Genomic DNA, 60,948 nt, shown 5'->3' with positions numbered 1-60,948 from the left:
CATGACCTGCCCAGGTCTCGCCCAGAACCTGCCCTGCCCCAAAACCAACTGCCCTGTTCAAAGCAAACACACTCAAACACACAACTACCTTGTGAAAACACCTCCAATCATATATCCTTGCCTCTACCACCCATCCAAACCACCAAACACACCAAAAACACTCTCTTAGGACTAATCACAAACACCTTGGCTGCCCTCAAATGCACTTCAACACCACAATTCAAAATTTACTCGATCATGCTTCGAAATGCAACAAACTCATAAACATTCAATTATGCTCAATGCAAATCATTAAAATAGTTCAAACTCACATCAATTACAGCCCTTCCACAATATAAATTCGAAATTTTAGGCATACAACTTCTGAAATTTTCGAAAATCAACATATGCAATCAATACTCTTCAACTTTCCAATCACAATCACCATGTAATCTTTTAAACTCAAAGCATACATCAATTTTCGAAAATGACATATCATCATGCTGAAAATATGGAAAATTCGAAACTTACCTACTGAAAATCTTAAGCATTTCGAAATATGTCAAGAAACAAGAAGGAAAAACTATGTAGCTAACTTGTATGCCCAAAGAAAAGCCAACACTTGCCTTGTCCAGCTTTTACCCCAAAAATCGAAAGCAAGAAGGAGGAAGAGAGCTGGGATTTTGGCCAGCTAGGTGAAGACTTCCAAGGCGGTGCTCCGGTGGCTGCGGCGGCGGCGGCGGCTGGTTGAAGGGGGGGTCGGCCGAGAGAGTGTAGGGGGAGAGGAGAGGTTAGAGGCGGCTAGGGCTTGCCTTTTAGGTCTAGGGTTTTAAGAAATTGTTTTGTGTTTTATTTTAAGTGTAAAGGTGTGTACATATATGTGTAGGTGTAAGTATTAAAGGTGCTAGTACACTTTATAAAAATGCTACACTAGTTAAAACTTTACCTCAACTTCTATGCACCTTTAAAACTCTTAAATTTAAAATCTCAAGTCAAGGTGTTTAAATTAAATCTTTATCAATCCGAGTTTAATAAATTTTCAAATTTTGAAAAGTAAATAAATAATCTCAAGAAAAGGATAAAAGCGGTCTGTAACACCCGAAAAATTCAAAAGTCAAACTCTCGGTCCAAACCTCCATTTTTAAAATTAATGTCTTGGAAATTAACCGCCGAATCCTCCATCACCGCTTTCCGGAACCGGGAACCTCTTACTCAAGCATTTTTAAATAAATAACTTAATAAATTGAGCAACTCTAACTTTAAAAGAAAACTATATTAAAATAATAAATATAAATACTGAAAATTAATTTAGGCATGAATATTTAAATCATGAAAATTCCAGGCACTACAAAATCAATTCGAAGTTGATCAATCTCCAAATAATCAATAAACACAGTAATATAATCAAGAATGCATAAAAATCAAATTCAATCATCAAGAAGAAATCAAAACAAAGTTTTGGGGGTAAGATCCTGATAAGAGTCGTTTTTGTGCGTTATTTTTGCTTGTTTTGTGTTTGTTTTGCATTAGTTTTGTTTTCGTTGTGTCTGTTTTTACCATTTTTGTTTCATTTATTGTTTTAAAGTTTTTTTGTAGTCACTCCTCTGGTTTATTTATTTTATTGCAGGAAATCACCAAGAAATGCTGATACTTGGTGAGAAGGTGATGCACAATTGAGGCGGTGAGGATAGCGCAAGAAGAAAAGCACATTTCTGGAAAAAGACGAGGCGCCCGCGCGGCAATTTTCTACCGCGCGGGCGCACTCATCATTTGTAAAACAGTAGATGGCAGAAAGGCATGGCGCCCACGCGGAAATTTTCTACCACGCGGGCGCAACCACAAACTTGGGAAACAATAGTAGCCAAATTTTAAGGCGCCCGCGCGGTAATTTTTCACCGCTCGGGCGCGATGCGCTGACGTGAAATTTTATTTTTTTAGAGAGTTTATTTCGGGAAGGATTCTTGGGGACTTTAAATACAATTCTTTCCTTAGTTTTTGAGAGTAGAGACGGACGCACATCAGGAGGCAGACGGCGGCTGAGCAATTCAAGATTTCTCTTCTCCGTTGGGAGTTTTTCTTTTCTTCTCTTCTGAATTTTTATGTTAAACACTTTTGAGATTGAATTTTTGTAATGAATTTCAGTAGCTAAGTTTTTATTTTGTTGGAATCGAGGGAATCCTAACCCCGAAACACTGTAGTGTGATTGAATCACCGGACGTATTGAGATTTGATTTATGTTTATAATTAATTTTGTCATTTTTTTTTTCTATGTTGATGATTAGCTACCCTTAACATAGATTCGTAAATTGTGAATTGTTATCGAGAGATAGGTTCTTAATTAGGACGAATGATAGAATCCATGGACTTAAAATATGCATAGAGATATGGTATTTAGTACATGTTGATAGCCATAGACCACCAGGTTGAAAGTTGTAGAATTCATAGAACGAAAAGCAATCAGTCATGATAAATAATTAAAGAGATTTAATTATTTCACTGATTTGATTAGTTTGACATCACCTCGAGAGAGAGTGTCAATGTTACAGGAATTTATGTAAAATTTATAAGAATAAATTAAATTCCAATCGTCCAGTTCAATTAGGGGAAAGGTGAACCAAAATTCCAACAAAATCATTTTGAATTGGTGTTCTTCAGTCTGAGAATTGATTGTTTGGTTGTGAAATCCACTTTTATTTACGTTGATTTTTAATTAATTTTAAATATTAGATAATTCCAAAATCAAATTTGAGATACTTTGTGTAGTTGAAAATCAACGAGACAAATTACTATTGTTAGTCCCTGAGGACGATACTCGTACTCAGTAAATTTTATTATAACTTGAATCGTGCACTTGCGATTATTATCGACTGGATTTGAGAGATTTTTAAAGAAAATTTAAGTGTTAGTATTCCGTCGATCAAGTTTTTGGCGCCGTTGCCGGGGACTAAATAGATTTTAATTTGTTTTATTTGATTTTTCTCTATTACAATTTTAAATCACTCATTTCCATCTGTGGATTGCAGGATTCTCTTACAGTACATGCAACACTCACCTGAGGAACTATTGTCTTTTGATTCAGAAATCGAGAGAACTTTTCATAGGAGAAGAAGGCAACAACAACAACAAGAAATGGAAGAAGAACATGAACAGGAACAACCAGTTTACAGATCGATGATGGATCTTGCCTTGCCAAACATTGAAGGTGCTAGACCAAGCATCATCCGGCCAACTGTAGCAGCTAATCACTTTGAGATAAAGCCGGCCATTCTTCAAATGATTCAGAACATACTTAAATTTGGTGGGAGTGTCATTGATGAACCATATGTACACATCACAAATTTTCTGGAAATTTGTGATACATTCAAGATACAGGGAGTTTCTGATGACGCTATTCGGTTGCGTTTATTCCCTTTTTCACTGCGAAACAAGGCGAAAGCATGGCTAACGAATTTACCTGCAGGTTCCATCACAACTTGGGATGATTTGGCGAAGTCTTTCCTCACCAAATACTTTCCACCATCTAAGTCAATGAAGCTGAGAGCTGATATCACAACTTTTTCCCAAGGAGAACAGGAAACGTTTTACGAAGCATGGGAGCGCTACAAGGATCTACTGCGGAGATGTCCACACCACCAATTACCAGAGGGTCTTGTGGTACAAACTTTTTATTATGTCTTTCTCACTCAAATCGTACCATGTTATATGCAGCTGCAGGTGGAAATCTTCTGCGAAAATCGTCAGAGGATGGCTTTGAATTAATCGAGGAAATGGCATCTAGTAGCTATCATCCTAAATCTGAAAGGGGTGCAGCCCGAAAATCTACTGGAATTCATCAAATTGATGCATTCACATCAGTGGCTGCTCAACTTGAAGTCATGAACAAAAGTATTGAGGAACTAAGCGTGGGAAACTCTGTGATGCGAGTACAAGAAGTGTGGTGTGAAAAATGTGGTGCAGAGCATTTCACGAAAGACTGTCAAACATTTTCTCAACCGGAGGGAGTTATGGCAAGTCATATGGGAAATCAAAATCGACCAAGGAATGACCCATTTTCTAATTCATACTATAGTAACCCAGATACCATTTTAAGATAATAATATGTTAAACATGATTAAGGGTTGGTAATTAACCAATCTCGGAGTGTTTTTTTGACTTCAGAAGTAAAATTTGGGTTTTTTTAATTTTGGGCCGGATAGTAAGCTCCGATCCCAGATAGTAAGCTCCGATCCTAGATAGTAAGCTCCGATCGGAACGGAAGCTCCGATCCTGGAACGGAAGTTCCAATCCCCAGCTGCCAGCAATGATCGATGACTCAGTCGCGAGTTTTGACAAGTGTCGATCATAGAGCAGATCGGAAGCTCCGATCGTAGATCGGAAGTTCCGATCCTGGCATGGCGGACATGCACGCAATGAGCTGGATCGGAAGCTCCGATCCCAAAATCAGAAGTTCCGATCCTGGCCGAGAAATTTGGCTGTAAATAGGGCCGTTCAGAGTTCATTTTCAATTACTAATTCTCGAGTTTCCTTCTTCAGTTATATAGTGTGAGTTATACACTTGAGGGCATTATCGGTTTTAATCGAAGTTCTGGAATAACCAAGTTGTGGTTATAGTCATCCGGGACTAGCGTCTCCAAAGGTCTTACTTCGGACGAAGGTATGGTCCGGGAATCGATTTAAGTTTTGGGAGTACTTATTAGCTTAGTTAAGGCTTATGGAACTTGTGTAGTGATACGGTGAACTTTTGAATATAGGCTTGGAACCTAGGATCTACTTTACTTGAACTAGCCTAGAGGTACGTACACATTGACTGAGATTGCCAGCGAGTATACATGTTTATATGTTGTATTTATTTGGCATTATTATGTGGCATGATGTATGATTTACCGTTTTCTATACTCATATGTCATGTGCATATACACGTTGAGCCTATTCCTTGTTATACCTGATTATAGAGCCGCTCAACTCTATACTCGATAGTCTGTCACTGAGAGTACCGCGGCGGCGGGGGCATTTATGTCTGTCTACTCTGGTGTACTAGACGAGTGTGGTTGCACCCAGAGGTTGATCCGTGCGGTGGCAGCACTCATATGGCGCCGGTTCTGAGCATGACTTTTCAGATGATCTTTTACCAGTAATCATATTGCATGCATTATATACATATGGTTATTCATGTCTATGTACTGGGCGTAGCGCTCACGTCCTAGTTGTTATCTTGGACACCCTATTCCATGGGGCAGGTCGCAGGATGGACGGAGCTGGTAGTTCAAGGCAGGACTAGGGAACATGAGCCTTGAGGAGTTTATTATACAACATGATTTGTTAGCTGTATAATGTTTATTTTAAGAATTTTGATATGGTTGTATCATTACAGATTTAAGCCTGGATTATATTACTAAGCTGATATGTAATTTATGGTTAAGTTTCCGCACGTTTTTACTCTGTTAAGTATATTGCTGTATTAAGTTTAATTCATGCTATTAGTTTCCAGTTAGTAGGTGATTCCATACAGGGTCACTACATTTTTGGTATCAGAGCATGCATAGATTTTGGGATTGGTACTTGGGATTTAGTTTAGTCTTGAGTAATTCTTGCGCATTTGGGATTTTAATGTGCAATTCTTTTCAGGATATGGCTGACGAGAGTCACGGTAGTGTTGGCCAGGGAGGTGGTCATCATCATCGTCGCCATCATCATCAGGATGATCGACATCGTCCTCATGAGGGTCGACGTCGCTATACTATTAATAAGTTTATGCAGGTAGGACCGAAACCCTTAGTGGGAGGCGAGAATCCTGAACAAGCTAGAAGCTGGATGTCTAAACTTGAGAGCACGTTCCGAGCTTTCGAGTGTACTGAGGAGCAGAAACTGGAAGTTTTAGAATTCGTTCTAGAGGATAGAGCACGTTTTTGGTGGGATGCCAAGGTTGCTCAGGCACGTACTGAGAGAGGACCGGTGACTTGGGGGAATTTCTGTCGGGAGTTTCAGAAATTGTATTTTCCTCCGGCTGTTCGCCAAGCACGATCTATGGAGTTGCTTACTTTGAGGCAAGGATCAATGACTATTGATCAGTATCATCAGCGATTTCTTGATCTGCTACCTTTCAGTCCTCATATTAATGCGAGTGATGCGTCGAAATATGATATCTTTCTACAAGACCTGAACCAAGATATCTACGCACAGGTTGTCGTCTGTGATGACCCGGTATCTTATGAGACTTTGGTGAACCGTTGCCGTCTAGTGGAGACCAGCAACAGGCGTGCACAATTGATGATGCCAGCACAGCCTAGTGGATTTGTTGAGCCTCGAGCTCAATCTGTTGTGCCATCTGTACCTACGTCTTCTTCTACTCCTACTACTTCGTCTGGTTCTCGTGGTTCACGAGGTACATTCCGCTTTGGGAAGAAGAAGAAGAAGGAGGAGTTTTGTAGCCACTGTGGTGGGAAGCATCCTGCAGCTTCATGTCGGAGAGTTACTGGGGCTTGTTATATTTGTGGTCAGCAGGGACATCTGCGGAGAGATTGTCCTCAGCGCATGGGTTCTGCTAGTGGATCGGGATCCCAGATTGGATCTCAGGCTTCTACTTTTCCACGTCAGCAGCCAGCACCACAGAGTTCTTCTGGTTTTCGTCCCCAGACTCAAGGGCAGGTGTTTGCTCTGTCTCAGGAGCAGGCTACTGAGGGAAGCGATCGCATGTTGGCAGGTAACTTCTTGTTATGTGGTATCCCTGCACTTGTATTAATTGATACTGGAGCATCGCATTCCTTTATTTCTAGTCGCTTCGTTAAGAGACATAGATTACCTTACGTATCATTAGATATGGATTTAGTTGTATCTACTCCGTTGGAGCAGGAGGTAGTAACTAAGCGTCTAGTGATGGGTTGCCTTCTGGAGTTTGAGGGTAATGTGTTATCGGCTAATTTGATGATATTAGCAATGACAGATTTTGATTGTATTTTGGGAATAGATATACTGACTTTGTATCACGCTACTGTGGATTGTTATCAGTGTCTGGTACAGTTTCATCCCGTTGAGGGTGATAGCTGGTACTTTTATGGTGAGGGTGCGCGACCTCCGATGCCACTTGTTTCGGCTCTGAAGGCATGTCATGTCTTGGAGTCAGGTGGGGAGGGCTACCTCATCTATGCAGTTGATATGTCCATGAGTAGTACGGGTATTGATCAGCTACCGGTTGTCAGCGAGTTTCCTGACGTATTCCCTGATGAGATTCCTGGTTTTCCTCCGGTTCGAGAGGTTGAATTTGGTATTGATCTAGTACCAGGAACTACGCCTATATCCCGAGCACCTTATCGTCTGTCACCGTCAGAGATGAGGGAATTGAAACAGCAGTTGCAAGATCTGCTTGATAAGGGATATATTCGTCCGAGTGTTTCTCCATGGGGAGCACCTGTTTTGTTTGTCAAGAAGAAGGATGGATCGATGCGATTATGTATTGATTACAGGCAGTTGAATCATGTCACCATCAAGAATAAGTATCCTTTGCCGCAGATTGATGATTTGTTCGATCAACTACAGGGTACTTCTGTTTATTCGAAGATAGATCTGAGATCTGGATACCATCAGATGCGGGTACGAGACTCAGATATATCTACGACTGCTTTCAGGACCAGATACGGGCATTATGAGTTTCTGGTGATGCCATTCGGTTTGACGAATGCACCGGCAGTCTTTATGAATCTGATGAATCAGGTATTTCGAGATTATCTGGATAGATTTGTCATCGTCTTCATAGATGATATTCTTGTTTATTCTCATAACAAGGATGAGCATGCACAACATTTGAGGATTGTTCTACAGACGTTACGAGATAAGCAGCTATATGCGAAATTGAGCAAGTGTGAATTCTGGCTTGATCGGATAGTATTTCTCGGTCATGTGATTTCTAGTGAAGGGATATCTGTTGATCCTAGTAAGATAGAGGCAGTGCTGAACTGGTCTCGTCCGACAACGGTTGCTGAGATTCGTAGTTTCTTGGGTCTAGCGGGATATTACCGTCGGTTCATCGAGAGTTTTTCACAGTTGGCCAGGCCTTTGACTCAGCTTACTCGGAAAGATGTTACCTTCATTTGGTCCTCGGATTGTGAGGAGTCGTTTCATGAGCTGCGTAGACATCTTACTACTGCAACTGTGCTAGCTCTACCTTCTGGATCAGGAGGTTATGTTGTTTATACTGATGCCTCTGGTCAGGGGTTGGGATGTGTGTTGACACAGCATGGACATGTTATTGCCTATGCTTCTCGACAGTTGAAGACGCATGAGAATAACTATCCAGTGCATGATCTCGAGTTAGTCGCCATTGTATTTGCGCTCAAGATTTGGAGACATTATCTTTATGACGAGAAATTTGAGATATTTACGGATCACAAGAGTTTGAAGTATTTATTCACTCAGGCAGAGTTGAATATGCGACAGAGATGCTGGATGGATCTCCTGGAGGATTATGATTGTAAAATCAAATATCATCCAGGTTCTGCTAATCTTACTGCTGATGCCTTGAGTCGGCAGGTGAGACTGTCTGCACTTCAGACTAATGAAATATCTCATATGATTCAAGAGTGCTGTTCATTGAGTTTTACGCTCAAGCACAAGAAAGGGAGGAATGAGATTCGTTTGTATACTATTCTATCTGAGCCAGCATTGTATTCTCGGATCAGAGATGCTCAGATATCTGATGTTAAGACTCAGCGATTAGCACGTCTAGCCAATGGAGTTAATACATCTGGATTCCATTTTCAGGCAGATGGTTTATTGTGCCTATCCAATAGAGTGGTTGTACCTAATGTTGCGGAGCTCAGGAATGATATTCTATCTCAAGCTCACAGGAGTCGATTATCAGTTCATCCTGGAAGTATGAAAATGTATAAGGACTTGCGAACTAGATTCTGGTGGAAGGGGATGAAGCGAAGTGTATATCAATTTGTTTCGAGATGTTTGGTTTGTCAACAGGTCAAGGCTGAACATCGACGACCAGGTGGATTACTACAGAATCTTGAGATTCCCGAATGGAAGTGGGAGCACGTAACTATGGATTTTGTTACCCACTTTCCTATGACTTCACGTCAGTGTGATGCTATCTGGGTTGTCGTTGACCGTTTGACAAAATCAGCACATTTCATTCCTTATAACCGGGAGTATTCTTATGATCGCATGACACGCTTATATATCCAGGAGATTGTGCGATTACATGGGATTCCAGTGAGTATTGTCAGTGATAGAGATCCGCGATTTACTTCACGTTTTTGGGGTAGTTTTCAGTAGGCGTTGGGTACCACTCTGAGTTTGAGCACGGCGTATCATCCGGAGACTGACGGGCAGTCAGAGTGCACTATTCGTACGCTGGAGGATATGCTACGTTCTTCTGTCATGGATTTTGGCTTATCTTGGCAGGATCAGTTACCTTTGATTGAATTTGCCTACAATAACAGTTATCATCGTAGTATTGATATGGCACCTTTCGAGGCATTGTATGGTCGACGGTGTCGTACTCCGTTATTCTGGGATGAAGTCGGGGAACGGCAAGTCGAGGGTCCTAAATTGGTGCAGCAGATTGTAGACAAGGTAGATTTGATCAAGCATAGGATCAAAGTTGCTCAAGATTAGACAAGCCAGTTATGCGAATATTCACCGCAGGCCACTTCAGTTTGAGCCTGGTGAATATGTTTTTCTACGAGTATCACCTTTCAGGAAGGTGATGAGATTCGGTGTGAAAGGCAAGTTGTCTCCTCGTTACATTGGGCCTTTCCAGATACTGGAGAAGATCGGAGATGTTGCTTATCGTTTGGCTTTACCGCCATCTCTTTCCAGTATACACAATGTTTTTCATGTGTCATTTCTTCGACAGTACATAGCTGATGAATCTCATGTGATTCAGTCTACTGATATTCAGCTAGAACCAGATCTGTCTTTTGTTGAACGACCAATCTGTATCCTAGACAGGAAGGAAAAAGTTCTTCGGAACAAGACTATACCACTTGTGATGGTACAGTGGCAGCGCCGAGGCGTTGAAGAAGCAACTTGGGAAACTGAGAGTCGTATGCGAGCAGAATATCCTGAGTTGTTTGCTTTGTATTTTTGATTACCATGTAAGATGTACTTACAGTTGCTGTAATAAGCCATGGTTTGATGTTTCATATTGTTATCTTTATTGTCTTTAGATGTTATTTCGCGGACGAAATATCTAAAGGTGGGGAGAATGTAGTAACCCAGATACCATTTTAAGATAATAATATATTAAACATGATTAAGGATTGGTAATTAACCAATCTCGGAGTGTTTTTTTGACTTCAGAAGTAAAATTTGGGTTTTTTAATTTTGGGCCGGATAGTAAGCTCCGATCCCAGATAGTAAGCTCCGATCCTAGATAGTAAGCTCCGATCGGAACGGAAGCTCCGATCTTGGAACTGAAGTTTTGATCCCCAGCTGCCAGCAATGATCGATGACTCAGTCGCGAGTTTTGACAAGTGTCGATCATAGAGCAGATCGGAAGCTCCGATCATAGATCGGAAGCTCCAATCCTGGCGTGGCGGACATGCACGCAATGAGCTGGATCGGAAGCTCCGATCCTGAAATCGGAAGTTCCGATCCTGGCCGAGAAATTTGGCTATAAATAGGGCCGTTCAGAGTTCATTTTCAATTACGAATTCCCGATTTTCCTTCTTCATTTATATAGTATGAGTTATACACTTGAGGGCCCTATCGGTTATAATCGAAGTTCTGGAATAACCAATTTGTGGTTATAGTCATCCGGGACTAGCGTCTCCAAAGGTCTTACTTCGGACGAAGGTATGGTCCGGGAATCGATTTAAGTTTTGGGAGTACTTATTAGCTTAGTTAAGGCTTATAGAACTTGTGTAGTGATACAGTGAATTTTTGAATATAGGCTTGGAACCTAGGATCTACTTTACTTGAACTAGCCTAGAGGTACGTACACATTGACTGAGATTGCCAGCGAGTATACATGTTTATATGTTGTATTTATTTGGCATTATTATGTGGCATGATGTATGATTTACCATTTTCTATACTCATATGTCATGTGCATATACACGTTGAGCCTATTCCTTGTTATACCTGATTATAGAGCCGCTCAGCTCTATACTCGATAGTCTGTCACTGAGAGTACCGCGACGGCGAGGGCATTTATGTCTGTCTACTCTGGTGTACTAGACGAGTGTGGTTTCACCCAGAGGTTGATCCGTGCGGTGGCAGCACTCATATGTCGCCGGTTCTGAGCATGACTTTTCAGATGATCTTTTACCAGTAATCATATTGCATGCATTATATACATATGTTTACTCATGTCTATGTACTGGGCGTAGCGCTCACGTCCTAGTTGTTATCTTGGACACCCTATTCCATGGGGCAGGTCGCAGGATGGACGGAGCTGGTAGTTCAAGGCAGGACTAGGGAACAGGAGTCTTGAGGAGTTTATTATACAACATGATTTGTTAGCTGTATAATGTTTATTTTAAGAATTTTGATATGGTTGTATCATTACAGATTTAAGCCTGGATTATATTACTAAGCTGATATGTAATTTATGGTTAAGTTTCCGCACGTTTTTACTCTGTTAAGTATATTGCTGTATTAAGTTTAATGCATGCTATTAGTTGCCAGTTAGTAGGTAATTCCATATAGGGTCACTACACATACAATCTAGGGTGGAGACAACATCCAAATTTCTCGTCGGGTGGACAGAATAATAAAGCATATGGGAATCAGAACTACAACAGGCAGCCTCAAGAGGAGAAATCAAGCTTGGAGCAGATGATGCAGAAGTTTATATCATCTACTGAAACCCGCATGAAGAATCAAGATGCATCGATAAAGAATCTGGAGAATCAAATAGGGCAATTGGCCAAATCAATTTCCAGCAGAGATCAGTGTACTTTGCCGAGTGACACTGAGAAGAATCCGAAGGAACAGGTGAAAACAATTGAATTAAGGAGTGGAAAGACGGTCGAGCCTGAACCAAAAAGCGAGAAAGAGCCAGAAATAGTTACATCAAAAAAAAACTTCAGGAAAGTCGTCTATCTTAACACCCCCACCCACTTCACGATCAAAAATTGTTGTGCCACCACCTTTTCCTGCAGCTCTTAAGAAGGCCAAGCTAGACTCTCAGTTTGGTAAATTCTTAGAAGTGTTTAAGAAATTGAATATCAATATATCCTTCGCTGATGCACTGATGCAAAATGCCAAGTTATGCGAAATTCTTGAAGGAGATCCTCTCTAACAAGAGGAAATTGGAGGAGCATGCGATGATAAGTCTGACGGAAAACTGCTCGGCACTGGTGCAGAATAAAATCCCACTAAAGAAAAAGGATCCAGAGAGTTTCTCTATACCTTGTGTAATTAATGATGTTCAATTTCATAAGGCTTTGTGTGATTTGGGTGCGAGTATAAATCTAATGCCTTACTCTGTGTTTAGGAAATTGAGCTTGGGAGAACCAAAGTCCACCAGAATGTCGTTACAACTGGCGGACAGGTCCATCAAATATCCACGGGGTATAATCGAGGACATACTTGTAAAAGTGGACAAATTCATCTTCCCAGTGGACTTCGTAGTGTTAGATATGGAAGAGGATTTGGACATGCCACTCATTTTGGGTAGACCTTTCCTGGCAACAGGAAAGGCACTAATAGATGTCCAGAAGGGAGAGTTGCTTTTGAGAGTGGGAGAAGAGAAAATTTCGTTTGATGTTTTTAATGCTTTAAAATTTTCTTAGAATAATGAAGAATGTTTTCAACTAGATGTAGTGGATTTACTGTTATTTGATTATGTGCAGGATACTTTTCAGGAACCATTAGAAACTGCACTTATATCTGAGCATGTGGACGATTTTAGTGATGAAATTGAAGGGATGATTGCATATTTGAATGACAACCAGTCATGGAGAAGAGGTGGAAAGCTTAGACTTGAAGATCTTGGCAACCGGAAGGATTTAGTCCTTCAGAAACCAAGCATTGAGGAACCACCCACTTTGAAATTGAAACCATTTCCTACCCATCTCAAATATGTATTTTTAGGTGAGAATGATAATTTACCTGTCATAATTTCTTCTTCTTTGACAGGTGAGATGGAGGCCAGACTAATGGATGTGCTCAAGAATCACAAGAGTGTATTTGCTTGGAAAGTGGCAGATATCAAAGGAATAAATCCGTCCATATGCATGCACAAGATCTTAATGGAAGAGAGCATCAACCCATTAGTCCAACCACAGAGGAGACTAAACCCGAAGATGCAGGAAGTTGTAAAAGCTGAGACGATCAAACTGTTGGATGCAGGTATCATTTATCCTATTTCTGATATTCCATGGGTGAGTCCAGTGCAGTGTGTACCAAAGAAAGGGGGGATAACTGTCATAAAGAATGAGAATAATGAATTAATACCTACTAGGACAGTTACAGGTTGGCGTGTGTGCATAGACTATAGAAAATTAAATGACGCGAACCGTAAGGATCATTTTCCTCTCCCGTTCATTGATCAAATGCTAGAGAGATTGGCTGGGTATGAGTTTTACTGTTTTTTAGATGGGTACTCAGGATACAATCAAATAGCGATTGCACCTGAAGACCAGGATAAAACGACTTTCACTTGCCCATATGGTACGTTTGCCTATAGACGTATGCCTTTCGGATTGTGTAACGCTCCTGCTAATTTTCAGAGATGCATGACTGCCATTTTTCATGATATGGTCGAAAAGTTTTTAGAAATTTTCATGGATGATTTCTCTATTTTCGGTCAATCTTTTGATGCATGTCTGCATAACTTGAATTCTGTTTTAATGAGATGCGAGGAGACAAATTTGGTGCTGAACTGGGAGAAGTGTCATTTCATGGTGACAGAAGGTATAGTTTTGGGTCACCGAATATCTGAACAGGGGATCGAGGTGGACAGGGCCAAGGTGCACGTTATTCAAAATTTTCCGCCACCCACGACAGTCAAGGGAGTTAGAAGTTTCTTAGGACATGCTGGTTTTTATCGGCGATTTATTAAGGACTTTTCAAAAATTGCCAAACCTCTGTCTTCTTTGCTAATGAAAGATGCCCTTTTTGATTTTGATTCAAATTGTTTGCAGGCCTTTGAGGTGTTGAGAGAAAGACTGGTGACTGCACCAGTACTGACATCACCAAACTGGGATCTTCCATTTGAGGTAATGTGCGATGCCAGTGACTCTGCTGTTGGTGCGGTACTCGGCCAATGAATAGACAAGGTATTCCGAACTATCTACTACGCTAGTAATAATCTTAATGAAGCTCAGCTAAATTATGCCACCACTGAAAAGGAGTTGTTAGCTGTAGTATTTGCACTGGACAAATTTCATTCGTACCTTGTACTTTCAAAAATCACAGTTTACACAGATCACTCTGCTATTAAGCACTTGTTGGCAAAGAAAGATGCAAAACCTAGACTGATTAGGTGGATCTTACTTTTGCAAGAATTTGATTTAGAGATCAGGGATAAGAAAGGTGTTGAAAATGTAGTAGCTGATCATCTGTCTAGATTAGAATGCATTCCTGATGATGCACAAAACGAATTAGAGGACATAGATGATTGGTTCCCTGATGAAAAACTTTTCGCCATAGAGAGTTAACCATGGTATGCACATTTTGCTAATTTTCCGGTCACAAGCACACTCCCACATAATCTATCTTTCCATCAGAAGAAAAAATTTTTATCGGATGTCAAGCACTACTTTTGGGAGGAACCATTTTTGTTTAAAATATGTGCTGACTCAATGATTCGGAGATGTGTGGCGGAAGGAGAAATGCAAAGCATCCTCAGTCATTGTCATGATCGTGAGGTAGGTGGCCATGCTGGGCCAATCAAGACTGCAGCAAAGGTACTTGAATGTGGGTTCTATTGGCCCAACCTTTTTAAGGATGCGCGCTTGTTTGTCTTAGCTTGTGATAGATGTCAGCGGACAGGTAATATCTCTAACCAAAATTAAATGCCTTTATATAATATCATTGAGTGTGAGATATTTGATGTTTGGGGAATCCACTTTATGGGACCATTTCCACTTTCTTTGACAAAAAATACATTTTGGTCGCAGTCGATTATGTTTCAAAATGGGTAGAGGCCGAAGCTTTTGCAACAAATGATGCACAGGTTGTACTGAAATTTTTGAAGAAAAACATTTTTAATCGGTTTGGTACACCCCGTGCAATAATTAGTGATGGTGGCACCCACTTTTGCAATAAACTTTTTGACAAACTCTTAAAGAAATATGGTGTCAAGCATAAAGTCTCTACCCCATATCATCCCCAAACCAGTGGCCAAGTGGAAGTATCAAATCGAGAGATCAAACAGATTTTGGAGAAAAGTGTGAGTACTAATCGGAAGGATTGGGCACTTCGACTTGATGATGCCTTATGGGCCTATAGGACAACATTTAAAACACCTATAGGCACCTCCCCTTATAGATTGTTGTTTGGAAAGGCATGCCATTTACCTGTTGAATTAGAGCATAGAACATATTGGGCTATTAAGATTCTAAACTACGAATTTGCTGCTGCAGGTGAAAAAAGATTGCTAGAGCTTAATCAACTGGAGGAATTCCGCGATAGTGCATATGACATGGCGGTTTCGTACAAGGAACGAACCAAGAGAATACATGACAGGCGCATTTGACAGTGGGACTTCAAGGAAGGAGATGCTGTGTAGCTGTTTAACTCCCGGTTAAGACTATTTCCCGGAAAACTGAAGTCTAGATGGTCTGGGCCCTATACCTATGTGTCATGGAGTTTCTCGATCCAAGTCTATGTGTCCCAAGACTGATGAAGAGATAGAGAAAATGACACATGTATCATATGTGTCAGCCATAGGTAGTATCATGTATGGGATGATATCTATCAGACCGGATGTAGCATTTTCTCTGAGTGTCACGAGCAGATATCAAGCCAATCCCGGTCAAATGCATTGGAAAGCCGTGAAGGACATTCTTAAGTACTTACGAAGGACGAAGAATATGTTCATGGTATATGGAGAAAGAGAACTGAAATTGGAAGGCTATACCGACTCTAGCTTCCAAAGTGACGTGGATGACTCGAAGTCAACCTCTGGATTTGTGTTCATGCTCAATGGCGGTGCTGTCTCTTGGAAGAGTTCCAAGCAGGACACCACAGCGGATTCCACCACTGAGGCAGAATACATTGCGGAATCAGCTGCTGCTAAAGAGGCCGTTTGGATGAGGAATTTCGTCCAAGAGTTGGGCGTCATTCCTGAAGTTGTTGGTCCAGTCCCGGTGTACTGTGACAACACGGGTGCCGTTGCTCAGGCAAAGGAACCAAGGTCTCATCAAAGATCCAAACACGTACTGAGGAAATACCACATCATCCGGGAGATCGTGGAAAGAGGAGACATCACTGTCGAGAGAGTGGCCTCTGCAGACAATATCGCTGATCCACTTACTAAGCCCTTGACAGGACCATTATTTGACAAACATCGCGAAGCAATGGGACTGCGTAGTATGACTAGTTGGCTTTATTAAATTGTAGGATCAATTATTTACTAGGCTAAATACAACCGCTGGTGTTTGTGTTGTCTAGGTTCGTCAGTTTTACTAGTTTGAATACTACCGTGGATTTAAATCTAGATTGCTGTTATCTGGATTAATTTACTGGTAAGGGTTAATTTAGAATGTTGTTTTCTAATTAACTAAAATTAAGGTGAAACAGGAATTTGATTTTCAATGACGAATATTTAATAGGATTAATTATTTTTAGGGAATCGATGATTGAATGAATGAATATCAAGGGTGTAGTCGACTGATACCAAGTCTTGTCTCTTATTGATTTCTCCAGTTTAATTTTCAATCTTGCATGATAGTGATAATTTGAATATTTAATTGTTTAAATTTTTAGTAGTTAATCTCAAATCTCAAAATCCCCTTTTTTTTTACTTAGGATACATTAAATTTCCCTTTCCTCGTGGGAACGATCCCTACTCACACTACTACATTTTTAGTGATTATCTGATTAAGTTGGGTAATTTGGGCGTGACACGATTAAGCACTACCAAATTTTGGCGCCGTTGCTGGGGAACAGTGTTAATTTATTGTGTGCATTTTCTTTTTTGTTTTATTTTGATTAATCTCACCCTCTTCTCTTTTCTTTGTTTCTAGTTCTCTCTAGTTCATGCTTTCAGGTGATTTTGCTGAAGAAGACTTTCTATACAATCCGGAGATTGAAAGAACTTTGCATAGGCGAAGGAGAGAACTCCGAAGGCAACAACAAGAAGCCGCTGCTCGAGCTGCTTTTCCAAAAAAAGAGATGGCTGCCAATGCTAACCTGAGTCTAAGACAATTGGGCACTCCTGATTCCAATCAACAACCTTTATGCATTAATTTTCCTACATTAGAAAATAATGCTAATTTTGAGCTTAAGTATGGATTAATTCACTTAATACCTTCCTTTCATGGTCTTGCAGGTGATGACCCAAATAAACACTTGATGGAATTTCACATGGTCTGCACGAGTATGAAACCCCATGGAGTGACAGAGGAGCAGATTCAGTTGAGAACTTTTCCTTTCTCTTTGAAGAGTGCTGCTAAGGATTGGCTATACTACTTGCCCTATGGGTCCATCACGACTTGGACAGAGATGAAAAGAACTTTCATGGAGAAATACTTTCCAGGCTCTAGAGCTGCGAACATCCGGAAGGAAATCTATGAAATCAAGCAATACTCCGGGGAATCACTACATGAATATTGGGAGCGGTTTAAGAAGCTTTGTGTTAGCTGTCCACAGCACCAGATAAGTGAAAATCAACTAATACAATTTTTCTATGAAGGTTTGTTACCTCATGACAGGAGTATGCTAGACGCAGCCAGTGGAGGCATTTTTGTGGACAAAACGCCGGTACAAGCGAGGACTTTGATAGAGAGTATGGCTGCTAACTCTCAACAATTTGGCACCATCAGGAATGAGCATCCACCAAGGAAGAACAACGAGGTAAATGTCTCTTCCCTTGAACAACAATTAATTGAATTGACGTCTCTTGTGCGTCAGATGGCTGTAGGGAATGTACAGACTGCAAAGGCATGTGGAATTTGTGCTGCAGTGGGACACGCTACTGATATGTGTCCCACACTTCAAGAAGATTCGGTTGAACAGGTCAATGCTACTGGAGGATTTCCTGGACCACCACAGCGGAAATATGATCCTTATTCCAACACATACAATCCTGGTTGGAAGGATCATCCAAATATGAGGTATGGGAACCCTTAAGAAAATCCATCGGGGCCTCAAGAACCACCGCACAATCGAACTTATAGGCCGACGTATCATCAGCAGCAACAGCACCCTCAAATTCCTGTAAGAGTGGGTGCCCAGTGAGCCAACTGTGTGGCTATGGGCTTTGATGACTCTTTGTATAAACAATCTTTTGTTTAATATTATTTACACTTTTATGGCAATGACTTTATATTACTTCATATTGTTATATTGTGATATACTATTGTTGTTTTGATAAAGACCTTGAATATACTATAGTGTATGTAAGATGTGGTAGAACATGGAGATGTCTATCATGAAATACATCTTATAGTCACTGTATATTCTAAAAACCGTTCCTAGTCGATTGAGCCGTCCGATAATAAGGATAAGGATCGCTCGAGTTTGAGACTAGCATTTGCGATGCGGAGTACCACGTTTCATTGGTAGGGAACATGGAGATGTTCGAAGCATGCAAATGGATATTCATAGGATGAATAATCGAACTACCCTATCCGGACTTTCCAAGTGGTTATCACTTATCGAGTGGATAAAGTCCGCGGTTTTGGTTGTACACCATTAGTCCTTACGACTTGAAACATCATGGAGACTCTATATGCTAGTGCTGTGCTTTGACTCGTTTACCGACTCTATGGGGGTCATCAGGTGTCGAGATTGGGTACAGTTACGACACATATAGGAGTCAATGCATTGTTGTCAAGGATTCACCACATACTTGCGAGTGTGGATATCCTATGCGATCTGAGGAGATATTAGTGTGACAAATCTCTGGCCAGAGTACTTGATGTGATTTAAGAAATGGTTTCTTAGTAGCACATGCGATGTCACTAATTTGATCTTCAAGATGTATTGCATAGTTATCGAATCTTGAGCGACTCTCGATATACCAATGGTTGTTGATTCGATCGGGATATATGGATGAAGGGACCGTACTGTACGCTAACCAAAATCTACTGGTTCTTGTAGGCACTATCAGTGATACCTAGGGAATCATGGGGCGATGTTGCTAGGCGCTTTACCATGATTCGTTGGGCAAGTCGGAAAGTGTTGTTCCGAGTCACAAGGAGTTGTGAGCCCACGGCAAGCTGTATCCCTGAACCATTGAGGGTCACACGGTGTAATGGAGTTTTAATCCCCGTTGAGATAGTTAAATTTAAAGAGTTAAATTTAATGAATAAAGAAGTTGGACTTCTTAAATAAGAGTTAGGGAGTAGGATTTCCTAAAATGACATAGGGATGGACATTTTTGGAAACCACTGAATTCGGATTCAGGAAAATTTATTTTGACTTTAAAATGTGCAGAAATGGTTTCTGTGCACATTGGTGAAATTGGTTCATCGATCGGAGTCACGATGAATTTTATATTAATTTCTGAACGTGCGGGCTTTGCTTGTCGGGCCCTAGCTTATGACTAATGGGCCCTAAGGTGTTAGTGGCCTGCATTATAAATAAGTTATTGCAGTACAGAAATTACACACAACAGCTCATTATTTTTGAGAAGCAAAAATCGAAAACCCTAGCCTCTCAAAGTAATAATCGGCCGACCCCTCCCATACTCTGCCCGAGAAATTCCGGTCTGTGATTTTGAATTGCAGTCAGGAATAACGAATCAGATTCGTTTAATCTCTTCGCAGAAAAACTTCTGATAGATTTTCTAGTGCAATCTGTCAGAGGGATTTAAACCTCATTCGTGGACCTGATTGAAGGAGTTCATCAGTTCCTGGGAGATACAAGAAGCGCAGAGAAATCTGTGTGGTGTCCAATAATCTCGCTTCGAGATTGAAGGTAAAATTTAATTAATTGTTATTTGAATTTTACACACACAATAATTTAATCGTTGAATGGTTGATACCCACACCATGGAATTGTTCCATGATAAAATTTTTAAACTTCCGCTGCACCGGGTATCAATCGTGATTGATCTGACCGCCAGTTATCCAACAGTGGTATCAGAGCCAGGTTGCTCAGATCAAACGATTAAATTAATCGATTGTACAAAATTTTTGAATCTCGGTTTTTGGAAAACAAAATAAATATTTTTAAATAAAAATTTTTTTTTTTTCCGGGGCAAAACCCGGGCAGCGATTGGATCGCTGCCCGGTGGGGCAGCAATTGTTGCTGCCCCGGGCGGCGCACGGCGCCGCCCAAAAGGGGCGCATGGCGCCGCCCAGGACGGCGACCGTCGCCGCCCTGGGCAGCGCCGAGCGCCGCCCTGCGCAGGTGTATGTTAGGAATTTACATTTTGTTTTTATTGTTGTTGGTTTTATTAATGGGCCTGGTTTATGGCCCGATATGAATATCATATGTAATAAAAGTGGGCTTGGTTTATAGCCCGTTCCCACCCCTAAAAATGTATCCCTACTTGTCATTGTTATTTATTGTAAATACATTAGATTCAGTGGGAGATCAAGATTTGAAGACGGTGGGCCCAGCAGACAATAAAGACTGAAGAAATGTAAATTGGAAGCACATGTAATAGGATTGCATTGCATACTGCATATTACCTAGGATTGGACTAAGACCCGTGATTGGCAACCACGGGTCAATTAGAAATGGAATCGATCATCCTATATAATATTTGATATTATGATTGTATGCATGTTTAGACATAAATTGCGTGAATCCGGCAAGCATGCAATAAAATGAATATGATGAGACAAATATTTTTATAATTAAAAATCCCTCATTTTAAATATGATTTAAAATTTATATCAAGATAAATAAAGGAAATTTAAATTTGTTTAAATGTTCCCACCTTCCATCAACGGTCAATGTATGTGACGCTACCCGCGGATACGGTCCGGCTCATATTATTGGGGGGGCCCGTCCGTCGGAAAGCTGTACATTGGATCGACAAATGTTGTAAGTTGGGTGGAACTCCCATGGGATCGGCTCATATTATTGGGGGATCCACATGGCGACCGTCCATCACAACTTAATATTGATGGGTCATCTTGACATGTCACTTTAAACGGCGTCATATTATTGGGCCCTTATTGGACATGAGGTAAACACATGGGGTTGCTTTGGAAGCAATTGGGCTCTACCTTTTGAGAATTATGGTTGGCTGATATTATTCGGGACCATAAGTTTGTCAATTGGACTCCATGTTCTCACTAAGGAAAAAGTTTCCCGTTTTCACTAGAGGGTGGTGAAATCGTTAAAATAGTGGGAGTGAGATTCATAAAATTAAATTCGCCTATTTTATGTCTTAGTAAATTGTTAAACAATCATTGATATATGTCTGTTTTTCTTTTCAGTATTTCATACAATGAATTCGCGAAATCCATTATTCTCGATCCTCGAACAAAACAAGTTGACTGGCGCCAACTATATGGAATGGTTCCGGAAGTTGAAGATTGTCTTAACTTCGGAGAAAATGCTCTACGTGTTAGAGAAAGCACCTCCGAAGGAAGCACCAGCTGACATAAGTCCGGAGGAATTGGCCAAACTTGATGCATGGTGTGACCATGACATCAAGACCAAATGCTATATGCAAGCCTCGATGTCTGATGAACTCCAGAGGCGATTTGAGGACACGGTGAATGCTGCTGACATTCACACGCAACTCAAGGAACTTTTTGGGGCTCAGTCGAGGGCTGAAAGGTTCGCTACTGTTAAGGAGTTGATGACGTGCCGCATGCGTGAAGGGACTTCGGTCCGTGATCATGGGGTACGAGTGATTTGGCTCATACAGAAGTTGGCGACCCTAGATTTGGTGTTGGAGCATGAACTCAATGTGGATTTATTGCTTCTGTCTCTTCCTTCTTCATTTGATGGATTTGTGATAAATTTTAATATGAACAAGATAGAGGCCACCCTTGAAGAGATGGTCAATATGCTCGTTACATATGAATCCACACTTAAGAAGGATAAGCCAGCTTTCTTGGTGGGCTCCTCATCTTCTGCGAAGAAGGGGCCAAGTATGAAGGGCAAGAAACGTTCTACCCCACCCAAGAAAGTTGAGCCCGAGAAGAAGCAAAAGACAAAGGCTTCAAACAATGGAAAATCCAAGGATGTTTGCCATTACTGCAAGAAGCCGGGTCATTGGAAGCGCAACTGCAAGGAATATCTTGAGCAGTTGGGAACTGCAAAGGGTATGTTCTATATTGAAATAAACATGTCACTTAATACAACTTCTTGGGTATTGGATACCGGATGTGGATCTCACATTTGCAATGATTTGCAGGTGATGACAAGAAGTCGCAGGCTTAGAATGGGTGAGACCCAGCTGAGGCTCGGGAATGGTTCCAGAGTTGAAGCTACGGCCATTGGAGATGTTTGTTTGACTTTGCAGAACGGTTTTAAATTATTGTTAAGAGATGTTTTATTTGTGCCAGATTTAATTAAAAACATTATTTCTATTTCTATGCTTGATAGAGATGGTTATTCTTGCAATTTTGTGAATGGGATTTGCAATATTTACAAGAATGAATGTTTAATTGGAAATGGACAACTTGAAAACGATCTATACAACTTAAAACTAAAAGACGTTCCAGTGAATTATGTTGATAAACCGGCGACAACAAACAAAAGGAAAATCGATAGTCAAAACCCGGCAAACCTTTGGCATGCTAGGCTAGGTCATATTTCCTCAAGGAGGATGAACAAGCTAGTGGGAGAGGGCATGTTTGATATGTCTGATATTAATTCTCTACCTACTTGTGAATCCTGCTTAAAAGGAAAAATGACTAAATCTCCTTTTAAGGGGAAACCTGAGCGTAGTCAGAATCTGTTGGATTTGATCCATACAGATGTTTGTGGTCCATTTAGAGTAGGGACTCAACATGGCCACACCTACTTCATTACCTTTACTGATGATTATTCAAGGTATGGGTATTTATATTTAATGAAATATAAGTCTGAAGCATTTGAAAAGTTCAAAGAATTCAAGGCTGAAGTAGAAAACAAGCTAGGTAAAAGTATTAAAGCACTTCGATCGGATCGAGGTGGAGAATACTTGAGTACCGAGTTTTTGGACTATCTGAAAGAGAATGGGATTCTCTCTCAGTGGACTCCTCCTATGACACCACAGCTTAATGGTGTATCGGAGCGTCGTAATCGAACTTTGTTGGACATGGTTCGATCTATGATGAGCTTCACTGAGCTTCCACCTTCGTTTTGGGGCTATGCGCTTGAAACGGCGGTATTGTTGTTGAACAACGTCCACACTAAAGCAGTGGACAAAACACCATACGAGTTATGGAATGGCAAAGCTCCTAAGTATTCGTACTTGAGGATTTGGGGATGTCCTGCTTACGTGAAGCGGACAGTGGGAGATAAGTTGGATAGTCGATCCAGCTTATGTTATTTTGTAGGGTATCCGAAGAATTCAATCGGATATTATTTCTATTATCCTGCTGAAACAAAGGTGTTTGTTTCTAGGAATGCCACCTTCTTGGAGAAGGAATTCTTATTGGATAAGAAAGGCGAGATGATGGAACTCGAAGAAGTTCGAGAAGAACCCGAAATACAAAATAACGATCCTACACCTCAGGAACCATTGCTGGACACGCCTGCACCTAGAAGATCCGAAAGGACTTCTAGACCTCCAGTTCGATATGGTCTTCTTCTTGAAGGGGATCAAGATGAACCCGACATTGGATGTGATCCAAGAAACTTCAAGGAAGCAATTTCTGATGCGGATTCGAATTTATGGCTTGAAGCTATGCAGTCAGAATTGGATTCGATGCATACAAACCAAGTTTGGTCTTTAGTAGATCCTCCCGATGGAATTGTTCCGATAGGGTGCAAATGGATCTACAAAAGAAAGCTTGGGCCTGATGGTAAGGTATTGACCTACAAGGCGCGATTGGTGGCTAAAGGTTATACTCAAAGGCAAGGAGTTGACTATGACGAAACCTTTTCACCAGTTGCAATGTTCAAGTCCATAAGAATCCTAATTGCCATAGCTGCATGGTATGACTATGAGATATGGCAAATGGATGTGAAGACTGCTTTTCTTAATGGAGACATTAAGGAGGAAATCTATATGAAGCAGCCTGAGGGGTACACATCCATGGGAAGCGAGCATAAGGTATGCAAGCTTCAGAGATCAATTTATGGTCTAAAACAAGCATCAAGAAGTTGGAACCAGAAATTTGATGAAACAATAAAAGATTTTGGTTTCATCAAGAACCCGGAGGAACCTTGCGTGTACAAGAAAGTAGTTAAGGATGCGGTGACATTCTTAGTACTTTATGTTGATGACATCCTACTCATTGGGAATGATGTAGGGATGTTGCAGTCAACAAAGATATGGTTATCAGGTAGATTTTCGATTAAGGATTTGGGAGAGGCATCCTACATTCTTGGGATACAGATCTATAGAGATAGGTCTAAGAGAATGATAGGACTCACTCAATCAACCTACATCGATACCATATTGAAACGGTTTTCAATGGATGGGTCCAAAAGAGGACATCTACCCATGTGTCATGGAGTTTCTCTATCCAAGTCTATGTGTCCCAAGACTGATGAAGAGATAGAGAATATGACACATGTACCATATGCGTCAGCTATAGGTAGTATCATGTATGGGATGATATCTACCAGACCGGATGTAGCATTTGCTCTGAGTGTCACGAGCAGATATCAGTCTAATCCTGGTCAAATGCATTGGAAAGCCGTGAAGGACATTCTTAAGTACTTGCGAAGGACTAAGAATATGTTCATGGTTTATGGAGGACGAGAACTCAAATTGGAAGGCTATACCGACTCTAGCTTCCAAAGTGATGTGGATGACTCGAAGTCAACCTCTGGATTTGTGTTCATGCTCAATGGCGGTGCTGTCTCTTGGAAGAGTTCCAAGCAGGACACCACAGCGGATTCCACCACTGAGGCTGAATACATTGCAGCATCAGCTGCTGCTAAAGAGGCCGTTTGGATGAGGAAGTTCGTCCAAGAGTTGGGCGTCATTCCTGAATTTGTTGGTCCAGTCCCGGTGTACTGTGACAACACGGGTGCCGTTGCTCAAGCAAAGGAACCAAGGTCTCATCAAAGATCCAAACACGTACTGAGGAAATACCACATAATCCGGGAGATTGTGGAAAGAGGAGACATCATTGTCGAACGAGTGGCCTCTGCAGACAATATCGCTGATCCGCTTACTAAGCCCTTGCCAGGACCATTGTTTGACAAACATCGCGAAGCAATGGGTCTACGTAGTATGACTAGTTGGCTATAGGGCAAGTGGGAGATTGTAAGAGTGGGTGCCCAGTGAGCCAACTGTGTGGCTATGGGCTTTGATGACTCTTTGTATAAACAATCTTTTGTTTAATATTATTTACACTTTTATGGCAATGACTTTATATTACTTCATATTGTTATATTGTGATATACTATTGTTATTTTGATAAAGACCTTGAATATACTATAGTGTATGTAAGATGTGGTAGAACATGGAGATGTCTATCATGAAATACATCTTATAGTCACTGTATATTCTAAAAACCGTTCCTAGTCGATTGAGCCGTCCGATAATAAGGATAAGGATCGCTCGAGTTTGAGACTAGCATTTGCGATGCGGAGTACCACGTTTCATTGGTAGGGAACATGGAGATGTTCGAAGCATGCAAATGGATATTCATAGGATGAATAATCGAACTACCCTATCCGGACTTTCCAAGTGGTTATCACTTATCGAGTGGATAAAGTCCGCGGTTTTGGTTGTACACCATTAGTCCTTACGACTTGAAACATCATGGAGACTCTATATGCTAGTGCTGTGCTTTGACTCGTTTACCGACTCTATGGGGGTCATCAGGTGTCGAGATTGGGTACAGTTACGACACATATAGGAGTCAATGCATTGTTGTCAAGGATTCACCACATACTTGCGAGTGTGGATATCCTATGCGATCTGAGGAGATATTAGTGTGACAAATCTCTGGCCAGAGTACTTGATGTGATTTAAGAAATGGTTTCTTAGTAGCACATGCGATGTCACTAATTTGATCTTCAAGATGTATTGCATAGTTATCGAATCTTGAGCGACTCTCGATATACCAATGGTTGTTGATTCGATCGGGATATATGGATGAAGGGACCGTACTGTACGCTAACCAAAATCTACTGGTTCTTGTAGGCACTATCAGTGATACCTAGGGAATCATGGGGCGATGTTGCTAGGCGCTTTACCATGATTCGTTGGGCAAGTCGGAAAGTGTTGTTCCGAGTCACAAGGAGTTGTGAGCCCACGGCTAGCTGTATCCCTGAACCATTGAGGGTCACACAGTGTAATGGAGTTTTAATCCCCGTTGAGATAGTTAAATTTAAAGAGTTAAATTTAATGAATAAAGAAGTTGGACTTCTTAAATAAGAGTTAGGGAGTAGGATTTCCTAAAATGACATAGGGATGGACATTTTTGGAAACCACTGAATTCGGATTCAGGAAAATTTATTTTGACTTTAAAATGTGCAGAAATGGTTTCTGTGCACATTGGTGAAATTGGTTCATCGATCGGAGTCACGATGAATTTTATATTAATTTCTGAACGTGCGGGCTTTGCTTGTCGGGCCCTAGCTTATGACTAATGGGCCCTAAGGTGTTAGTGGCCTGCATTATAAATAAGTTATTGCAGTACAGAAATTACACACAACAGCTCATTATTTTTGAGAAGCAAAAATCGAAAACCCTAGCCTCTCAAAGTAATAATCGGCCGACCCCTCCCATACTCTGCCCGAGAAATTCCGGTCTGTGATTTTGAATTGCAGTCAGGAATAACGAATCAGATTCGTTTAATCTCTTCGCAGAAAAACTTCTGATAGATTTTCTAGTGCAATCTGTCAGAGGGATTTAAACCTCATTCGTGGACCTGATTGAAGGAGTTCATCAGTTCCTGGGAGATACAAGAAGCGCAGAGAAATCTGTGTGGTGTCCAATAATCTCGCTTCGAGATTGAAGGTAAAATTTAATTAATTGTTATTTGAATTTTACACACACAATAATTTAATAGTTGAATGGTTGATACCCACACCATGGAATTGTTCCATGATAAAATTTTTAAACTTCCGCTGCACCGGGTATCAATCGTGATTGATCTGACCGCCAGTTATCCAACAATTCCCACGCCTGGTGAGTTTCTAGAAAACATTGTTAAGGATCTTGCTACAAATACTATATCTTTTCAACAGGAAACTCGAGCAAGTATCCAACAGTTGAACACTCAAATGGGGCAGTTGGCAACCGCAGTCAACCGGTTGGAGGCACTGAATTCCAACGCTTTTCCATAACAAACAGTGGTGAACCCAAGAGAGAACGTGAGTGCCATAACATTGAGGAGTGGAAGAGAGTTGAAGGTCCATGAGGAGGAGGTTCAAACACCGGTAAAGAAGGAAGGGGTGGAGGAATCCAAAATGGATGGGAATGACATAATTCAAAAAGCGCCAAGAGGTAAGTTCCCTCCTCTTTCTGAGTATAAACCTGTAGCCCCTTTTCCCTTAGCATTGAAAGATTCTAGGAAGGATGAAGGAATTAAGGGGTTGTATGAAGTGTTTCGTAGATGTAAGGTAAATATTCCGCTGTTAGATGCTATTAAACAATTACCTCGCTATGCTAAATTTTTAAAAGAGTTGTGTACTGTGAAGAGAAAACAAAAACTGAAGGGATGTCAGAATGTTGAATTGGGAGAACAGGTCTCTGCCGTAATTCAAAGAAAGGTACCTACAAAATGCAAGGACCCAGGTATGTTCTCGATTCCTTGTAAGATAGGAGATGTTCAGCTTGATACGGCCATGTTAGATTTAGGAGCATCGATTAATATTATGTCATACTCTGTTTATTCTTCCTTAAAACTAGGGCACTTGCTTGAAACTGAAATTGTTGTTCAGATGGCTGATAAATCTACTATTTATCCTAGGGGTCTGTTAGAAGATGTTCTTGTGCAAGTTGAAAATTTGGTCTTTCCTGCTGATTTTTATGTGCTTGATATGAAGAATAATGATTTGAATAGTCCAATTTTGCTAGGAAGACCATTTTTGAAAACTGCAAAGTCTGTTACAGATGTGAATAATGGTACTCTCACTATGGAGTTTGATAGGGAGATTGTTAAGTTTCATATTTTTGATACCCTGCAAATTCCTGATTGTGAAAGTGTTGTTAATAATTTTAATGTCATTAATCACTTGTCGCAAGAACACAAGAAGTTTATCATTGAGGATAAGTTGAAGGAGATTTTTGTAAGACCTGCTGGGATTTCAAATTCAAAAATTTTTCTTGCTGATTTGCAGGCATCTAAAGCTGAGCCGAAACTTTCTCCGGATCGATCAAAATTAATCTCCCAGAAATCAAAGAAGATAAAGCAAGGAACAAACATTACTGCAAAACTGAGCAAGTGGGTGAAGGTTGTAAGGGAAACTAGATTTGAACCACCGTGAAGAAAAGAAGCATGTAGTCGAGCTATAGACTGGCTGTAAATTTAGCGCTGACTGGGAGGCAACCCAGTGTTTCTTTCCTTTTTGTTTTTACTTGCTTTTATTGTTTTGGTTTATTTTTGCTTTATTTTGTTTTTTTTCGGAATCTTGAAAAATTTCAAAAATAATTTTTTTTTTTTTTAGTTTTGTGCACTCAATCGCATTGCATTCACACGAACGAGCGCACGTTTTCCCCGTGTTCTCTGTCCGTAATTTTTTAAAGGGCTCGCTCGATCGCATTGAATTCACGCGATCGAGCGAACGTTTTTACCCTAGTTCTCTGCCCTTGATTTACGAGGCGCGCTCGATCGCAGCAAACTCAATGCGATCGAGCGCGCTCCCCTGTGCCAGTTTACTTAACTCTTTTTATTCCCTTTTCCCTTCACTTTCTCTTTTCCCCTCTCGGTTACATTAGAACCCTAACCCACAAAAAATTCAAATTTTCCAAATCTTCACCAATTTCTCTTCATCCATTGCAGGCATCATTCCAGGGAGTGCAATCATCATCCTTCCTCTCTTCTCCACTTCTCAAGCACCCAAATTTGCTCAGAAACACCGGAATTCTTAGTGCTCGCCAAGTGTTCGATAAATTTCTCCGATCAAGTTTCTTGCTCTTCTTACACTATTATGGGCCCAAAACGCACTCGAAAGCATGGCGAATCTTCTCGCGAAGAACCACGTGATGCCCACGATTCACTTAACCTCTCCGGCCGATTCGTCAACTAGTCGGCTTGAAAAAGATACGATCATGTGAAGACCCATCGCTCCCCTATTACTAAAAGGGGTACCCAACTCTTGAATCGTGGATGGGGACCATTTTCTCAACAACCGGCCTCGGCTATTGTCCCTATTGTGAGGGAATTCTACGCTAATGCCGCGGAGCGTACTGACAATAAGGAATTCGTTCGAGGCATCTCGGTCTCCTATGCACCCAAGGATTTAAATAGCCTTTTGGAGACGCCCGACGTCGATGATAGTCTGTACCAGAGCATAGCATTTGCTCCAGATTTGCACGAGGTCATTCAGCAACTTTGCATGGCAGGGGCCGCTTGGCACGATCCAGTTACTTTCAAATGCTTCAAGGAGAAATATTTGTTGATGGATCCGGCAACCTGGTATATTTTTGCAGCCCGCCGCCTCATGCCTATTTCACACACAAGCGAGGTCCATGTTGAAAGGGTCGTCCTACTTTATGCTCTTGATCTTCAGATGCCGGTGAATGCGGGGTGCGTGATTCACGCACAGATGCGCCACTCCATCACTACACGGACATCAGGTCTCTTCTTTCCGATGATCATTACGCAGCTATGCTTGCGTGCCGGTATGTCTCATCGCCCCGACGAGGAATGGCTGTCACCCATGTGCCCTATTGGCGGTGCGACTATCAATGCTAAGCGTGCATATTTGATGAGAAAATTCACGGTGTATGCTCAATTCGTGCCGGTCTCCGATCCCTTATGCCCTTCGCCGCTTCCCCGCCGAACCACTACTGTCACGGTTCGAGCGTTGGCCAATCAATCCCAATATCAGAATGCTTTCAATGCGGCGGTGGCCTCGAATTTTCAGGCCTTGGACTATATTTATCGAGGCATTTTAGAGCGCCTAGGGATTGACCCCACCATGCTACCCCATTTCCACAGCCTTCCGACTTTTCCGGCGCCGATCCTGTCCTTCCTCCTGAGCATGAAGAGGAAGACGACGCCGACCATTGAACCAAGGGGAGTTTTGTTTTTCCTTTTTTGCATAGCTTTGTGTTTATGTTGTTTAGTTGTGTTTTGTGTTGGGATGCATTGGGGACAATTCTTAGTTTAAGTGTGTGTGGGGGGGGGGGGGGGTTGCATTACATGCATTTTGTTTCCTTTGTTTGTTTTGCATTTTCTTGTGTTGTTTTTGCAGATGTTGTTGTTGTCTTTTGTGTTTTCTAAATGCATGAGTTGAGGATGAAATTGTTAGCCTATGACGAGGTAGTTGAAAAATGAATTTTTCAAAAATTTTACTCTTGATTGGATTTGAGAAACCGTAGGTTGATTGTTGAATATTCTTAAGCACGCATGTTTAACCGGTGAAGTGTGGCGATGTATTAGATATTGTGGATTTCTGTTGGACCATTGCACAACAATAGGTTTTTGTGGAACTTGATGGTTCTTAAGTCTTGATGATCCTGTTGATTTAGCATTTACTCTCTTGGGTATTTTTAGAAGTAGGAAAAGAAAAAATTAGTTTTTATAGCATGTTTATGAAGTAATCAACTCCATCCGGGTTGCAAGCAAGATGATTGAAATCCTACTCATCTTGTTTGTGGCTAAGTCTGCGGAAAAAATAAAATGGGGTTTAGCCTTGAAAAAAATAAATTAATAAGGCATCAGTTCCATCCAGGCTTGAAATGTGTTTGAAATCATATTCACTATTTCATAGCTAAGTATGCGGGTAATTATTGGGACTGCAAAAGAAATCGCAAATGAGTGCTTAGTTACCTTGAGAGAGTTGTGTTTTGTTGATGGATTGTTGAGAGGAGAGTTCTTGATTGTGAAGCTTACACTGAATTGTTTTTAGGTCGGCGAACAGTCTTGAAACCTTGTCTTTTGAAGTTGCATGTAACTGGGGTAACATGGCACACACACACATTCGCATTCGAATGAATGTGTATCATTGATGATTGAGAGTTGCTATGATATTGTTTTTAATAAAGTGGTTTTCTCTGAGGCTATTCTGAGCATGATCGTACTTACTTATGTATTTGTTTGTTTGTTTCAGTCCGTTATTGCATGACTTGCTCGAGGGCGAGCAAGGATTAAGTGTGGGGGTATTTGATAGTCGTGTTTTGTTTGCATATTTTGTTGCTATTTTGTTATTAGTTTGCATGCATTTTATTGGGTTGTTCACGTTTTATCTTAGTTTTATCTTTTGCATGCATTTAAATTCATAACATACTCCCGGGTTTAATGTGTAGGAGATTTCAAGTTGAAGAAAATGAAGGCAGAATGTTGGCCATTTTCCACGTGCTCGATCGCACGACTCAATAGGGTCGAGCGCAACATTTGGATTTTGAAGACAGTGTGCAGAGTATTTTCCGCGCGCTCGAGTGGATGAACTCGAGGCGATCGAGCGTGGGCCGAGGAATTTCAAGGCAGTGAATTGCATATTATTGCGCGCTCGATCGGACGTACTCAATGCGATCGAGCGCGCTAGCCTGTTCGGGAATAATTTTATAATTTTGGAAATTTTGTTATTTTGGACTCTAGGCTTTATTAGACTCTTAATTCCGTTTTTGAGGATTATTATCAGATTTTGGAGAATCTCTCTTGGAGGCTAGATTTTGTTCTTCAATTTTCTCTCTAGTTTTCTTCTTTTCTTTGAATTTTTATTGATTTGGTGATGAATCGTTGTAGCTAAACCTTTTATACTTGGTTGAGGGAGACGAAACCTTGCTATATTCTATTCATGAGATTCGATTCGTAGTGTTTAATTCTTGTTAAGTATCAATAACTGATTTGGTTTATTTCATGTTTGTATGCGAGATTTTAGGATTGGCCATCTTAGGATTTTGTTTTGCAAGCTATAGCTAAATTAGAATTCAAATCCGTAATTATTTGAATGAACTAATTTGCGAAGCAACTACGTTTGATATTTTCTGCTGTTGAATTTATTAAATTTTAGGATCAATTATTGACTAGGCTAAATACAACCGCTGGTGTTTGTGTTGTCTAGGTTCGTCAGTTTTACTAGTTTGAATACTACCGTGGATTTAAATCTAGATTGATGTTATCTGGATTAATTTACTGGTAAGGGTTAATTTAGAATGCTGTTTTCTAATTAACTAAAATTAAGGTGAAACAGGAATTTGATTTTCAATGACGAATATTTAATATGATTAATTATTTTTAGGGAATAGATGATTGAATGAATGAATATCAAGGGTGTAGTCGACTGATACCAAGTCTCGTCTCTTATTGATTTCTTCAGTTTAATTTTCAATATTGCATGATAGTGATAATTTGAATATTTAATTGTTTAAATTTTTAGTAGTTAATCTCAAATCTCAAAATCCCCTTTTGTTTACTTAGGACACATTAAATTTCCCTTTCCTCGTAGGAACGATCCCTACTCACACTACTATATTTTTAGTGATTATCTGATTGAGTTGGGTAATTTGGGCGTGACACGATTAACCGCTACCAGCTAGCTCATGGGTTTTGAGTAAACCAGCTGTAACTGATTGACATGGGTTTAGTCTAGGTGTTTTCCTAGGATTAACCTAATTAGTTGTTTGACTGGGTTAATGTCAGTGATGAGGTGATTCATCTGGAGGCATGTAAATATTGTCCGGTTAGGAACTTTGGGCTTTGTTCTAGGTTGTTTCCTTAGAACGGTAGTCTGTTTGACCTTCGTAAGGTTGAGAATTGCGATGATGGGATTTCATCGGGATACCAGGCTGAGTATATGCCGAGAGTTGTGGATTATGACCATGAATAGACGTGATGGGGCGCAATCCTATGCCAGTGTTACTCTGGGATTCTTTGTACCTCGGAGGTTGCCTGGGAGCCTTCATGCTTCAGGATCGGCGGTGGGAAGGCTTCTAAGTATAAAGTCTTGGTAATAGTCACGACGGGGTATGATCTTGGATTAGATGTCTGGTTAGGTATCAGTGGTTAGATATCGTCTGACTGTCGTCATGGATGTTGGTTTGGAGTTCTACCGTGAGGACCAGTCTTGGAGGGATTTCCTTGATGAGTGCGTACTCTGAGCAGATAGTTTTAGTCTATGGGATACTGCTGGATTAGTGGATCTAGTCGGTGATTGGATTCTCTTGTGATAGGGGATATCCAGGAGATGGATTTATGAACTGCCTGAAACATTGACTCGGGGGTGAGTATTTTCCAGCAATGATGGTTTCCTTCAGTAATGGGTTATATCCTTTGCTAAGGATTGTACAGGACTATTTGAGGCATGAGGAAAGTGTGACTTATGTCAATGTACACTTGGTGGTGATTCCAGGTGGGAAATCGTGGTAAGTTACCTCAGTCTTGATTTGTTACAAGATTATCTATGTATATAATTATCAGATAGTTGGAATCTTTCAGGACTTGTAGTGCGTTTTGGGTTTGAAAAGTCCTAATGATCATCTTGAATGAATATAGACAGTGGATAGTATGTCTAGACGGGTGCATGCTTGGCACTAGTGACTACTTGTAGCTGTTGTTTGACTCTGTCAGAGATAGAGGTTTGAATCAAGTGTCACTCTTTTGACTTCCAATTATTTGGGATTTGCGGGCGTGTGGCAGTGAGATCATCGATATTGATCGAGCCTTGAGAGTTTTTCATTGATAAGTAATTGTCTGATTAGGATTGATATCATCAGGCAGAGCGAGAGCCACAGTAGATCGACTTGATCGATCAGATTATTCCAACTGGTGCTGAGTTGGGATATAGAGAATCAGGAAGTACTTGGGATAGTACTAGAAGCATCGTATGCTTAGATGCAGCGACTCAATGCATTTAGGAGAATTCTCTAGTTGTTAAGGATCTTCGGGAATGCGGGAATCAGGGCTTTTTGATTCTGCGGATCACAAAAGTGGTCATAGGTTGGCTCTTTTGGTCATAGTTCGTTGATAGCATTGTTGAGATTACCATGGATGGGTTTTGATCTGAGCATTGCTTGGTGTTATAAATGATTGATCCTGTTTGCGGAAATAGGATTCAGTGATTGTCCCAGGATTGTCAGCGGACAAATTTTGGGGACTGTTAGTCGAAGTGTTTTGCTTGGGTGCTTCCAGCATATTTCTCAAGATTTGTTCTTGAGGGACGATTCGACAAGTGCTTATGGATTTCAATGAGCATTTGCAGGTTAGCATTAGTTGCTTCATGGGATGAGACAACAACTGAGACTTGTGTTTCTGAGTTTAGCGGGAGTGTTGTCGCTGATATCCCAGTGCGTTCTGATATGCTCTGTCATTGAGATGTTGAGATAGCAGGATTGCTACTAGTATTGATAGATTTTGTGTGGGATCAAGGTGAACCAGTTTGGTTATCCCAGTTAGTGAGTCAAGGATTTTTCGTTATTTAGTACAAGATAACTGGAATCGTTTTCGTTGATACTATCTCTAGTGACGAGATAGAGGTAAGAGTTCGATATAGACTATTAATGCTGAGGATGGTGTTATTCATCCGAGAGTTTCAGCAGGATGGTAGTATATTTTGAGGCGAGGACCTCGAAAAGTACATTAAGACAAGAAATTGTGTACAATGATTTATCACAATTGGGGTTAGTAGGCAAAGATTTTGTTATCTGTTTACTTAGTTGGTGTTCTTTGGGAACATCCGTCAGCATCAGGCAGGGTAAGTACTGAAGGTACATGCTATGATGCCAGGAATTGTCAGGATTTGGTTTTTATCCATGGCAGAATGACTAATGTGATCGAATAGATGTTATCTACGATAGCGTGATTTGGATCAAGGTTGATTGCAATCAGTCTGAGGATTTCAGATGGTTAGAGTAGAATCTAGATCGATTGTTTAGCGCTTTGCGATAACATCGAGGGCTGCGATGTTATCGTTAGACCAGTGAGATACAATGCGTTGTATCTTGTTTTTCTCATTGGGCCGCGATGGAATTCGTGCGTGTCTAGAGATAGCTGATGACTAGTTACGATCTTAGCAGGAGTGTCATCACTAAGATTTGTAGGCAGTGTGGCTGATACAGTCGGCAATTAGAATCGAATGTGCCGTGTCGTTTACGGTTAACGATGGATAACTGACGGTAGTCAGTAGTGTTACTCAATTCTCGCAGGATTGCTGATAAGAAGGCAGTGATTTCCAGAGTGATCGTTTAAGGCATACGAGTTTGGAATGAGTGCGGATTCTAAATCGAGTATATCATGTTTTGATGTGGTTCAGTGATTAAACAGACCCTGCATGTTTAGCGAGGTTTGGTATGGTCGAAGGTTATTCGACCAGATGTTTTGAACCGGAACTATTGGCGGATTGGACAAGTGGTCTAAATTATATTCCTGAGGTTTTACCCTAGATTTCGAGGACGAAATCTTTCAAGGGGGGAGAATGTAATAGCCTGTATCCAGAATTAATGATTAATGAGTACTTAATCGTACGATCATGTTTAAATTAATTAAAACATGATTAAGGAAATTTCCAAGGGATTAATGGAGTCCGGAAATGAATCCAGGATACTCAAAAATGGTGGGAAAGTTTTGGGAGGAACGGACGATCCGAACTGAGTTCGGAGGATCCGAACACAAACGGAGCCAAGGATCGGAGGCCCCGGGGAGTTCGGACAATCCGAAGTTCGATCGGACGACCCGAACTTGAGCAGGGACACGTGTGTTGGTATCATCGGATGGTTGACGTCACGAATGATGTAATATTGAGTTCGAACGATCCGAAGAGCCAGTTCGGACCATCCGAATAGTGTATTGGACAGGTGTATGGTTGCTGCATGTTTAGCGAGGTTTGGTATGATCGAAGGTTATTCGACCAGATGTTTTGAACCGGAACTATTGGCGGATTGGACAAGTGGTCTAAATTATATTCCTGAGGTTTTACCCTACATTTCGAGGACGAAATCTTTCAAGGGGGGAGAATGTAATAGCCTGTATCCAGAATTAATGATTAATGAGTACTTAATAGTACGATCATGTTTAAATTAATTAAAACATGATTAAGGAAATTTCCAAGGGATTAATGGAGTCCGGAAATGAATCCAGGACACTCAAAAATGGTGGGAAAGTTTTGGGAGGAACGGACGATCCGAACTGAGTTCGGAGGATCCGAACACAAACGGAGCCAAGGATCGGAGGCCCCGGGGAGTTCGGACAATCCGAAGTTCGATCGGACGACCCAAACTTGAGCAGGGACACGTGTGTTGGTATCATCGGATGGCTGACGTCACGAATGATGTAATATTGAGTTCGAACGATCCGAAGAGCCAGTTCGGACCATCCGAACAGTGTATTGGACAGGTGTATGGTTGCATGAAATTGGTAGGATGCGTGGAAGAGATCGAACGATCCGATGAGGCAATCGAACGGCCCGAAGCAGATCGGACGCTCTGAACTTAAGATCGGACGGCCCGATCGTGTGCTATAAATATAGGGTCGCGGAGAATCATTTGTGCGAATTTCGAATTCCTCTCCTTCGCCCGCGTGGCTCTATTTTAGGGCTTTGGGTACTCTTATTTTAGAGTTGGAGTAAGGAATATTTATTAGCATAGTCAGACAGTGTCTGACATAGTAGCGGAGCAGTGCTCGTATAGTAGAGCCGTGCTCGAGGCTGTGGAGATGCAGCAGGGGTGTGCCCCTAGTTGTGGGATAGTCGCCATCAGCGGGCTGACGACGGACACAAGTATAGCTATGGCCTCCTTAAATTATTTAGGAGTATGCAATAGCTTAGTTAAGGTTTTTAAAGCTTAATGAATGATGCATGGATATTTGCATTGTAGAGTTGATGATAGGTTTGGAACCTAGAGTGGGACTACTAGGATTGCCTGTAGTGAGGTACGTAAGTACTGACTGAGATTGCCAGCGGATATGCATACTTATATGTTGTATTTATGTGTTTACATGTTATTGTTATTGATATATGGCATGTACATATCATCTTTTGCATGTACATCTGTACATCCTTTGAGATGAGCCAGTTAGGGTTACTCAGCCCTGTTTGGACGTTTGATATCGAGTACCCTTAGGTACTGGTACCTAGAGGACTCCGTGGTTTGCGTCCTAGATTCAGGAGTGAGTGGTCGCACACAGTGGTTAGCTACCCCGATGTGACGAGCTCATATCTCAGACGCCAGTCTGAGCAGTTTGTATACAGTTATCCCTGATATGGATACCCTGTCATTTGCATGCATCATATTTGTATGTTTACCCGTGCTTTCGTATTGAGCTGAGAGCTCACGTCCAGTCTTTTTTGTGTATTTGGACACCCCATTCGACGGGGCAGGTTTAGGTGCAGGATTGAGCACCAGGAGCTTGGAGAGGCCAGTGACCCTTGAAAACAACAAGATTAGTTGTAGGTTTTATTTAGTAATTCGATTAGGTTGTATAATCGAATTTGTTTAACCGGTTGTATTTCGCCGGTTCTACTTGTATTTAAGTCTTCCACAGCAATTTATTTAATGCATGCTTAATTATGTTCTTAACTCTGATTAGGTAGTGGATCCGGGTCGGGTCGCTACAATATTTCTCCTATTTGAATATAAATTATATTAATTACAAAAATATTATAGAAGCACGCAACGTGTGAACCAATACACTAGTATATATAAAAGTAGAGTTTCTATCAAAAATATTAATTTTCCGCCAAAACATATATACTATAAAAGGAAATAAATTTTAACATTAATTATATTCATCTATAAAATCTAAAATTATTTTCAAAACATTCCAAAATCATATTAAAATTTAAATTAAAAATTTTGAGAATATAAAATAAATTAAAATATATGCAACGATTCTGGAATTTCATTAATTTTTATTTATTTTTCGTTTATCAATCATTGATATTTTTTTAAAAAAATAATAAAATTCATAATTATTTATCATATATTTATGTGATTATATTAATTTTAAAATAATATTAAAAATAATAATATTAATATATTTGCACAAGTGATCAACATAATAAATATTATCAATAAATAATCACCAACTATATAGTGAATAATATAAATTTGAACAAATAATAATAAAAAATATGAAATAAATAATTATATTAGTCGATAATTAAATAAATATTATCAATAAAAATTTAAAATAATTTTTTGAAATATTATTAATTTAATTTCACTTTATTTTACATATTTTTGTGTTTGAAAATTTTCGATATTGACATATATATGAAAATTTATTGAAAAATTTCGGTTCAAAATATGATATTTGATTGTAAATTTTCAAATTTTAAAATTTGATTGGATGTTTTAATATTTTTGGTTTCGAATCTATATAAAATCAAAATTGTCAACTATATATAATAATTTTCTCTAAAAAATTAAAGCTAAATAGAAAATAATAAATAATTCTATAAATGATATTGTACCAATATACTGTTTAAAATTTTATCGATATTATCACTAATTTTTAATTCAGTTAATTTAAAATTATTTTAAAAACTTACTAAAATCATATTAAAATTAAAAATTTTGAGAATATAAAATAAATTAAAATATATGCATCGATTCTGACATTCATTAATTTTTATTTAATTTTCGTTTATCAATAATTGATATATTTTTAAAAAATAATAACATTCATAATTATTTATCACATATTTATATGATTATATTATTTTAAAATAATATTTAAAATAATAATATTAATATATTTTCACAAGTGATCAACATAATAAATATTATCAATAAATAATCACCAACTATATAATAAAGAATATAAATTTTAACAAATAATAAAAAATATGTAATAAATAATTATATTAGTCGTTGGGAATTTTAATAATTAAACAAATATTATCAATAAAAGTTAAAATAATTAATTGAAATATTATTAATTTAATTTCAGTTAACTTTACATATATGTGTGTGAAAATTTTCGATATTGGCATATATATGAAAATTTTCGGTTCAAAATATGATATTTGATTGGATATTTCAAATTTTAAAATTTGATTGGATGTTTTAATATTTTTGGTTTTGAATCTATATAAAATCAAAGTTGTCAACTATATATAGTAGGTTCTCTAAAAAATTAATGTTAAATATAAAATAATAAATAATTCTATAAATAATATCGTACCAATATACAGTTTAAAATTTGAAATTTGATCGATATTATCACTAATATTTAATTCAGCTAATTTATTGTGTTTTATATGTGTGTGTGTGTCTGAAATTTTCATAAATATTATATATGATAATGTTAGGATCAGTTTAGAGTGTAGAGGGGGGGGGGGGGGGGAGGGGGGTGAATATACTAAAAAAATTAATGAGAAGGGGTTGAATTCAATAGATTTAGTGATTGAACTCTGTGTTTATCTTGGTGTCTAATGTAATTTGACAAACAAATTATGTGTGGAAATATGTCAAGTTACAGATTTGAACACATATAAGAAAGCAGTTTGTGCAAGATAGAAAGTGAGTAGGTAAACTGATAAGAGACACAAGGAGATGTTTATGGATATTCGGAGATTTCAATCACTTCTACGTCACCCCTTCTTACACCTCGAAAGGATATCACTAGAAGAATTTGAATTTTACAAGCAATTTGCAAAACTCCGATCCGGTTTAGGACTTATACACTGCCTAAACAAGAACTCCTAGTTACAACTCAGTTTCAATATTAGACTGATAAAATGAAGATGTTTACAACTCGATTGACTTAGAACAAAAAATTGATCCTTAAATTATCAGAGTAACAGTTGAGCGTTTGTGCTTCGAGTTCTTTGATCGGTTTACAAGCTTTTGAGACTTTGAATATTCACGCAGTAAAAAATGTTGGCAAAAGTTCCAGAGGGCCTCTTCAATTGATCGAGATCCCTATTTATACTCTTTGGATGCTAACGATAATAAATTCAAAATGGATCTTCATATAGAATTTCAAATTATTCCTGTTGCATTTGTCACTTTCAAGAACAATCTCTGAGGACGACAATTCCCTTTGGATCACGGCACTAACTTCTGTGAATGTGTCAGAGTACAGAAAACTCTATAGAAAAGATCGCGAGGGTCAGTTTAGCATCTTCGGTTTAGTTGACTTGATAATTCTTCAGTCGAGGTCATGTACGAGACAGTTTAGCGCTTCTTTCTTCATGTAGTAGTTTCAGTTTGGGCTTTAGTATTTCAGTTTAGTCCAGATCAGTTTTGCCTTCAGTTTAGTATTCTTAAACACCAAAACTTAATTTCTCAACGATTTCCCCCTTTTTGTTGCTTATAAAAACTTTAAAAGTACGCAAATTAAACTGATACACTGATCAATTGTCAAATCATCTTGTAAACATGTAAACAGATACCACAGATACCAATCAATCTTCCCCTTTTTGATAAATCAACAATTTTAAGAGACAAAGATCATAGTCAGATATTCGCGTAGATAACATAATGAGAAAGCACAATGAGTTATCTTCTATGTGATTGATGTCTTGGAAAGGAAGAGCTGCGACTTGAAGATGGTAGATAAGGTTCTGGCATGAGAAAACCCGGTGCTTGTGGAGGTGCAAAATTCTGGGTGTTTAAAATTTCCTGGGAAATATTTGTCAAGGATGCAATCTGTTTGGCAAGACCTTGAAAATTGGAGTTAAATGATGTATGCAATACATTTCAATTGTCAACTTTGGTCTCCAAAGACTGATGAGATTGCTGCAGTTGAGATAAAGAATGGTTCAGTTGACTAGAGTCAAGTAGCATTTTGTCCAACAATGAAAACTTCTCCTGTAATTTGATCAATTCAGAACTCAGATATTTTTGGAGAGAGTCGATGGTGTTATTAGTCTATCGTAGATTATCTCTGAAAGCAATGACATCTTTTGACAGAGTGTTTAGAGAATATTCCATTTCTGCAAGAATTTGAAACCAATCTTCATCCGTATCTGATTTAGGTGATAAATTTGCTTTGTTCGAAGTAGCAAATTCTTGACGCAGAGTGTGCAAAAAATCTGTTCGCTGGGCTTTGAAATGAGAAGGAGGATCAGTAGAGATCACTTCAACTTTCTCTTTTCTTTTGTTTTGTTGAGAAAAAGATGCAGGAGCAGAGTGAATAACGACTGCTAGGGACTGAGATTGTGTTTCAACCTCAATAGTGTTATCAAAATGAGAAATGACTCTGTTGTGTGATTTTTCTGGTGAACTCTTGGAAGGATTCACTTGTAAGTAATCAGTTGCAGTATAGGGTTTTGCTTGTAAATCAACAATTGCACGAGGTGAAGTTTCTTGTAAATTGGCAGTTGATTCAGATGGTTTTGCTTGTAGGTCATCAGGTAAACTGGATGGTTTTTCTGGTAAGTCTCTGTTGAACCAGATGGTTTTTCTTGTAAATCCTCAGTTGAACCAGATGGTTCACAGCTTTGAGATAGAGCTTCAGGCTTTTTGAAGAAAGACATTGGAATAACCACTCTTTCTAATTCATGAGACTAGTGAGGATGTACAATAATGGACAACGATTGGTCTTGAATGAGGTCAATTGTAGGAGGTGCAATTTCCAGAGAAAGTGATTTACTTTCTGTCTTAATAGGAGGATAAGAGATATCTTCCAAAAGCAGAGGTTGCTCTTCTTTAAGTCCAATGTGATCAGAAACTTGGGGAACAACTTTCTCCATAGGAGTTGGATGATATGTGTCATCCAGAAGAGGAAGTTGTTGTTCTTCAAGTCCAATATGAGAGATCACTTCATCTACATTCATCAACTGTAGTTCAGATAAAGTCGTCTCAGTTTTAGATATGTGTAGTTGCTGCTCAATTGAAGCATCATTTGGGTCCTGAGCTGTTGAGGCTTCTCTTTGAAGTTCTTCAAATACTTGATCAACTGTATGAGTTGAGGATTCAGTTGAGGTACGAATCTTTTTGGTCTTCTTGTGTTTGAATCGAGACTTGGAGTGAGACTTGTGCTTCTTCTCAATAAAGAATTTTGGAATAACCAAGTTTTTTTTCAGATTCTCAAAACTTGATTTTTATCTGCAGAGTAATTAGATCTCCTTGTATTTGAGTGAAAACTGATCTATCTTCATAGGCGGTTCTGGCAAAGGGATCATAATTCTTTTGGAATTCGTAAACAATTTGAGTTAGCTTCTTGATTCTCATGAGATCAAATAAGTATTGTCTTCTTTCCATAGCTTCTTTAATATCTACAGTTTTGACTACCCTTAGCACAATCTCCTCATATTTAACAAACCTATTCAATTCATTCTTTTTTTTGAGATGTCGGGCCAATGTAGAAGTTCGATATTTATGTCATTCATCATATAATGTGTCAGTGCTTCTTTCAGCATATTCAATGAATTCATCCATGGTCAAGTCTATTTGAGTTTGGATTGCATTTGTAGGCCTGTCAGGATCTGATGAGAAAGCGATTTGAGGATTAGATGATACTGATTGCAATTCTAGACCGGAGTGAGTGTGCTCAATCAATTGTCTTGAAGATAAACCTCCTGAAGGTCTTGCGGGAGGCAAGTCCACGAGCATTGATATAGTATGGAATTGAGCCTGTTGAGTTTTAACAGTATGTTCAGAGTCTTCATCTGCTGGAGTTTCTGAAGGTTTGACACTCTGAAATGGTTCTACAACCATTGGTTGTTTTCCCTTGATATCTGATTTGGTTTGAGTATCCTGATCCTCAAGTGCTTCATTAGATGAACTGTGAGCTTCTGCAGTGGTGATATTTTTAGGTTTGGGAACCACAGAAATGATTAGTTTAATGGGAGATTTGGTGGGCTTAGTCTGCAAAGTTCTTGAACTTTTTGGCAGATGCTCCACAATCTTTTCACTATCGGTTTCTTCACTATCAGAGATGATAAGATTTCTTTTCTGCTTGATGCTTTTCTTGGCCTTGGTCTTGGGTTTTCTCGCAACGACAGAATCAGTAGACTCTTTGGAGTGAAAATTTGCTAAGTATTCAACGTTCATAACTCGAAGCTTGTGCAGTTGAGAAGTCTCTTGAAGGGTGATTCCCAAGCCTTCGAGGAGTCTACCAATTTGAGAAACATATCCTGAATATTGTTTGGAAGCAGTCATCATCTGAGAAAAGATTCTGAAAAGAAGATGACCCCAGTTGATCTTAATACCCTAGATTATAGATTTCATCACCTTGAATTTTTTAGCTGTCAGTTTAGCAAAAGATCCTCCTTTTGCGAGAAGGCTTTTTGTAACAATATCTACGAGAAGTTGATATTCCAGTTTCAAGTCTCTTTTAAATGCGGAGAGAGAGATAACCTGATTTGAGCTTGAGAAGGTACTTTGCATTTATGTAAGATCAGTTGCAGAGATAGTATTAAAGTCGATAATATCCGAAGTTGGTAAACTGAAGGTTTCCGCAAAAAATTCTTCACTGATTGCAGCGAGATGTCCTCCAACAGATAGTAAGATTTTTCCATATTCTGCTAAAGTGATTTTGTGATACAGAGAGACTAGATCCTTCTGATAAAAATTCAGATATTTGTTGGCAAGAAATGAGCGAAGACCAGATTGCTCGAGGTCTTGACAAATCTCGATTATCCCTTGCTTGCTCATTTCATAAAGTGATTCAAAATCAACGATAAAAGCATTGAGGATGTATACTGCTGATGAAGTTGCCATTTGCAGTGAATTCTGTAACACAATTGAAAAGGTCAGATTAAGAGAGTAAAGGTTAGGGTTTGACGAAGGTAAACTGATATACAATAGAATGTGTAACTTGGAAAAGACGATAAGTTTAAATGACGTGGCACATCTAATTTGAAAGATACTAGTACACATGGGCGGGAAAAAGGAACACGTGTTTCCCTCTTATTTTCGGCTAACTTTATCTATAAATATCAAAATAAAAACACAAAATTTTCAACGAATGAGTGACTAAGGCAAAAGAAATGGATAGGAGAGTTCCTCTCTTTGGTTTTGGTCACGATCCATATATTTCTTGTGAGGCTTGCAAAGAGAGGTATTTGGAATCAGAGAAGAAGAAGATCGAAGATAGAGTTTGAGATAAGGTTATGTCACTTTGGTTGAAGATTGAAGAGTTTCATATGTATCACCATATATGCTCAGTTGCCACCAAGAAAGCTTGAAGAGGTTGAAGAGATGACTAAAAGAGAAAAGTGGTATATGATTGCACTTGATGCAGTTGATCCCAGAGACATATTCATAAATCAGAATGTTCTCTACTTGATGCTTAGAAAGGAACTTAGAACACTCATGCGTATAGCTTCTGATGAACTTGAGGATCCTGTTGTAGCCCCTCTTCGAGCATGGGTGATGAACTGGAGTGACGAAGTTTTTCTTAAGTTCAGAGATCATAAGAAATTGTAATTTCGTTGACTATTTTCCTATGAAATATGATGGTTTTTTGTTCTCAACTATTGTGGTTTATAAGTTTAGATAATAAATGATTGTTCAGTATATATATATATATATATATATATATATATATTATATATATATATATATATATATATATATATATATATATATATATATATATATATAATTAAGGACAAACTGATGCTTTAAAGTTATACAAAACATTGATGTCACAAAATATCATGATTCCAAGTTATATAATAAGGTCCAAAAAGAATTTTATGACTGACACATGCAAGAGACTCTTCACATTCTTACGTAAAATAAAATAAATGACACTTCGATAACTGTGAATGAAAAAATATAAAAGGATATGTTAGAATGTAAAATTCATTTCAAAGAACAGAATGGAAGATCTCAAGAAAGCTTATGAAGATTTAATTGAGCAGAAGGTTGCTTTGCTGAAGTCGAAGGTTATTGCTATTCAATCAAGAGGAATAGAGTTCCTCAATCCAGTTGATGCCCGTCGCTTGGATAAATACAAGCAGAGGCTCGAAAAAAAAAACCCTGCTTATGTCCTCAGCAAAGAGGGCATTAAACTGCTGCTACTGAAGGAGTTAAGGATGGTGTAACTCCTTGCTGCTTTTGAGGAGGTAGACGATGGCAAGCTAGCTGAGCATATGTATTATTGGAAAATGGCAGTGTAATTTGAGATAGAAATTGTACTCAATCACTGCTGAATAAATTTTTATTCTTCTGGCTTATTGAGTTTCTTCCAGCATTTTTCCTTTTTGTGCTTTTTAGTAAACTGCTCAACAAGGACAACAATGTACAAGTAAATAAGTTCCCCCTTAAAATGTGTCTTTTTAACAGAAACTAAATTTGAGAAAGAATGTAAACAAGATAACATGAGTTTAGAAAATTTTTAGTTTCATTTTATCGCACGGGAGTGGCTAAACTGATTTACAACCGATCAGTCTAGGGTTTAATAATTGGCCCATTTTACTCTATGCTTAGACTGAAGATAAAGAAAATGTTAACAAAAAGCGAGAGTAATTAGTTTATGGTAATTCAATAAGCCCTAAAATATTTCTAAAGTAAGAAAACTTAGTCTCTGGAAGCAGTTTGGTGAAGATATCCGCAGCTTGATGTTTAGTCAAGATGTGTTCCAGTCGAATGTTCTTCTTGAATGCATGATCTCGTATGAAATGATGTCTGACTTCAATATTCTTAGTTCTTTAATGAAGAATAGGGTTATAGGTTATTGCGATTGTACTGGTATTATCAAAAAATATGGGAGATTCCTTTGCTTCGATTCCATAATCCCTTAATTGTTGTTGTATCCAGAGCAGTTGAGCACACCAGATTCCTGCAACTAAATACTCTGCTTTTGTGGTAGAAGTGGCTATGGATGTTTGCTTTTTGATACACCAAGAGATCAGTCTATCCCCTAAGAATTGACATGATCCACTTGTACTTTTTCTGTCAAGTTTACATCCAGCGTAATCTGCATCTGAGTAACCAACTAGGTTAAAGGAATTATCCTTGTCATACCACAGTCCAACATTCTGAGTTCCTTTAAGATACTTTAGAATTCAATTGGTCGCTATATAGTGTGATTGCTTTGGATTTTATTGGAATCTAGCACAAATATAAACTGTAAATACAATATCAGGTCTACTGGTAGTTAAGTAGAGTAATGACCCTATTAGACCTCGATACATAGTTGCTTCAGCTGAAATTCCCCCTTCATATTTATCAAGTTTAATTGATGAGCTCATGGGAGTAGTGGCAGCTGTGCAGTTTTCCATTCCAAAATTTTTGATAAGTTCCTTGGTGTATTTGGTTTGGCTTATAAATATTCCATTCTCCATTTGTCGAACTTGTTAACCGAGAAAGAAGTTCAGTTCTCCCATCATGCTCATCTTGAACTTTTCCTGCATTAGCATGGAGAATCTCTTGCACAGTTTGCCGTTAGTTGACCCAAAAATAATATCATCAACATAGATTTGAACAAGTAGTGTGTGATCACCTTTTGTGAATTTAAACAAGGTTTTATCAACCGTGCCTATAGTAAATTTGTGTTCAACAAGAAACTTGGTTAAAGTATCATACCAAGCTCTAGGAGCCTGTTTCAGCCCATATAGAGCTTTATTAAGATGGAACACATGGTCTGGAAACTGATGATTTATGAACAGGTGGTTGCTCAACAAATAATTCTTCCTGAAGTTTTCCATTTAGGAAGACACTTTTGACATCCATTTGATACACCTTGAAGTATTTGAATGATGCATAGGCAAGGAACATCCTTATTTATTCCAGTCTAGCTACTGGTGCATAAGTTTCATCGTGGTAAATTCCTTTCTCTTGCCTATACCCTTGAGCAACTAATCTTTTTTTATTCCTGATGACAGTCCCATCTTCGTTTAGCTTGTTTCTAAAAACCCATCGAGTTCCTATGGCTGTCTAGTGTGTTGGTCTTGGAACAAGATCCCTGGCTGAATTTCTAGTAAAATGATTTAGCTCTTCTTGCATAGCCTCTATCCAGCAACTGTCAGCTAATGCATCTTCAATTTTATTTGGCTCTATTTGTGATAGGAAGGCTACATGAAGAAATTCTTTGATCATTTGTCCTCTTGTTCTCAAAGGTGCTATTGGATTTCCTATCACCAGATTTGGTGGATGCTTCTTTGACCATTTGAGATTGTGTCCAAGTTGACTTCCAGGGTTCAATGTTTCCTCTTGAATTTGATCATCTAAATTTCCTTGAGAATTTTCTGTATTCTCATTTAAAGAGTGATCCCCTTGAGTTTCTTGCTGATATTCTTCATTTTCCTCGACTGAATTAGTTTGTTGACTGTCAATTGGTTGTTCAGTTTGAGCTCTCTCAACTGCTGGTTCTATCAAATCAGGTTCTGGAGTTTGAAGTGTTCTGATGATCATTGAGGAGTCATCTTCACTATCATCTTCCAGTTGTACTTCTTGAAAGAGATCTGAGATTTGATTGACATTAGTTGAAGTTTCAGTTGAAATATCTTCATCAAATATAAGATGTATAGATTCTTTAACATTCAAAGTTCTTTTGTTAAAGACTCTATAAGCCTTACTGATTGAGGAATATCGAAAAAATATACCCTCATCTGACTTTGCATCAAATGCAGTCAGATGATTTTTACCGTTGTTGTGAATGAAACATTTACATCCAAAGATTTTGAAGTATGACACATTGGGTTTTTTACCATTCCAGATCTCATCTGGAGTTTTCAAAAATTTCTTACATATCATCGATCTGTTCTGAGTATAACAAGCAGTGTTCACAGCTTCTGCCCAAAACCTTTGAGACACTTTAGAATCAGCTAAAATGGTTCTCGCAGCTTCTTTTAGAGTACGATTTCTCCTTTTTACAACACCATTTTGCTGTGGTGTTCTAGATGCTGAGAATTCATGTTTAATTCCATAATGCTCTAAAAAAGAATACAAAGTTTGATTGATAAATTCAGTTCCCCTGTCACTCCTGATTCTGTCAATCTTATTTGATTTTTCATTAAAAAGTCCTTTAAAAATATTGATCAGTTGAGAATTAGTTAGGTCTTTGGATTTAAAAAAAATGATCCAGGTGAAACGAGGGTAGTCATCAATAATTACAAGAGTATATCTCATTCCCCCTAAACTTGTTACTGGTATAGGCTCAAACAAGTCCATATGCAACAATTCCAAGCATCGGGTGGATGAGTTATAACCCTTGTTTTTAAAAGATGACCTAACTTGTTTCTCAAACTGACAAGCTGAGCAAACTTTGTCTTTGGAAAAATCGATTTTAGGCAGTCCTGTTACTAGCTCAAGCCTACTCAGACTGGCAATAGATTTTAAGTTGAGGTGATTCAGTCTATTGTTCCAAATCCAGTTGCGTTTGGAATTGGAAGCTACGAGGCAAACTGGTTTGCTAGACTGATTATTCAAGCAGACTTTATATGTGTTTCCACATCTATTTCCTGTCAAAATAATGTCACCAAAAGCATCTTTAACAAGACATGAGTGTTTTTGAAACTCAACCAAATATTCATAATCACATAGTTAACTGATACTAATCAAATTGTATTTCAAGTTCTCAACTAGTAAGAAATCTTTAATGATTATGTTACCGTGGATAATATTACCCTTACCCACGGTCCTACCCTGTGAATTATCACCAAATATGATAGTTGGACCATTGCTTTTAACGAGTTCAGACAACAGTTTAGCATTCCCGATCATGTGTCTTGAACATCTAATGTCTAAGTACGATGATTCATCCAACTTTTCTTTAATACCTTTTACCTGCAGTCACAAAGTTGAATAATTTTGGTACCCATATCTATTTGGGTCCACGAGGGATTAATCCTTTAGGAACCCAAATCTGGAATACTGTAACCAGTTTACCAGTTTCAGTGTTCCTATAGGTTCGTGTTAAATTTTGTGCTCTAGGTCATGGACAGTGATGTTCTTGTGATACCATATGTTGTTTTCCCTTTCCAAGATCTTTGAGTTGGCGATATCGCTTCTGGACAGGAAGTTGATTGTGATATCGATTTCGATTTCTTCTCATAGGATTTGGTTGATATGGATCAGTCCGTTCTGGACATTTAGCAGTTTCAACCTTAGTTTCCTTAGGAGTGAAACTGATACCAAATCTTTTCTTGTTCATCTGCTCTATCGAATTCCAACTCATAAGGACGGGTTTATCATGTTCATTTTTCCTAACTTCTCGTACAAAATGTATGAACTTTCCTTTGCACATATTCATTTTGGGTAGAGTACTGGATTCACCGATGTCATCTGTTTTACCATACCCTAGACCACTTTTTGTTGGAAAACTGGTGAGTTCCCAGATCAATCACGATTGATACCCGGTGCAGCGGAAGTTTAAAAATTTTGTTATGGAACAATTCCATAGTGTGGGTATCAACCGTTCAACGATTAAATTATTGTGTGTGTAAAATTCAAATAACAATTAAATAAATTTTACCTCAAATCTCGCAACGAGATTAATGGACACCAACAGAACAATTCTGCTCTTGTTGTCTCTCCCTGGAACCGATGAACGCCTTCAATCAGGTCCACGAACAGAGGTTTAAATCCCTCTGATAGATTGCACTAGAAAATCTATCAGAAGTTTTTCTGCGAAGAGATTAAACGAATCTGATTCGTTATTCCTGACTGCAATTCAAAATCACAGACCGGAATTTCTCTGACAGAGAGGGAGGGGTGATCGGCCGAATTATTGAGAGAGAGGCTAGGGTTTTTCGAAAACTCTATCTCAAAATTATGACCTGTTGTGTGTAATTTCTGTACTGAAATAACTTATTTATAATGCAGGCCACTAACACCTTAGGGCCCATTAGTCATAAGCTGGGGCCCGACAAGCAAAGCCCGCTCGTTCAGAAATTAATATAAAATTCATCGTGACTCCGATTGATGAAACGATTTCACCAATGTGCACAGAAACCATTTCTGCACGTTTTAAAGTCAAAATAAATTTTCCTGAATCCGAATTCAGTGGTTTCCAAAAATGTCCATCCCTATGTCATTTTAGGAAATCCTACTCCCTTACTCTTATTTTAAGAAGTCCAACTCCTTAGTTCATTAAATTTAACTCTTTAAATTTAACTATCTCAACGGGGATTAAAACTCCATTACACTGTGTGACCCTCAATGGTTCAGGGATACAGCTAGCCGTGGGCTCACAACTCCTTGTGACTCGGAACAACACTTTCCGACTTGCCCAACGAATCATGGTAAAGCGCCTAGCAACATCGCCCCATGATTCCCTAGGTATCACTGATAGTGCCTACAAGAACCAGTAGATTTTGGTTAACGTACAGTACGGTCCCTTCATCCATATATCCCGATCGAATCAACAACCATTGGTATATCGAGAGTCGCTCAAGATTCGATAACTATGCAATGCATCTTGAAGATCAAATTAGTGACATCGCATGTGCTACTAAGAAACCATTTCTTAAATCACATCAAGTACTCTGGCCAGAGATTTGTCACACTAATATCTCCTCAGATCGCATAGGATATCCACACTCGCAAGTATGTGGTGAATCCTTGACAACAATGCATTGACTCCTATATGTGTCGTAACTGTACCCAATCTCGACACCTGATGACCCCCTCAGAGTCGGTAAACGAGTCAAAGCACAGTACTAGCATATAGAGTCTCCATGATGTTTCAAGTCGTAAGGACTAATGGTGTACAACCAAAACCGCGGACTTTTTCCACTCGATAAGTGATAACCACTTGGAAAGTCCGGATAGGGTAGTTCGATTATTCATCCTATGAAAAATCCATTTGCATGCTTCGAACATCTCCATGTTCCCTACCAATGAAACGTGGTACTCCGCATCGCAAATGCTAGTCTCAAACTCGAGCGATCCTTATCCTTATTTTCGGACGGCTCAATCGACTAGGAACGGTTTTAGAATATACAGTGACTATAAGATGTATTTCATGATAGACATCTCCATGTTCTACCACATCTTACATACACTATAGTATATTCAAGGTCTTTATCAAAACAACAATAATATATCACAATATAACAATATGAAGTAATATAAAGTCATTGCCATAAAAGTGTAAATAATATTAAACAAAAGATTGTTTATACAAAGAGTCAACAAAGCCCATAGCCACACAGTTGGCTCACTGGGCACCCACTCTTACAATCTCCCACTTGCCCTATAGCCAACTAGTCATACTACGTAGACCCATTGCTTCGCGATGTTTGTCAAACAATGGTCCTGGCAAAGGCTTAGTAAGTGGATCAGCGATATTGTCTGCAGAGGCCACTCGTTCGACACTGATGTCTCCTCTTTCCACAATCTCCCGGATTATGTGGTATTTCCTCAGTACGTGTTTGGATCTTTGATGAGACCTTGGTTCCTTTGCTTGAGCAACGGCACCCGTGTTGTCGCAGTACACCGGGACTGGACCAACAAATTCAGGAATGACGCCCAACTCTTGGACGAAATTCCTCATCCAAACGGCCTCTTTAGCAGCAGCTGATGCTGCAATGTATTCAGCCTCAGTGGTGGAATCCGCTGTGGTGTCCTGCTTGGAACTCTTCCAAGAGACAGCACCACCATTGAGCATGAACACAAATCCAGAGGTTGACTTCGAGTCATCCACATCACTTTGGAAGCTAGAGTCGGTATAGCCTTCCAGTTTGAGTTCTCGTCCTCCATAAACCATGAACATATTCTTAGTCCTTCGCAAATACTTAAGAATGTCCTTCACGGCTTTCCAATGCATCTGACCAGGATTAGACTGATATCTGCTCGTGACACTCAGAGCAAATGCTACATCCGGTCTGGTAGATATCATCCCATACATGATACTACCTATAGCTGACGCATATGGTACATGTGTCATATTCTCTATCTCTGCATCAGTCTTGGGACACATAGACTTGGATAGAGAAACTCCATGACACATGGGTAGATGTCCTCTCTTGGACCCATCCATTGAAAACCGTTTCAATATGGTATCGATGTAGGTTGATTGAGTGAGTCCTATCATTCTCTTAGATCTATCCCTATAGATCTGTATCCCAAGAATGTAGGATGCCTCACCCAAATCCTTCATCGAAAATCTACCTGATAACCATATCTTTGTTGACTGCAACATCCCTACATCATTCCCAATGAGTAGGATGTCATCAACATAAAGTACTAAGAATGTCACCGCATCCTTAACTACTTTCTTGTACACGCAAGGTTCCTCCGGGTTCTTGATGAAACCAAAATCTTTTATTGTTTCATCAAATTTCTGGTTCCAACTTCTTGATGCTTGTTTTAGACCATAAATTGATCTCTGAAGCTTGCATACCTTATGCTCGCTTCCCATGGATGTGTACCCCTCAGGCTGCTTCATATAGATTTCTTCCTTAATGTCTCCATTAAGAAAAGCAGTCTTCACATCCATTTGCCATATCTCATAGTCATACCATGCAGCTATGGCAATAAGGATTCTTATGGACTTGAACATTGCAACTGGTGAAAAGGTTTCGTCATAGTCAACTCCTTGCCTTTGAGTATAACCTTTCGCCACCAATCGCGCCTTGTAGGTCAATACCTTACCATCAGGCCCAAGCTTTCTTTTGTAGATCCATTTACACCCTATTGGAACAATTCCATCGGGAGGATCCACTAAAGACCAGACTTGGTTAGTATGCATCGAATCCAATTCTGACTGCATAGCTTCAAGCCATAAATTCGAATCCGCATCAGAAATTGCTTCCTTGAAGCTTCTTGGATCACATCCAATGTCGGGTTCATCTTGACCCTCTTCAAGAAGAAGACCATATCGAACTGGAGGTCTAGAAGTCCTTTCGGATCTTCTAGGTGCAGGCGTGTCCAGCAATGGTTCCTGAGGTGTGGGATCGTTATTTTGTATTTCGGGTTCTTCTCGAACTTCTTCGAGTTCCATCATCTCGCCTTTCTTATCCAATAAGAACTCCTTCTCCAAGAAGGTGGCATTCCGTGAAACAAACACCTTTGTTTCAGCAGGATAATAGAAATAATATCCGATTGAATTCTTCGGATACCCCACAAAATAACACAAGCTGGATCGACTATCCAACTTATCTCCCACTGTCCGCTTCACGTAAGCAGGACATCCCCAAATCCTCAAGTACGAATACTTAGGAGCTTTGCCATTCCATAACTCGTATGGTGTTTTGTCCACTGCTTTAGTGTGGACGTTATTCAACAACAATACCGCCGTTTCAAGCGCATAGCCCCAAAACGAAGGTGGAAGCTCAGTGAAGCTCATCATGGATCGAACCATGTCCAACAAAGTTCGATTACGACGCTCCGATACACCATTAAGCTGTGGTGTCATAGGAGGAGTCCACTGAGAGAGAATCCCATTCTCTTTTAGATAGTCCAAAAACTCGGTACTCAAGTATTCTCCACCTCGATCCGATCGAAGTGCTTTAATACTTTTACCTAGCTTGTTTTCTACTTCAGCCCTGAATTCTTTGAACTTTTCAAATGCTTCAGACTTATATTTCATTAAATATAAATACCCATACCTAGAATAATCATCAGTAAAGGTAATGAAGTAGGTGTGGCCATGTTGAGTCCCTACTCTAAATGGACCACAAACATCTGTATGGATCAAATCCAACAGATTTTGACTACGTTCAGGCTTCCCCTTAAAAGGAGATTTAGTCATTTTCCCTTTTAGGCAGGATTCACAAGTAGGTAGAGAGTTAATATCAGACATATCAAACATGCCCTCTCCCACTAGCTTGTTCATCCTCCTTGAGGAAATATGACCTAGTCTAGCGTGCCAAAGGTTTGCCGGGTTTTGACTATCGATTTTCCTTTTGTTTGTTGTCGCCGGTTTGTCAATACAATTTACTGGAACGTCTTTTAGTTTTAAATTGTATAGATCGTTTTCAAGTTGTCCATTTCCAATTAAACATTCATTCTTGTAAATGCTGCAAATCCCATTCACAAAATTACAAGAATAACCATCTCTATCAAGCATAGAAATAGAAATAATGTTTTTAATTAAATCTGGCACAAATAAAACATCTCTCAACAATAATTTAAAACCATTCTGCAAAATCAAACAAACATCTCCAATGGCCGTAGCTTCAACTCTGGAACCATTCCCGAGCCTCAGCTGGGTCTCACCCATTCTAAGCCTGCGACTTCTTGTCATCACCTGCAAATCATTGCAAATGTGAGAACCACATCCGGTATCCAATACCCAAGAAGTTGTATTAAGTGACATGTTTATTTCGATATAGAACATACCCTTTGCAGTTCCCAACTGCTCAAGATACTCCTTGCAGTTGCGCTTCCAATGACCCGGCTTCTTGCAGTAATGGCAAACATCCTTGGATTTTCCATCGTTTGAAGCCTTTGTCTTTTGCTTCTTCTCGGGTTCCACTTTCTTGGGTGGGGCAGAACGTTTCTTGCCCTTCATACTTGGCCCCTTCTTAGCAGAAGATGAGGAGCCCACCAAGAAAGCTGGCTTATCCTTCTTAAGTGTGGATTCATATGTAACGAGCATATTGACCATCTCTTCAAGGGTGGCCTCTATCTTGTTCATATTAAAATTTATCACGAATCCATCAAATGAAGAAGGAAGAGATAGAAGCAGCAAGTCCACATTGAGTTCATGCTCCAACACCAAATCAAGGGTCGCTAACTTCTGTATGAGCCAAATCACTCGTACCCCATGATCACGGACCGAAGTCCCTTCACGCATGCGGCACGTCATCAACTCCTTAACAGTAGAGAACCTTTCAGCCCTCGACTGAGCCCCAAAAAGTTCCTTGAGTTGCGTGTGAATGTCAGCAGCATTCACCGTGTCCTCAAATCGCCTCTGGAGTTCATCAGACATCGAGGCTTGCATATAGCATTTGGTCTTGATGTCATGGTCACACCATGCATCAAGTTTGGCCAATTCCTCCGGACTTATGTCAGCTGGTGCTTCCTTCGGAGGTGCTTTCTCTAACACGTAGAGCATTTTCTCCGAAGTTAAGACAATCTTCAACTTTCGGAACCATTCCGTATAGTTGGCGCCAGTCAGCTTGTTTTGTTCGAGGATCGAGAATAAAGGATTTCGCGAATTCATTGTATGAAATACTGAAAAGGAAAAACAGACATATATCAATGATTGTTTAACAATTTACTAAGACATAAAATAGGCGAATTTAATTTTATGAATCTCACTCCCACTATTTTAACGATTTCACCACCCTCTAGTGAAAACGGGAAACTTTTTCCTTAGTGAGAACATGGAGTCCAATTGACAAACTTATGGTCCCGAATAATATCAGCCAACCATAATTCTCAAAAGGTAGAGCCCAATTGCTTCCAAAGCAACCCCCATGTGTTTACCTCATGTCCAATAAGGGCCCAATAATATGACGCCGTTTAAAGTGACATGTCAAGATGACCCATCAATATTAAGTTGTGATGGACGGTCGCCATGTGGATCCCCCAATAATATGAGCCGATCCCATGGGAGTTCCACCCAACTTACAACATTTGTCGATCCAATGTACAGCTTTCCGACGGACGGGCCCCCCCAATAATATGAGCCGGACCGTATCCGCGGGTAGCATCACATACATTGACCGTTGATGGAAGGTAGGAACATTTAAACAATATTTAAATTTCCTTTATTTATCTTGATATAAATTTTAAATCATATTTAAAATGAGGGATTTTATTTATAAAAAATATTTGTCTCATCATTTTTAATTTATTGCATGCATTGCCGGATTCACGCAATTTATGTCTAAACATGCATACAATCATAATATCACATATTATATAGGATGATCGATTCCATTTCTAATTGATCCGTGGTTGCCAATCACGGGTCTTAGTCCAATCCTAGGTAATATGCAGTATGCAAATGCAATCCTATTACATATGCTTCCAATTTACATTTCTTCAGTCTTCATTGTCTGCTGGGCCCACCATCTTCAAATCTTGATCTCCCACTAAATCTAATGTATTTACAATTAAATAACAATGACAAGTAGGGGATACATTTTTAGGGGGTGGGAACGGGCTATAAACCAAGCCCACTTTTATTACATATGACATTCATATTGGGCCATAAACCAGGCCCATTAATAAAACCAACAACAATAAAGACAAAATGTAAATTCCTAACATACACCTACAAAATTGGTCATGGCAATCGATCATCCTTATCCAATAACATTTAATTCAAAATTAATTTATTGGATAACATGCTGTGGCAATTCAAATTTAAACAAGATAAAATCATATTTTATATATAAAATCACATTTCACATATAAAATCATATTTTATCTCCATATCAAATAAAATCATATTTTATCTATAAAATCCAATTTTACAAATAAAATCATATTTTATCTAATATATCATAAGATCATATCTTATCATCAATTGTACCAAAATAATTGATTTCAAAATTCAATTTACGGATAAAATATTAAAATTTTCCAAAAATTCAAATTTATCCAAAATCAATTTTAAAATTTACGGACTCGAACAATTCGATCCGAAATCTCGTGAACCAATCAAAAACAATTTTTGACCGGACCAAAAATAAAATTTTTAAATATTAAAATTAATAAAAAATTAAAAATTAATTTTTCCCGCGGGCCACCCGGGACACTCCCGGGTCGGCCCGCACCCGGGGCGCGGGCCGGGGGCAGCCCGGCTGCCCCCTTAGGGCAGCGCCTGGCGCCGCCCCTGGGCGGCGCCGTGCGCTGCCCTGGGCGGCGCCGAGCGCCGCCCTGCGCAGCGCCCAGCGCTGCGCTGGGCGGCGCCGAGCGCCGCCCCTGGGCAGCGCCGAGCGCTGCCCTGCGCAGCGCCCAGCGCTGCGCTGGGCAGCGCACAGCGCTGCCCTGGGCGGCGCCGTGCGCCGCCCTGGGCGGCGACGGTCGCCGCCTTGGGCGGCGCTGTGCGCCCCCTTTGGGCGGCGCCGTGCGCCGCCCGGGGCAGCAACAATTGCTGCCCCACCGGGCAGCGATCCAATCGCTGCCCGGGTTTTGCCCCGAAAAAAATTTTTTTTTATTAAAAATATTTATTTTGTTTCATAAACCGAGACTCAAAAATTTTGTACAATTGATTAATTCAATCGATTGATCTGAGCAACCTGGCTCTGATACCACTGTTGGAAAACTGGTGAGTTCCCAGATCAATCACGATTGATACCCGGTGCAGCGGAAGTTTAAAAATTTTGTTATGGAACAATTCCATAGTGTGGGTATCAACCGTTCAACGATTAAATTATTGTGTGTGTAAAATTCAAATAACAATTAAATAAATTTTACCTCAAATCTCGCAACGAGATTAATGGACACCAACAGAACAATTCTGCTCTTGTTGTCTCTCCCTGGAACCGATGAACGCCTTCAATCAGGTCCACGAACAGAGGTTTAAATCCCTCTGATAGATTGCACTAGAAAATCTATCAGAAGTTTTTCTGCGAAGAGATTAAACGAATCTGATTCGTTATTCCTGACTGCAATTCAAAATCACAGACCGGAATTTCTCTGACAGAGAGGGAGGGGTGATCGGCCGAATTATTGAGAGAGAGGCTAGGGTTTTTCGAAAACTCTATCTCAAAATTATGACCTGTTGTGTGTAATTTCTGTACTGAAATAACTTATTTATAATGCAGGCCACTAACACCTTAGGGCCCATTAGTCATAAGCTGGGGCCCGACAAGCAAAGCCCGCTCGTTCAGAAATTAATATAAAATTCATCGTGACTCCGATTGATGAAACGATTTCACCAATGTGCACAGAAACCATTTCTGCACGTTTTAAAGTCAAAATAAATTTTCCTGAATCCGAATTCAGTGGTTTCCAAAAATGTCCATCCCTATGTCATTTTAGGAAATCCTACTCCCTTACTCTTATTTTAAGAAGTCCAACTCCTTAGTTCATTAAATTTAACTCTTTAAATTTAACTATCTCAACGGGGATTAAAACTCCATTACACTGTGTGACCCTCAATGGTTCAGGGATACAGCTAGCCGTGGGCTCACAACTCCTTGTGACTCGGAACAACACTTTCCGACTTGCCCAACGAATCATGGTAAAGCGCCTAGCAACATCGCCCCATGATTCCCTAGGTATCACTGATAGTGCCTACAAGAACCAGTAGATTTTGGTTAACGTACAGTACGGTCCCTTCATCCATATATCCCGATCGAATCAACAACCATTGGTATATCGAGAGTCGCTCAAGATTCGATAACTATGCAATGCATCTTGAAGATCAAATTAGTGACATCGCATGTGCTACTAAGAAACCATTTCTTAAATCACATCAAGTACTCTGGCCAGAGATTTGTCACACTAATATCTCCTCAGATCGCATAGGATATCCACACTCGCAAGTATGTGGTGAATCCTTGACAACAATGCATTGACTCCTATATGTGTCGTAACTGTACCCAATCTCGACACCTGATGACCCCCTCAGAGTCGGTAAACGAGTCAAAGCACAGTACTAGCATATAGAGTCTCCATGATGTTTCAAGTCGTAAGGACTAATGGTGTACAACCAAAACCGCGGACTTTTTCCACTCGATAAGTGATAACCACTTGGAAAGTCCGGATAGGGTAGTTCGATTATTCATCCTATGAAAAATCCATTTGCATGCTTCGAACATCTCCATGTTCCCTACCAATGAAACGTGGTACTCCGCATCGCAAATGCTAGTCTCAAACTCGAGCGATCCTTATCCTTATTTTCGGACGGCTCAATCGACTAGGAACGGTTTTAGAATATACAGTGACTATAAGATGTATTTCATGATAGACATCTCCATGTTCTACCACATCTTACATACACTATAGTATATTCAAGGTCTTTATCAAAACAACAATAATATATCACAATATAACAATATGAAGTAATATAAAGTCATTGCCATAAAAGTGTAAATAATATTAAACAAAAGATTGTTTATACAAAGAGTCAACAAAGCCCATAGCCACACAGTTGGCTCACTGGGCACCCACTCTTACACTTTTGTCATTCAAGGGTTTTTGTAAACCATGCATCTCTGTCAGCATATTTGACGATATATTTCATAAACTTACCAAGTCATTTAATCTTTGATTTTCCTCTGTAAGATTCATGGTTTCAATCTTAAGTTTCTCATTTTCAGTCTTAAGCTTAGCAATCTCTCTTTCAAGATTATTTTTCTCAACTGATTGTTCCCAGATGAGTTCAGTTGAGGTATCTTGCAGATCCTTTTGCTTTGCTTTGACTTGATCAAATTCTATGGACAGTTGATGATACTCATTGGTCATTTCGTGAAGTGTTGTGATGAGATCTTGTTTAGTGAATTCATCAGAGCTGAAGTCAAATACTTGTTCACTTGTATATGCTTGTTCATGATCATTTGCCATTAGATACTGTACTTCTTCCTCATCCTCATTGGAGCTAGAGGAGTAGTTTTACTCCTCTGATTCACTGTCAGTCACTGCCCATTTGGATTTGCTGTCCTCATCAACCAGTGCCTCATGCTTCTTTTTGGAAGTGTACTTAGCATGTGAGACATCGGTTCTAATCATCTAATCTCGGAATAAACAGTAATTAAGCATACAAGATCCAAGATTAAAAGCAATAATAAATTTTTTTTTAAAATAGTTCCTCTCTCGATCGGTAAGATTCAACCGATCGAGCGAGCCAAAAGTTGCAAACATTCTGCCCGACTGAACACCAGCACCGCTCGATCGGTAAGATTCACCCGATCAAGCGGGCTCCTTTTTGCAAAAACAAAAACATGGAAAAATGTCCCTCGCTCGATCGGTCACATCTCACTGATCGATCGGTGACAGTACAGAAGCAAAAATACAGCAGAACTTGATAAAACTCAAACCAAATACATTCAAATCATAATCATGCATTACAATCACAATCTCTCCAAATAATACAAGAAGTTCTAGAGTTGATCAACTGCTCAAAAGGATAGAACATGCAACGACAACATTTAACCATAAAGCTCGCATAATTGATACAACATAAACAACGAAGATCGAGATCTAAACATTTTCCAACATAAACTAGGTAGACATGCTGACACGACTTTTAAACCGAGTCCCACTACTATCTCTCCCTCTTGATGCTAACCAGGTCTTCGCTGACTTGATCCTGCCCCACCTGTTGCTAAGTACACATACAAAACAAAGCAACAGCCAGATAACTCCGGTGAGAATGATATTTCCAGTAAAAGCAACATAACAAGTAATACAAGTAATATATCAACAACATGCTTTCAAGACAACATAATCAAATCAAAATGAATGATATGCATGTCTTTAAAATAGGGATATCAATTCTGATAAACAGGGGATTACTGATCTGCTTTTGGGATCCCGAGGATGAGATCACGTAACAACTCACCGACTCTCCCAATTGAGGTGGTGCCACATATCCCAATACCCTAGACTTTGGTGCGACTATAAGAAGTATGCTGACACTAGGCAAACATCTACACCCAGGCCACTCGCAGTATAGCCCCCAAAACGTCTAAACAAAAATGGATGTTCTGCCCGCTGAAATCAAAGGTTTGGCTCAAGATGAATGCATAAGAAAACATAAAGCAGTAAGTCATATAACAGAAGCTCAATCAACAACAAAATACAAGTTCCACATGCTAGAACAAGTATTGATGCAAGTATGTGATTTAAGGGAAAACTCAAGAACCAACTGTCTCGAGTATGCTATCCCGCTAAACGATGACTGCTTGTACCTTTCAAAGCAAGTAGCTCCAAGTCTGGATACGTTACAAAAGAGGTTATATCAAAATCTACAC

General features: G+C 39.4%; 1 non-coding gene across 1 annotated transcript; it reads right to left on the bottom strand.

Moving 5' to 3' along the window:
- Positions 1 to 3,510: 3,510 nt before the first annotated feature.
- Positions 3,511 to 3,617, bottom strand: LOC140870099 (small nucleolar RNA R71). The gene has a single exon (XR_012147079.1). It is a non-coding gene; the product is annotated as a small nucleolar RNA R71 (small nucleolar RNA).
- Between the last annotated feature and the right edge of the window lie 57,331 nt (positions 3,618 to 60,948).

The sequence above is a fragment of the Henckelia pumila genome, chromosome 4 (assembly GCF_033568475.1).
Source record: "Henckelia pumila isolate YLH828 chromosome 4, ASM3356847v2, whole genome shotgun sequence".
NCBI lineage: Eukaryota > Viridiplantae > Streptophyta > Magnoliopsida > Lamiales > Gesneriaceae > Henckelia > Henckelia pumila.
Note: the sequence above shows the minus strand (reverse complement) of the source record. Positions and strands in the feature narration are given on the sequence as shown.